Genomic DNA, 67,334 nt, shown 5'->3' with positions numbered 1-67,334 from the left:
AGCACTTCATGCATATTTCTCTTCTACTCCTAATAATTCTACAATTGCATAAATGCATCCACGTCATTATTTTTTGGTAAATAAACTGCTTTAATAAAAACAAACATGATTAAGCTTAACGCCCGATTAATTAATAATTGTGGTAGTTAAGCTTAAATCCGACAATATTGGCTAAAGAGCCTAGTTAATTAATAACTACGGTTCAATCGCCTTATTTCGAATAAATCTGGCTTAAGTCCAATTAATCAATAATTGTGGCTAATAGCTTTAATCAATCATGTTTAAACAGTAATTTGTGATTAAGCTCGAACGCCCGATTAATCGATAATCGTGGCATTAAAGCCTAAATCGCACATTTTGGCAAACTAATTGCCTAAAACAACACATTTTGGCCAAAGGCCTTAAAATCAACCATTTTAGCGACAAATCGCTTAAAATCGACATTTTTGGCAAAAGGCCTAAAATCAATCATTTTCGGTTTAAAACCGTAAAATCAACCATTTTAGCGACAAATCGCTTAAAATCGACATTTTTGGCAAAATGCCTCAAAATCAATCATTTTCGGTTTAAAACCGTAAAATCAACCATTTTAGCGACAAATCGCTTAAAATCGACATTTTTGGCTAAATGCCTTAAAATCAATCTTTTAATCGACAAATCGTTTAAATGAACCATTTTGGCACAAATGCCTAAATCAATCAATTTTTGGCAAAATGCCTAAACAAAATGCACAAAGCATACACACACTCATGCACAAAGCATACACACTCATGCACAAAGCATACACACTCATGCACAAAGTATACACACTCATGCACAAAGCATACAAACTCATGCATTAAGCATACCCATTCAAAGCCCTTCAAAGAAGGCCTATCGAACTACGTTGACTTTGATCTTCCATTCAAACGGAAGTACGTAGGCACGTTCGGGATTTCACCCCGAGCGGCAAGTCAAAATCACACAAACATTTCATTAATCCATCATTCACCTTGCAAAGCATTCATCCATCGGTTAGTTCATCAGCATGACATAGTCTCGGGATCCACCTCGGGTTCGCAGACTGTGCCTTAAACATTGGGATAATTAATCTAGTAACTAGGTTAATTAAAAATGGAGTCACTTAGGGTTTTTTCCTAGTTTACCCTAAAATAATTAAACAAGGTGGCGACTCACACACTCACGTGCATTTCTTCCTTTAGTCACATGCATTCATATGCCGGTGATATTTTGGGGAGGGGTACACAATTTTATTTTATTGTTGTGATACCTGGTCACTTAAAATTAAATTAAAATTAATTCCCTTAACGAGGAGCTTAACCTGGAGTTAAGAAGCGGTCGACGATTAAATCAGGTATGTAAACAAAACTCTGCCTATTTAATTTTAGCACTTCATGCATGCTTCTCTTCTACTCCGCCTAAATTCTATAACGGCATAAATGCATTCATATCATCCACCAGGCAAATAAAATGGTCTTAAATAAATAAAATTAAGCTTAAGTGCCCGGTTAATTAATAATCGTGGTATTAAAGCTTAAATTCGACAATATTGGCTAAAAGCCTAGTTAATCAATAACTATGGTGAAAGTGCCTTATTTCGAACAGTTTTTTTGCCTAAGTCTAATTAATCAATAATTGTGACTAAAAGGCCCTGATTAAACACTTTTTCTTTTTATGGCAATAAATTGCCTATATTTCAATTTAATTAATCACTTTAGGCAAACAAATTGCCTATAAGTGAGAATTGATTCTTTTCCATAGCGACAAATCGCTTCAAGCAATATTTTGGCTAAAAGCCTTTAATTAATCACTTTAGGCAAACAAATTGCCTATAAGTGAGAATTGATTTCGTTCTCATAGCGACAAACCGCTTAAATCAAAATTTGGCTAAAAGCCTTTAATTAATCACTTTAGGCAAACAAATCGCCTATAAGTGAAGATTAACTTTTTTGTAGCGACAAATCGCTTAAATTAAATTTCTTTGGCTAAAAGCCTTCGAACAATTTTTTTTTGGCAAATAAACTGCCTTAAATCAATCCATTTAGGCGATAATCGCCCAATTAATATCATTTGGCAAATTAAGTGCCTAAACCAATATTTTGGCTTTAAAAGCCTTAAAACAATTCGTTTTGGCACAAATGCCTTAAAAAATCAATCTTTTGGCAAGAATAAGCCCAAATTAAACTCTTTTGGCTAAAAGCCTCAAAATCAACATTTTGGCACCAAGTGCCTAAATCAATCAGTCTTTTGGCAAAAAGCCTAAACAAAATGCACGGAGCATACACACACTCATGCATAAAGCATCCCATTCAAAGCCCTCTAAAAAGAGGCGTATCGAACTACGTCGACTTTGATCTTCCATTCAAACGGAAGTACGTAGGCACGTTTGGGATTTAACCCCGAGCGGCAAGTCAAAATCACATAAACCTTTTATTTGGTCCAATCACATCATTTACCTTGCAAAGCATTCAAGCATTCATTCATGGTTAGTTTATCAGCATGACATAGTCTCGGGATCCATCTCGGGTTTGCACACCATGCTTTAGACATTGGGTAATTAATCTAGTAACTAGGTTAATTAAAAATGGAGTCACTTAGGGTTTTTTCCTAGTTTACCCTGAAACAATTAAACAAGGTGGCGACTCACACATCACGTGCATTTCTTCCTTAGTCACATGCCTTCATATTGCATTTGATATTTTGGGGAGGGGTTCACACCTGTTACCGCAAACCATCCCTAATCCTTTTGGGGGTGGCCCATGAGTATGCGTACTGTTGGACCCACGCGAAACTCTTTGTTTCAGATGTGGTTAGGTATATCCTTACTCAAGGTTCAAGGGTCCCTTAATAAGCCAATTTTCTATTTGTGTCATAGCCTATAGAACCTATCCTTTAGGGCTGTATGAATCCAATGATGTGAATCATGTCATTAAAATGAATTATGACGTGATATTGTGCGCATTCATGACATATCATCTCATAAACATTAGAAACATTAAAAAGAACACAAAATATTCTTTTTAGTCATGCACAATTGGACAAGGGAGTCGATCTACCTCACATTCAGCTACCCTCATACACAATACTACCCACTGTACTCTAATCCAACTACCGTCATCCTAGCAGGTACCCACTGTTTGAGTGCCTATCCAAGTTCCAGTCATACCTACAGTGCTATCACCAACCTCACCAGCTTCACCAACTTCAACTGCACCAATGGCATCACTTGCTGACATCCAAAATCTCATGGAACAACTAGAAGCCAAAATGGAGGCTAGAATGAATGAGGCATTAGCTGCCCAGAGAACTGCCCTAATAGCTGAACTAGGTAGTGGTAATGGAAATGGGGCTTCTGCTGGGGGAAGTGATCCTGCTACCTCCAATCAGGGACCTGCTGCTGGACCGACGTCCTCAAACCCTGCCCTTAACCTGGATGACATGCCCTCCAGAACTGCTGCTGAGCTGGAAGCTCAGAAAATGAAAGAAAAACTGGAACTCTTGGAAAGGTCAATCACTGCCCTTAAAACACATAAGGAAGTGGTGGACATGGATTCCTTGTCCTTGTTCCCTGAAGCAAGATTGCCGACAAAGTTCAAGATGCCTAACATGGACAAGTTTGATGGAACCACTTGTCCCAAAACGCACCTAAAAATGTATGTGGGTGCCCTCAACCCGTTTGGCTTGAACAGCGAGCTCCTTGCTCAGTTGTTTCAACAATCTCTGACTGGTGCTGCTTTGAGATGGTTTGTCAGCCTGGATCGGACTAAAATGAAGACCTGGGAAGACATGTGCAATGCGTTTAACACGCAGTACCACTATAATATAAAAGTGGATGTTACTCGGAGAGAACTGGAAACCACCAAACAAAAGAACAACGAACCCTTTTCCTCGTTCCTTACGAGGTGGAGGGCCAAGGCCGCCCAAATGGTCAATCGGCCTTCAGAACAAGAACAGGTAGACATAATCATCAAAAATCTGCTGCCTGTCTACCAACAACAACTGCAAACTCAATACCTACCAACGTTTTAGTCGTTCATTGCTACTGCAACCAAGGTAGAGGATTTAATCCAAATGCAACTAAAAGAAGACTCGGGTACCTCAAAGTATAAGAAGCCTAGCCAAGCTAGAAAAATTCACGAAGTGCAAGTATCACCCTGTGAACCCCTCCCCCGAAAACATAGGCATAATGAATGCATATGACTAAGGGCAGAAATACACGTGAATGTACGAGTCGTCACCTTGTTTAATTATTTTAGGGTAAACTAGGAAAAACCCTAAGTGACTCCGATTTTAATTAACCTAATTACTAGATTGATTAACCCAATGTTTAAGGCATGGTCTACGAACCCGAGGTGGATCCCGAGACTATGTCATGCTGATGAACTAACCTATGAATGAATGCTTTGCAAGGTGATGATGTAATTGGACCAATGAAATGTTTGAATGATTTTGACTTGCCGCTCGGGGTTAAATCCTGAACGTGCCTACGTACTTCCGTTTGAATGGAAGATCAAAGTCAACGTAGTTCGATAGGCCTTTTTTAAAGGGCTTTGAATGGGTATGCTTAATGCATGAGTGTGTGTATGCTTTGTGCATTTTGTTTAGGCATTTTGCCTGAAAATTGATTGATTTTTAGGCATTTGATGCCAAAAGTGTTGATTTAAGGCTTTTAGCCAAAAAGAATGATTTAGGCAATTTGTTGCCGAGAATTGATTGATTGGGCGTTTGTCGCCAAAATGATTGATTTTAAGGCTTTTAAGCCAAAAGATTGGATTAATTTTAAGGCATCTTGCCAAAGCTTTTGATTTAAGCGATTTGTCGCTAAAATGGTTAGTCTAATTTATAGGCAATTTGTTTGCCAAAAAATTGATTAACTGAATTGCAATGTAGGCAATTGATTGCCAAGAAAAACGTGTTTAATGAAGGCTATTTAGCCACAATTATTGATTAATTGGACTTAAGCCGGATTTGTTCGAAATAAAGGCAATTTCACCATAGTTATTGATGAACTAGGCTTTTTAGCCAATATTGTCGGATTTAAGCTTAACACCACGATTATTGATTAACCGGGCATTAAAGCTTAATTATATTTAATTGAGGCAATTTATTTGCCAAATTGATGACGTGAATGCATTTATGCAGTTGTAGAGTTTAGGAGTAGAAGAGAAATATGCATGAAGTGCTAAAATTAAATAGACAGAGTTTCGTTATTACCTGAGTCAGTCGTCGGCCACTTCTTAGCTCCAGATTAAGCTCCTTGTTAGGGGAATATTAATTAATTCGATTTTAGTGACCAATTAACAAAGCAAGAAAGCAATAAAGCTAAATAAAAAATGCAAAAAAGCAGTAAAGAATCGCAAGGATCGTAGGGGAGAAGGAGCGTCCGTCAACACAGACTGAGTAAGTTGGAATAAAGACCCGGGGCTACTTTATAGGCCAAAAAACGGACTGAGGGCGGCCGCTGCCGCCGGAGACCGGCGGCCTCTGTCGCCGGGTTCCGGCGGCGGCAGCTGCAGCCCGGTCCGGCGGCCGGCGGCAGCTGTGTCCAACGGCCTCCGCCACTGTGGGGGGCTGACAGGCGCGCGGGTCTTTTGTTCCGGAGGCTTTTTCGGGAGTTCCGGACCTCCAAAAAATATTCCGGAACCAGTTCTGCGATCCTCGTAATTTTCCGGACGTTTCAAGTACCATATTGGCATACTTCTGGTAAACTTCCAAAATGGCCTTTGGTCCGGCCGGACTGTTTGCAGTCTGGGAAAACTAGCTCTTTGAGCCTCAAAATTTGGGTCTTCACACACCCCCACGAATCCTTTACGTGTGGGGAATATGAGAAATGGCAGCCAGTCGAGGAGGACTTACACTGATCTCGGGATGCCAATCCTTTTTGTATTTCGAGAGGCTGTCAAGGCAAATTACATTAAGCCTTTGGAAGCAAGGCCACCACCCAACCCATTGCCAAGGAACTATAGGGCTGATGAATACTGTGAGTACCATCAGGGGAACGGGCACAAGACTGAAGCATGCTGGACGCTTAAGAACCGCATCCAAGACCTGGTGGATAACGATTCAATCATTCCAAAGAGTAAGCCAAATATTAGCACTAATCCTTTACCAAATCACGGGATAAATGCTATCGTTGCTGACCAGGAATTGATCGATCCTTTCGAACTATTCTTAGAAATGAATGACATCTGTGTCCTGGACCTGAATGACTTATCTGAAGAGATTGATGTAATGACCAGGAGTGGGAGACAGTATGAACCAATAATTCTGGATGAGGTCCAAAATAAGCCCTACCAAAGGGTAGCTGAGCCAAAGAAACACCCGGTACTCTTTCAGTTAAAAAAGACCCAGGTTAGGGTATCAATTTGGGAACTTCTGGCATCATCTTTCCCTCATCGCCAAGCTCTTTGCAAGGCCTTGAGTCAGCTACAAACATCGGTGGAGGTTAGCCCTGAAGTGCTGGTATCCACCGTTACACAAGCATCCAAAATGCAAAGCATTGGGTTTTCTGACGATGACTTGCCCAAGGAAGGAAGCAGTCACAATGATGCACTCTACGTTACTGTTCAGACTAGAGAAAAGACTGTGCCCATGGTTCTCATTGACAATGGGTCAGCATTGAATGTCTGCCCACTAAGGGTAGCTAGCTGTCTGGGGTTGGAGGAAGCAGATTTCAATCCATCAGACTAGATAGTCAAAGCTTATGACAGCACCCGGAGGGAAGTGTTGGGGGTTGCTACATTGAAATTAGCAATTGGCCCAACTATGATGGAGGTCCCGTTCCAAGTAATTGATGTGCCTACCAGTTTCAACCTACTCCTGGGACGACCATGGATACATCATACTAAGGCAGTGCCCTCTTCTCTGCATCAAAAGGTCAAGTTTCCTTACGAGGACAAAGTTATCACTATTCAGAGGGATGACTATAGCCAACTGAAGAAGACAAAGGGCCAGCCTCTCTTTGAGGTCAACCCTGAGAAGGCCAACCTGCCCCTCTCAGGATTTCAATATGACACAGTACAGTGCATAGAGGGAAAAACTGCAAACTCTCGAATTCTCTTTGATTTCGGGACGACACAAATAAACTGCATGATTCCTTTAATGCTGAAAATGTCCTACCTACTGGGAATGGTTATGGCAAGGTCCGGAAAAACATACCCCACGCTGCAAGCTTGGGAGTTTCCGGTGAACAAGGGGACCTTTGGGCTAGGTTATGAGCCCACTGATGAAGACCTTGCTGGAAGGACCAGGAGAAGAAAGAAGAAGAGTGTACAGATGCGGCCTTACCTTCTGACTTTGAATGGTCATTTCTGCAAACCCGGAGAAACAATTCCTTATTGTGGCTTCCAGGAACCATTCTACTTTCCGACAGCTAAGAAAATGCTGCCCAGGCTGGAAATATTTGCTGATGCCTGGGACAACAAGCCAGAGGCAATAACCGAGCTGAAGATAGAAGATCTCATGCAGCCCAGTCTCTTTGACGAGGTTGCAGTTATTACTAGTAATGATGGGAACCAAGACTTGCTGAGCCTGATCAAGCCGAATAAAGGGCCTCTCACCAACTGATATACCGAGGAGGAGCGCGCTGCTGACAAAACCCTTCCCGAGCCAAACCTAGAGTCTAGACCTGATGCCAAGTCCTGTACTGAGTCTGAGTCTGACCCTGAGTCTGAAATCGAGTTAGAGTCCAGTTCCGAGTCTTCTGTATCGGATTTGGAAAATCCGGATTTTAAATTTGATGTAATTTTTGAGGACGATTCCGTCCTTATCAATAAAAGCTTACAGATCATTGGTTACCCTGCGTGTCAATCTTTCCAAGCATATCCTAGGAAAAATAATGAAAAAGAAATAAATGAAATAAAAAATGAAAAAGAGAAAATAATCATTGGCAAAGAAGAAAATGAACATACATACATTGCATCTGACTGTGTGAACAAGGAACAGATCATTAAATGCTTGAAGAAGTTTGCCGATTGCTTCATGTGGAAGGCTAGTGACATCACGGGTATTGACCCAGCAATAGCAGTACACAAGATTCCAGTGTACCCCGAGGCTAAGCCGGTAAAACAGAAGCTAAGGAGGCTGAAAACATAATGGTCCTTGAAAATCAAGGAGGAAGTAGCTAAGCAACTGGAAAACAAGTTCATACAGCCTATTGCCTACCCAACATGGTTAGCAAACATAGTGCCGGTTCCTAAGAAGGATGGAAAGGTGCGAATGTGTGTCGACTACCGGGATCTGAATAAAGCATGTCCGAAGGACGATTTTCCTTTGCCTCATATTGACTTATTGGTTGACCGAATGGCTGGACACGAGATGGTCTCCTTGACTGATCTCGCTGTCGGGTACAATCAGATAATGATGCATTTGCCAGACAAAGAGAAGACGGCATTCATCACGGAGTGGGGAACCTACTGCTATAGGGTCATGCCTTTTGGGCTCAAAAATGCTGGGGCAACTTATCAAAGAATGGCAACAACTATCTTCCACGACATGATTCATAAAGAAGTTGAGGTGTATGAGGACGACATGGTTGTTAAATTGAAAGCAGCTGAAGAACATACCACAACACTTGAGAATTTCTTCCTTAGGCTTCGAAAGTACAATTTAAAGCTCAACCCGGCAAAATGTCTTTTTGGAGCTACATCCGGAGTATTTCTGGGGCATATGGTCAGCCGGAAAGGCATAGAGATTGACCCTTCAAAAGCCAAAGCCATTTTGGAAATGCCAGCACCGAAGATGGAAAAGGAAGTTCGGGGTTTCCTGGGAAGGCTACAGTACATCAGCTGGTTCATTAATCAATTGGCCGATACTTGTGGTCCGATCTTCAAATTACTCAGGAAAGGGGTATCCGTCAAATGGAACGAAGATTGTCAGAAAGCCTTCGATCAGGTCAAATAGTATTTACTATCTCTGCTAGTCTTGCAACCACCAAGGCCAGGAAAACCTTTGCTATTGTACCTATCAGTGACAGAAGAAACGATGGGTGCAATGCTAGCTCAACAAGCAGAAGACACCAGGGTAGAGAATGCCGTATACTATCTTAGCAAAAGGATGCTAGACTATGAGCTAAAGTATAATAAGATAGAGAAGTTATGTCTGGCTCTAGTTTAGGCTTGTACAAAGCTGCAGCACTACCTTTCATCTTATACCACATATGTTATTTTTGAATCAAACCCCTTGAAATTCCTTATGGAGAGGCCGGTTCTTGACAGTAGGATGGCTAAGTGGGTGTCAGTGCTCACAGCCTATGACTTGAAATTTGTACAACGGAAGGCAGTAAAAGGAGAAGCCTTGGCTAACCAATTAGCGGAACTACCCGTGGAAGACGAAATGAAAGAAGTGGAGTTTCCCAACGAAGATCTCTTGAACGTGGAAAATGACGTTTGGGAGATGTATTTTGATGGAGCTTCGAATTATCATGGAAATGGAATTGGAGTCGTGTTCAAAACTCCTTGTGGAGAATACGTCCCAATCGCAGTCAAGTTAGATTTCGACTGTGCCAACAATGAAGCCGAGTATGAAGCTTGCATTAAGGGGTTAGAAGCGGCCCTAGAAAAAGAGATAAAAGTCCTTAGAGTTTTCGGGGATTCCAATTTAATAGTCTCCCAAGCTCTAAGGAAGTGGAAAATTAAGGAAGAGCATTTGGTTCCTTACCTACAACGCTTGGACGAATTGGCTTAGCAATTCGAGGATCTATCTTTCCATTACTTGCCCCGAGCCAAGAACCAGTTTGCTGATGCCCTTGCTACTTTAGCTTCAATGGTCAATGTAGAGGGGAACCAAATCATTCGACCTTTGACAGTTTGGCTACAGAAACAACCGGCCCACATCATGAATTTGGTCGATGACAAGCCTTGGTTTTGGGATGTTTCGAATTATCTTCAGAACGAGGCTTACCCGGATGGATCCTCGAAGACTGATCAACGGACATTGAGACAATTAGCATCCGGATATTTCCTTACTGGGGGAATTCTATATAAAAGAAGTTGGAACGGTTTACATCTAAGATGCGTAGATGAAGGGGAAGCTCAAACCATTATGGATTCCTTACACAACGGGGAGTCCGGTCCACACATGCACGGGTTAGCTCTGGCTCGAAAAATCATGAACCAGGGTTATTACTGGTCAACTATGAATGCAGATTGCGTGAGGCACGCGCAGAAGTGCCATGAGTGTCAAATTTTTGCTAAGCTGCAAAAACAGCCTCCGGTCAACTTGAATCCCATTGCTTCACCCTGGCCCTTCGCAACTTGGGGCATAGATGTGATCGGAAAGATCCACCCAAAGGCTTCCAATGGTCATCAATTCATCCTGGTTACTGTAGATTATTTCACTAAGTGGATCGAGGCAGCCTCTTATTCGGTTTTGAATGCCAAGAAGGCAGCACAGTTCGTTCGTACTAACATCCTTTGTCGGTACGGAACGCCATTTGAGATCATCACTGATAATGGGTCCCACTTTCAGAGTGAATTTTCTGATTTGTTGAAAGAAAAGAGAATCCAACATCATAAGTCCTCACCCTATCGTCCACAAACAAATGGGGCTGTAGAGGCTGCAAATAAGGCGATAAAAGTCATTTTGCAGAAGACAGTTAAAAAGCACAAAGCTTGGCATGAACAGTTACCGAATGCCCTATGGGGATATAGGACTTCAATCAGAACGCCCACCGGAGCAACTCCGTATTTCTTGGTATATGGTATGGAGGCAGTGCTACCTGTTGAACTGGAAGTTCAGTCGGCAAGAATCATCCGGGAAAGCCAAATCAGCAAAGCAGAGTGGGTCCAGAATTACCACCTCCAACTCCTGGGTATTGATGAGAAAAGATTACAAGCGATCCACCGAACTCAGGTTTACCAGAGGAGAATGGCTAGGCATTTTAATAAGAAGGTCAAAGACTGAAGATTGGAAGAAGGTTGTTTGGTCTTGAAGGAAATTAGACAACCAGTCATAGACCCACATGGGAAGTTCCGTCCTCATTGGGTTGGACCCTACATTCTAAAGAGAATACTGTCCGGCGGAGCCGTCATTTTGACTGATTTAGATGGTTTGGAGTTCACAAATCCATGTAATTTAGATCAGTTAAAAAGATATTATGTGTAATTATAATCATTGCATGATGTAAAAAAGAGCTACATTAGACCTGATTCTCCTCGGAAAAAAGAAATTATGTATCGGAGATATGTAGGCAACCCTCTTTGGGCACAGTCTAAACATTAATGGAAAAATCATTTCATAATTCATTCTTCTTTGCCAAAAAAAAAAAAGAGGAAAGAAAAGAGAAAAAGTGCAAAAAAAAAAAAGAACTCGCTAAGTTGAAAACCCGAAAAGGGCGGCTTAGGCAAAAGTCGGGGCCTGCTAAGCTGAAAACCCGAAAGGGCGGCTTAGGCAAAAGTTAGAGCTTGAATAAATAAATTGGGAAATGCTTGGAAAGCCCAAAAGCCAAAATTGTAATGTCATTCTGTCTCAAAGTAATAGAGTCCGTAAAGTTCTAAAAAAAAAAAAAAAAAAAAAACAAAATAAAAGTCTAAGTCCGAAAAACATACATCCAAAGAAAAAATCCAAAGCCAAAATTCCAGATAAAGTCTAAAGTCCAAAAAAATCTAAGCGTCCCGTCGCCTACGTGGGGCAACATCCTCAATGTCGTCTTTAGATGCTAAACCCTCTCCAACCTCGCCTGTCCGAGGAGCCATCACAATCTCCTCATCAGTCCCATCCGCATCATCGGTGCCAACCTGAGCCCAACCCTCAAGTGCACTCAGCAGTGCGTTCCTCCTTGGCCTCTCAATCGGCCAAACAGCAGCAATGAACCAGGTTCGGTACTCTGGAGAAGTATGAACACCGGCAGGATTAGGTAGGGGCCTAACCATGTGATGATCTCTAACCCAGGCCTTAAGGATGGCTCGGGTAACACCCGGAGTAATAACTAAATCCATGGAAGTGCCATCCACAATCGGAACAGTCTGGTCTATCCCCATCTGCCTCGAAACACGCGAAGCGCAGTACCACGTGCAATGTGTAAGGCCTAGCAGGTAAACTCGGGTATGGCGCAAGCTAACCTAGATAAAGTGGGTGATGTCATACCAGGAAATGTACCACAGTACCTCATCTGGACCCAACTCAATCAGCCATGAGGTCCATGCATCAGTAGACAGATGAGTGATCAGGATCCTCTGCATACGATACTGAGAGGGGTTATAAGGCAAGAAAGTAGGAGCAGCAACCACTTGGAGGTGGTCCTTTAACCAAACTTGAGTATAGATCCTTTCTATTACGAAGGAATGAACCAAAAGAAAGAAGAGACAATGAGGAAAAGGAGAAGGGAAAATACCTGAAGAATGATCGGAGAGACAGTCCAATTGTCAAAACCCAAGGCGGCTCTATCAAGACTTCGGATAGTCTCAACTAGCACAATACCGCCGATGCAGCCCATGTCCTCCATCTGACGAATCATTAGACAAAATCGTAAATCTCCAAAGCCTGGGTCCTTATTAAATAAGAAACCCGCCAATAAGCAGAAAACAAAAGCCCGCATCCTCAGCCTCATCCGGTCTGGGTCATCTGGTCGAGTCTTTGAAAATTCATCAATCAGTGGTAGCAGAATTGCCTTCTGGTCATCCACAACCATGGCCCTAGCCTGTGGCCGGCTGAACTGGAATAGACTTTCAAACGACCGCATATACCCAATTTTGACCTCATGTCTAACCAGAGGGGCATTGGGATCGCACCCTATAATCTTGCAGAATTCCTCAAAGAGAGGACACATTTCCTCCATCATGGCACCGAGTCGAAAAACGTGGGCCTCCGGGTCCCAAAATTTGATGCAGGCCTGTAAAAAATCCTAGTCTATAACTACTCCCCTAAGGGTAGTAATAAGAGATAGACCGTACCTCCCAAAATTGATCTTTTCTACCTTAGAGAGACTCTTAGTCCAATTGTGCATGCTGTGGTTATAAAAGGGATTCATTTTTGAAAAAAAAAGAAGAAGAAGAAACTGACTGTTTTCCTACAAAACTGCTTTTTGGCTCGAATTTCGAGAGGGAATGAGTGGAATCTGGAAAAACGGCATTTTTATAGAAAAACGCGCCCAGAGGCGGCCGCTACCGCCATCGAAAGCAGCTGCCCCCGCCGTCTAAGACGCTTGCTGCCCACCTTGGTGGCTCCGGCTGCTGCTCATCCTGCTTTTTATTATTATTATTTTTTTAAGATTCTTCTGTGGTTCCTCGAGCATTTTTTTTTCTGGTTAAAGTACAGGAAATAATTTCAAGAAAAAATAGGAAAAATAAAGGAAAAAATCAGAAAAAGATCAGAAATTGAAAAAAAAATCCCGTTTTTTTACAAATCAAAGTGGATAATCATGCATACATATAAAATTTTCAGTACAAACCAAGTGCAGGTACAGTCAAAGTACAATACAGAAATACAGGCAAGGAAAAAACAGGAAAAAATCTGGCAACAACAGCATCAGCGATGGGGTCTCCTCCTCCTCTGATCATCAAAGGCCCTCAGAGTCCAGGCCGAAGAAAGCTCCTGCTCCATCCCGAGAATCAACTCCATCATCTGACTGACCAAGTCGTCAGGAACCTGGAAATCATGCAGGAAACACAAGTCAATATTAAATCTTTTACGAATCCTTTTTGTGAAAGATTTATCAGTCATTACCTCATTAATGGAGTCGGAAGGGAGATTCCAATGATTCACATTAGCCAGGGAAACCTCCCGAAAAGCTAAGGTACCGTCCGGAGTATGATAAGAGATGCTGTACGGAAGATGTAAGTTGGCCAGATCTGGGTGAAGAGGCCCAGTAGCATCTGTGACGGCACGGGGAGCCGTGGAAGGACCTGTCGAGCGGCTAGGCCCAGCCCGAGATGGACCCTCAACCGGAGTGGAAGAAGAAGGATCGGTCGTAGGCCTCCTCCTTGGAGTCCTAGTCGAGGGACCCGAAACCCGAGAAGAATTGGTGTCAAGGGGGTGGGAAGGTGCCGATCTCTGAATACTATCAAGCCGAGATCCAATGGGCTGCATCAAAAAGACTCTGCAAAACTCGTCATAATCTCCCCCCAGGATGAACTCCACATGTGGAACACCCTCAGTATGAGCATCGGTGAGTGTCATCTGCTTGCCCGCTCGCATGTCCTCGGGAGGGGGATAAGGGACAGAAAGGCAGCCTCTTATCTGAAGGTCTACTCTCTTGCCCAAGTAATATCGTCTCAAGACGGGGTGCGACAGAACAACTCTCCGCCGAGACAAGGCATCCGATCGCTGGAAGTGGGGATCGGCCTAAATCCAACTCTGTAGACGGGCAGTCATCGCCCCCACCTCAACCTATGAAAGATGCAGATGTGTTAAATAAATCCTTTTTATTTAATTTAAGAATTGCTAAAGCACTTACATGCTCCAGAGTGCAAGTGTCAAAAAAGGTCCTTGGATCCCTCAGCGATTTTTTGCGCCGAATGGTATGAAGGTTTGATCGGTACCATCTCCAAGCCAAAGGCACCAGTCCCAGCCCAAGATCAGCACGAATGAGCTCCGGGCGAGTATATGGGAAGTACTCGAATGCCCAAGTCTGCAAAAAAGAAAAAAAAAAAAAAAAAAAAAAAAAAAAGAGAAACAAGAATTAATGAGGAAAAATCAAGAATAACAAACAGAAAGACACAAAAAGGGGAATGTTCTTTACATTACCTCCCAAAAGTAGTAAGTCCCACTGACTTTACAGTGGTGCCGACTCAGATCGCACATGTCATCATACATGCGGCTCAAAATAGCCCCGGCCCAGTCATACTCCTGAAGGTGGGCCAGATCTTCCAAGCTTTTCAAAATGGAAGGGTTGAATTTTTCCTTCCTGTTGGACCAGAAGGTCGAAGCAAAAAGTAGCAGCAATGTGAATCTGGCCACCTGGGTAGCCGTCAGGTCTCCCTGTCTGAATCTAGCATATATATCAGGGGCTTGGAGGGACAGCCAGCATCTTGAAACGCTCAAAACTGGTGTGGAAGAACTTGGCCCGACAATCCGAGGCAGGTCTATCCCGATCAGCTCCACCATCCGGTCTGGGGAGATCTCTGTCCTCCAGTCATCATATAACTCGATTGCCCGAGTGCCAAAGGGGATCCCAGAGATCACAGAAAAGTCTGTGGGGGTCATTGTCAACTCGCCCCAAGAAAAGTGGAAGGTATTGGTGGTGTCCCACCATCTCTCGACCAAAGCACCCAGTAATTCTTTGTGGCTGCTCCGACCCACGTCAAAATGCCTCAGGTAGTCCAGATGGGACGGGCTAATGATCGCTCCAACCGGGTTGTTGTGGTCGAATATCTCGACCGGAATTTCGGCCACGGAGGTCTCACCCACATCCAATCTAATATAGGGGTCCTAAAAGGTAAAGCAATCTAAGAGTTATTCCTCAGTTCCTTACTAAGGATAATATCTTAGTTCTACCCTAGCATGCATACTAATAAAACAGTAAAATGCAGAAAAAAAATAATAATAAAGGAGGAAGTAAACTTACCTGGGCATAGATACCAGTCACGGAAGCGTGGGTGTCTGCGTCCACTGTAAGATCGGTGTCTAGGGAAATTCCCAAAGACTTTAGAAAATCCTCATCGCTGCTGTGACCTGAAGAAGTCATTGAGAAAAATGATGAGAGAGTTGAGAGGATTTGAGAGAAATCTTTGAGTTGGATAGTTAAAAATGAATGTAAAAGTGAAACTTCAGCTATTTATAAGGAAAATAGCCAAAAGGCGGGTCTTCTGGACGCGTCCGATTCTCGCCTTCAAAATTTGTTTTTCAGACAACCACCGACTCCCATAAATCATTTTTATGGTTGCCGGTGGGGGGCAACTGTGAATACTCAAATTTTGAGGCTCAAAAAGCCTATTTTTTTGGACTGTAAACAGTCCGACCGGACCGGAGGCCATTTGGAAAATTCATTGAAAGTATGCCAATATGGTACTTGAAACGTCCGAAAAATTACGAGGATCGCAGAACTGGTCCCGGAATATTTTTTGGAGGTACGGAACTCCCGACAAAGCCTTTGGAACAAAAAACTAGCAAGTGGACAGCAGCCGCCGTCCGCGGCAGCGGCTCCCGCCGTCCGCGGTGGCGGTAGCTGCCCTCCGGCCTGGTTTTTCCAATAAGAACATCCCTGAATTGATAGTTTTACATACTCGGTCTGTGTTGACGAACGCTCTCTTCTCTCCTACGCTCCTTGCGGTTCTTTTACTGCTTTTCTGCATTTAGTGTAGGCTTTTTTACTCTGCTGTTGTGATATTTGATCGCTTAAATTGAATTAATTTTAATTAGTATTCCCCAAACAAGGAGCTTAATCTGGAATTTTCAAACTGAAGCTAAGAAGCGGCCGCCGATTAACTCAGGTAATAACGAAACTCTACCCATTTAATTTCAGCATTTTGTGCATATTCTCTTCTACTCTAAACTCTAATTAAATAACTGCATTCACACCATCGTCATCTTGGCAGCAAATTGCCTTAAGTAAATAAGTTTAGGCTAAAATGCCCGGTTAATCAATAATCGTGGTATTAATGCTAAAACTCCGAACATATTGGCTAAAGTGCCTAGTTAATTAATAACTACGGTGTAATCGCCTTTATTTCGAACAGTTCGGCTAAAAGTCCAATTAATCAATAATTGTGGCTAAAAGCCTTAATCAATCACATTTTGGCAACAAATTGCCTACGGTTTAATCAATCACGTTTTGGCAACAAATTGCCTACGGTTTAATCAATCGCTTTTGGCAACAAATTGCCTATAATTCAAATAACCACCTTTTGGCGACAAATCACCCAAATACCACCTTTTCTTTGGCAATAAATTGCCTAAATTACATATCATCTTTTGGCACGAATGCCTTAATCATTTTGACGACAAATAGCCCAACAAAACCCCTTTGGCACAAATGCCCTTAATCATTTTGGCGACAAATCGCCTAACCAATTTTTGGCAACAAAATTGCCTAATCAAATATCAACTTTTGGCACAAATGCCTTAATCAACCATTTTGGCGATAAATAGCCCAAACATCAATTTTTGGCAATAAATTGCCCAATCAAACACCTTTTGGCAACAAATGCCTAAAACAAAAAATCAATCAATCTTTGGCAAAAATGCCTAAAAAATGCACGAAGCATGCACACACTCATGCATGAAGCATACCCCTTCAAAATGCCTTTGAATAGGCTTTATCGAACTACGTCGGCTTTGATCTCTCATTCAAACGAGAGTACGTAGGCACGTTCGGGATTTAACCCCGAGCGGCAAGTCAAAATCACCAAAACACTTTACTGGTCCAATTGCATCAATTTACCTTGCAAGGCATTTACACTTAGGTTAGTTAATCAGCATGACATAGTCTCGGGATCCACCTCGGGTTTATAGATTGTGCCTTAAACTTTGGGATAATTAATCTAGACTTAGGTTAATTAAAATTGGAGTCATTTAGGGTTCTTTCTTAGTTTTCCCTTATAAAAATAAACTAGGTGGCGACTTCATAAAACACACACGTGAGCATACCTCGTTCTAGCACAAATTTTACCTTCGGGGAGGGTTCACAACTACAGAAGTTTTCAAACTCAGGATAGGATTTTTTTCAAACTAATTATAGAAGTATTCAGACTTAAAACAAGGTTTTCAGATCATTTAGAGAAGTATTCAAACTTAAAGTAGAGAGTTCAAACAAATTATAAAAGTATTCAGACTTCAAACAATTTTTAGACTAACTACAGAAGTTTTAAGACTCGGAATACGGTTATTAGACAAAATAAAAAAGCCGTCGACTTAGAATAAGGTTTTCAAATCAATTACAGACATATTCAAACTTAAAACAGGGTGTTCAGACCAATTACAAAAGTATTTAGACTTAAAACAAGGTTTTTAGATCAATTATAGAAGTATTCAGATTTAAAATAGGATTTTCAGACCAAGTACAAAAGTTTTTAGACTCACAATAAGGTTTTCAGACTAATTGCAGGAGTTTTTAGACTCAGAACAGGATTTTCAAACCAATTACAGAGGTTCGCAATTCACAATCCAAAAATAATTTAATGCATGAATCACAATCAAGACTCAATAATTATGAAAATAACTTATTCGGATTGAAAATCATATCAAATCCTAATTTGGTACCAATTAACAATGCAATAAGTCATTACTCATAATTTCAGAAATCAGGGTGTTATATTTACTAACTAAAGAGCCTACAAACTATTTCACTTTAATGCTCCATTTGGTATAAATGAATTTAAAATGTGGAATTCATTTGTAAGCGAATTCTAAGAGAATCTATTTGTAAATGAAAATTTTCATGTTTGATAATCATGTATGGAGTAAATTCACAATTGAAGATTCATTTACTTTTGTTTTCTAAAATATTCTTAAAATAATAATTTCATAAAAATAAATAACAAATACTAATTATATTCATGTTATGATATATAATTTTTTTATATTTTTATTAAAATAAATATATAAAATAAAAATAATATAAATAAAATTATTATTTAATTTAGTGCTAAATGTATATTTAACTTGAATCTCTCTCCACAATAATAAAAAAATATAGAAAAGATTAAAATAAAAGATGAAAATATTAAAATAAAAACACAGTAATAAGAAAATATTTTTTCTAAAGCAAAATTTTTAAATAGTTTTGGTCAAGTTTGATAAAATATATAAGTTAAATAAGTAAAAATTGAAAAAATGACTTCAAAGAAGGAGAAGGGTAATTTTGTTATAAAAGTTGGATGACTTAGTTTTGTGAAATTCATTTGAAATTTTTCACCTATTTTTGTGAATTTAGTGTAGTTATATTTAATTCCATAGAATTGAATTCCTAGAATTAAAAACTATATTTTTTTTTTCATTCCAAGCATAAAAATATGGATTTCTAAATGAATTTCACAAAATTTTATGGAAGTTATTTGTTTCAAACAACGGGTAAGTTCTAATTTCCACAAAGAGATGTCAAAAGTAGAAGAAAGAGCCATTAATGCAATGTAATCAAACATAGCATTTCAATCAAACGTATCAGTTTAGAAGAGCATATGAAAAATCATTTATAGAACTACTAGATAGTTCTTCTATCTTTATATAAGTGACTCAATCATTTTACACATTAAGCTAAAATTATACCTTTTTTTAAAAGCCAAATGGATCCCAGAAAGCCAACTGTACAGAACCTATGCATTACAAAATATGTCATTACACTTACTTAAACAAATAAATAAACTACTTCAAAACCCTTTCTTTTTCCATATGATTTTTTGTCTTTTTCTTTTAATAAATTTTGCATTTATATTAGTTAATTGTATATAACTTGTTCTTGATATCGAATGCATATGAAAAATTAATAAATTTGATTTCAATGAATTTCTAACTCACCAACTAATATGAAAAGTTCAAAATGGAAATAATGCAACTTTGGCAATTATAATTTAATAATAAATTATAAAGCATCAAATGCAGTACATTGCTTATCAATGACAACTCTGCATCATCGTTGACAAACAACTATTTTATGTCAATGTATAACAAGATGGACTAAACAAAGAAATAACTTATCCAATTTTATACAAGGGTACTTATAGTTGAATAGGAGAAAATTTGCAAGGAAAGTAGAGTTTGAAAGCGTAGTAGCGATTTGGGATGCTAGAAGATGAATCGTTTATTTGAAAGAGAGAGATTCTTTAGGTTATGTCAAATTGGAGAAAATAGGGAGTTTTTGGGTTCCTTGGATTAGCTTAATCCAAGGTAGATAAGTAAGTATCATACTAAATATCACTTCAGTCATTTTTATGGTTTAACTAGGCAATCCCCTGTGCTTAGCGCCGCTGATTAGTATTTATTTATAAGAAGCAAAATAAATTTTTAAGCAAGAAAATTAATGAAGAACTAAAAATCATAAGCAAACAATCCAAAAACAAAAAGATAAAACAACACTCACCATTTTCTATTGTTATTTCCAAGTTATATTACCCAAATTAGGAACAAAATAGTATGGAGTTTAATGAACAAAATAGCATAAATTTAATAGAGAACTTAGTGCATGTTACATCTCTATACAATAAAAGTATTACCTATTTGCTTTTATTCTCTAAAATAAAATTATATCTCTTTCATATTAGCTTTTTCTCCACATAGCTTGGCACAAATTAAAATTGGATTCAAAGAGAAAATAATATCATTTTTTTAATTCACATATATAGAAGAAAATGTAATTTGATAGAAAATGATAGACAAATAAATTTTTATCAAAATGAAAGCACAATTTATAAGATCAAATACATAAAATATTGTAACCATAATATTTATAAGCTAAAATTGAATTATGAGAATTTAAATATGCCATTTTTGCCAATAGAAGAATGTACCACTTTTCCTACACTATCTGACTTCACAGAAGACACAACAGAATATTTCTTAATACATCATCGATCTTGAGCATCAACTTTCGTAAAACATACTTTGAAATGAATGTCATACAAAAGGGCGCTCGCACAGAGACACACACACATATAATAACTTTTAAGCATTATTATATATATTGTAAGAATATTTAGAGAGAGACGAAAAGGAAAATGGTACATTTATTTTCTAATTCTCATTTGTGCAAGTGCAAGAAAGATTATTTAAGAGAAAAAGAGAGAGAAATGAAGATTAACAATTAGAATTCCGAATGAAAGAAAAATTAGATAAATTTTAATTAAGATGAGGAGATGGTTGGTTGTAAGTTACAAATCTATGGAATCTCATATTGACGCGAAAGTCACAAATTCACCCAACAACAATAAATTTTTGCCTAATTCACACATAATTATCATTAAATAAGAGGAGAGAAATTGGAAAGGGGATCATATTTTTTATTCAAAAAGTTATAAATTTTCTCAAAAAAGTAAAATGCAAATACAAAAATGTGAGAGAGTTTTACTCTCTTTAAGGAAGCGCCAAATTAGCAATTAAAGAAAGATAATGATTCTCTTATATATATATAATGATTTTTATACTGGGATGTCAATATAACTAAATTTTCAAATGGGGTTGCCAGGGGCAAAAATATTCGTCTTAGGATGATTTTGCAATAAGTCGTAATTAGGAGTATTTTTACACATTAAGCCAACAAACAATGTATCTTTTTATTTAACATTTAATTTTATTTTAGCAATATAAATAAGCATTTTATAATACTATAATATAAAAAATAATATATATATATATATATATATATATATATATATATATATATATAATATTGAAGAAAATAAGAGGAAAATATTGAAGGAAATAATATTTTCCTTATTTTTCATTTGGGCGCACATGTTTTGAGTTTCTCTAATTTGGGGAGAAAATAATGGAATAAAATGAAATTTTCACTTATTTTTATTAAATTACCAAATGCCCCAAATTAATTAATAAACTTTCATCTTGTCTTAAATACTCTATTATTTAATTGAGAACATAATCATCAATTTTCAATAATAACGTTTCTTTTTTTTCTAAAATTTTATGTTTTCAAATAAAGAAAAATAAATTTATTTTCTTTTCTTTAATGTATCCAAACACAATGGTGGAAAATGACTATGAAAACCAAGTTAACAATTCTTCATTATTTTCTTTATTATTTTCATTCCTCCATTTTTCTTCCTCTCCTTTCCAAAGAAAGAGTAAAGAAAATAGAAAAAATCATAATACGGTCCTTATAGTTTGTCAAATACAATTAATCCGTCTCTATTTTATTTAAAAATATACTAAAATTTTGTTATAATTTACTTTCTTCAGGCTATAAGGTCCTTCCATCCAATTTTTGGATCTTTTCTGTTAAGCACTAAATACCGAAAATACATCTTTTATTTTTAAAATAGAGGGACAAACTGGTTGTATTTTTAAAATTATAGGAATTGTATTGAAATTTTTCTGGTATCATATTTTATTGTCTCTTCTTTACTATCTGTTTTTTTGTTGACTTAATAGGAAAGATGCATAAAAATTGGATAAAATGATCCAGTAGTGTAACGAAAACAAATAAAAGAAAAAATTTATATTTTAAAAAGGCAAAGACAGACTAATTGCGTTTCGTAAATCATAAAGATTATACTGTAATTTTTTTTAAAAAAAAGTTCCAATTAATCAAACTATTAAAGGTCTGAATGGTCCATTAACCGAATTGGAATGCGAGTTTATTGAACCGGCCGGTCTATTTTAGAACTTTTTCTTTTAAATTAAACAAATTAAACAAATAACTTGGGAGTTTAATATGTTTCCACTTATTATCTTAGGTGGCAGCGACTTTTTGAGATGTGGGTGCACACATACAATCCAATTCCAAAAGTGATGAATGTAGCCATTTTCCGAGAACAGCCATAAAACCTTGTCTTTCTTCTCTAATAATCGAAACCATCTTAAATCTCACTTTTTAGGTCGCTGCTCAAAAATTCTTGCATCCTGTTCCTCTGGCTACAGCTCACAGCGCCCAACTACCCTCAATATCATTCAATTCGATCTAATCCAATCTAATTCCAATATCCTCAGCTCCCAATTTTTCTACTTCGTAACCCTAAGTTCCTAATTTTTCAGGAGCCAAGGCATTCCAGATCTCAAAGAATAGGCCTTTTGGAGTTATGGAAAAGGTTATTATTAGTCTTTACTATGTTTGTCGCGTTTCTTTCTCTCTCTTTTGAATTTGATGATTATGTTTTAGGAATTGGGTTTTTTCTGTGTAGCTGCTGTGTGAGAAAATTGTTTTCTTGTCTTTCTAGAGGATTTTTTCCCTTCACTATGGCTTTTTCCCCTGTTTCTGTTATTCTCCTACCCCCATTTTCTTATTTCCAGAGCTTTATTCTCAAATTCTTTTTATTTTCTTTCCATTTTGATGTTTAACTAGAAGGAGTTGTCATGCAGTTGATAGAATCTGTTTCTTGAATGAGAAGTCCTAATTATCACTACTTGGTAGAAATGTTTGCTTGTGTGTGGGGAGGGTGTTCATATTGCTGTCCGAAGGTGGTCACCGAACTTGTTTCATGCTAAGTTTCGATTATGAAAATGGTCCAGAAATAGTGGAACCCCTAGAAAAAAAAAGGAAATTCTTGTATAAAAAAAATAATTTTGGGTATTAGTTATTTTGAAGTGTGCCCTTTGTTTGCTTTAACTTGAAATACACATAATATATGCCTTTGAATGACACTTCTCGTATATCTGTTTCATTGTTTATTCTAACTGCAATACTCTTTTTTTATTTTGTCTCTTACTTCTAAAGTGTTCTGGGTCGTTAAACGCATTGTAATGGCTCTAATATGTCTTTCCTTCAATTCCAGGGTATAGGGTTAGATTCTTTATCAGATATGGATGATTTCGCAAGTACTTTTGCAAAGGTCAGGTTCTGACGTAGTTTTCCATTTTTATTATCCCCATGTTTTTAAAATTTTGCAATAATATGTGCTTTCTGGTAATGTAAACTGTGTGCAGTTTAGAAATGATTATTAGCTAATTCTGCAATCACCAGTACGTAGCAATTATAGTTGGAACATTGCTACCTAACTTTCTAAAGCCTTATTGGGGATGAGAAGAAAAGATGACACGCATATCCAAAAATTGACTATAAGCAATTTTGGTGTATTTTATTTGCCTAATGGGCTTATAATGCTTACCTGTGATGCAATGCAATTGCAACTACTTCTCATAGAACTGTTAGATAATCTATAACAGCAAGGAACACATTTTTAAATCTTCTGGCAACTTCTAAATCTTCTTCGGGCATGAAATACACTTGTTTGGCTCTGACATATTTTTTTTCAATTCCAGGGTGTGGGTTTAGGATCTTTATCAGATGTGGATGATCTGGCAAGTACATTTGCAAAGGTCAGATTTGTTAACTTAGATAATTGTGTGTTTGTAGCATAAAATATTTGGGTTTTCCATGTTTCCTATGCCCGTGTTTTGCAAAATTTTGTTCTTTACTGGTAATATAAATAATTCTCAGTTAAGATGTCACTGTTTGTTGTGAAAGCTGATTGTTGTGCTAGTGCAACTTGTCTATAATCTTGCAATTTTCAACATTTAGAATTAATGATATGGGAGGGTTATCCACTTATGAACCCCAACCATTTTTCTGGAAAGTGGAAAAAGGCTGTACCTTATATTAAAGACTGATAGTACTACAGTTGTCCTCAGTGGATGCTGAGCTTGTTTAGCAGGTAGTTGCACTTACCATGAAGTGTAGATGGAAAAAGTTGATCATTTGAGGCATGAATTTTCTTCTTCAAGACCTTAGGGCTGAAATTATCTGTGTTGCATAGTGCAGTTATCTCTTGCTGCATGTAAATGATTAACAGAAAGAAATTTAGGATATAACAACGATACTTCTCTTCAGTTTTTATCAATTTTCTGATCATGAATTTACGTTATTTGGCTTATTTAAAGGAACATGCTGGTTACAAACTGGTTGTTATAAGTTTCAAGAGGTGGGAGGGAGCTGGATCTAAATCTTGTTTGAATTGGTTGAGACACAAATGGGAGAGGGAAATTAACAACAATTCTGTTAAATTTACCTCATTTAACAGACTGTGGACAAACTAGATCTAGAAGGAAGTTTGTAATGTGGATGGGACTAGTAATAAAATAAGTGCACAGATCTCACACATGATACCAGATTATAATGAAACGCTGAAAGAGAGAGAGAGAGAGAGAAAATAAGACATAAGAATTTTATGTGGCAAGCTCCTTACTCGTGGGAAGCCAGTTATAACTGTTAGTTAGGAAGGAGAAGGTTACAAGAGTGTATTCATTTACAGACCACTGTTTTCCCTTTACAGGTAGGATTGGCAGAAACTTGCTATTTCATAAATATCTCCTATAGTTAGACTTCCCTGTGCTAATTCAAATTTACTGTCTAGCGGCTTTACCCCTCCTTGTGTGCTTTTATTGACCCACATCTTCTTTGAATATGAGCCATAATCTAAACAAGGGTCATAGCATTTGATTTCAAAACAGTTAGCTTTTGGGACCTTAGGTTTTGGCTCAAAGTGATTCCACATTGAAATTAGAAATACATTTAAAGGAATTGTAAAAAAAAAAAAAAAAAAGAGTAGATTTTATATATAAACACCTGTTTCTCTCAGGCTGGTTCATGCTATTTCATTTTGGGGATTAATTGTGCTGCTATTAGGCATGCAACGGAAGCTTTAAATGACAGAGGTCTTTTGTTAAGTTAGTCTTATGTATAACTAAAGGGAAGTTTATCATGAATATTGAATGCAACACATTTTTGCTTGCTGTGCTCTTTCCCCTCTTGTCTTTTTTTATTTTTTTTTATTTTGATAAAGGATTCAATTATTCTGATTCTGCTAATCCTTTGTTCATCAGTGTCTTTTTTTTGCTGCGATTGCTAATTGCTATCTTACTTCCGCTCTCTATCTTTTGATTTGTCCGAACCCCAAAATTGACACCCAAGTGGCTAATAGGTTGATTTATCAAAATTTTCCTCCATCAAGATGTTAATGTAGTACAGAACAATCAGCTTCTGTTGTTGATGAAACAAAAAGTTCTATCATTTCTAGTCAAAACTTCCAGTTTTAAAATTGCTCCTTCAACTATTGGGTGTTCCTTATGATTTGTAGCTGACATGTTCTCACCTTGAAATTTTTCTAATTGATTAAATATAATCCGGGCATCCAAAATGTTGAATATTAATAATCTAATCCTTTACTTGTTTTAATGAAACTCATTTTGTTCAATGGTTTTATGAACCGAGTTGGTTATTTTCTCCCTTCTTTCGTTTTTTTCCCCACTTTCTTGAAACTGTTAAATTGCAAAATATTTGAAAGCAAATAAATAGCTTGTGAGTCATGCCAAAGAAATAAGAAATAAGAAATGATAATGCTATGCTGTTTATAAATAATGAATGCTAGCATTTCAGACAAATAGATGCTCTAGATTAATGCTTGAATAAGGGATGGCTACAAAATTTTTGCAAAGGCCCTATAGTTCAGGATATAACTGAATAATGTAGTCGAATGTTTTGGCTAAAACTGACCCAAATATAAAAGCTTTTTTTTTTTTTTGGGTGGCTGGTGGAGAAGGTCATTTCGCCTAACTTTCTATCTTTCATTTCTCTTTTTTCATTTCTCAATTGGCTCTTTTTCATTTATATCTTTTTCCTCAATGGGCTGGGGTTTCAAACTTTGCTTTTCTGATTAAAGTTGTGTAATTTTCCATGGGCCCAAGAAATCCAGGAGATATGTTCTCTATATTTTTTATGTGACCTTTGGTTTTTATACTTGGTGGTTGAACCCTTGGCAATCTGTTTTCCTCAAATTAGTATTGTGAGGATTTTATTGTGGTTGACTGGAGAGAGAAAATTTATATGTTGCCTCCCTTCTCCGTATAAAACACTGGAAACCTTTGACATTGGACTCGTTATTATATACTATACTGAACAAATATCTTTGCTTGGACATTGATATTGCTACTGTTCTTGATCATGTTGCTGCTTCTGCTGTTCTTATTCCTAACATTTGTCATTTGGAAACTTTGCTTTTGTCTAATATAAGGATATTGGGATGCTTTAAAATGCCATTCTCATTGTAATTTCAAAATTATTGTCCACTTGCAACAGTTGAACAGAGTTGTCACTGGGCCAAGGAATGTAGGAGTTATTGGTGACAGAGGATCTGGATCTTTTTCAAGGGAAAGTGAGTTAAACCTTTTATTTGTTATTATTATTTTTAGTCAATCAATCCTATCTTGTACAGTGAATGGAGAACTTCCCTAGATTGCTTTTTCAGTGAATTTTGTTTGTATGTGTGAATGAATTTGGTGAGCATCAAACACTTTGCATTGTTCTCAAACCAAATAGCTTCTAGTCAACCAAATTGAAATATTCCTATAGAGGACTAGAGAGAAGAAGCACAAGACAGTCCATGATAAATATAAACAAAATCTCTAAAGATGCTCTAGGCTTGTTAATAGGTCCTCTAGAAGCAATTCTATACTGATTAGAACTTGTCCTTGGCTGTAAGAAGGTTGAATACACTAAACCCTTTGGAAGTTTTGACTTGGACTTATGCTTTATTTGGATGGAGGTAAAAGAGGGGACAGGAAAGGAAAATGAAATTGGTTAGGGATATTCCTCCTTTTGAATTTCTAAGGAGTATGGAAAAGAAGGGTTAGAAGGGGGAAATGCTATTTCCACAACTATAAGGACACAACATAATGAATGCGTAAAAATTGAAATGAATAAAGTATCTTGCAAAAAAATCCCATTTTCGAGAATAACCAAAAAAAAAAAAAAAGGAAAAATATGTAATATCATTTAATCTTGTGTCCACTCTCCTCAACTTTTCTTGTCCTTAGTAAATTCTCTATCAAACCTAGTCTTCATCAGAAAAAATATTTTTTTTTATAAACCGTGAATTAAATGAAGAGACTAGCAACACTTATTCAAAATTAGACAAATTATATGGCATGCTTGCCTTTTGGTTATTTGCTAATATCCTCCAGTCGAATCATCTAAGTAGTAGCTACCGTTTGTTTGTATTCATAATTTACAATTTTAAGTGTAAACAGGGTGAAATTTTAGCCACAATAATGGGTAAAAAAGTGTGCATTTCTACTTTTAACTTCATCTAAGCGCTCATGGTATTAAAAAAAACAACAAGAACAAATCCCCTAATTTGTTATTATTATTCTTTTATGCATAGAAAAAAAAATAGAAAGAAAGAAAGAGATTATGTGTGATAATGATAGAATCAAGTTATAAGTTTAGTGATTATGGGTTTAATTTGCCTGAAAAAGGCCAATTATAGAAAACTAACCCAACAATTTCAACTGCTAAAAGCAAAGACGCCATAATAGGAGGCCACACGCATAGTATCCAATCACAAACAATTTTAGTATTCAATATTATAAAAAAATTGAAAATTTGAAGCATAATACATTGGTTTAAGAATGATTATGCAATAATGTGCAAAATAATGTTTTCTATTTCTTTTTTCTAGGTCTTTATGAATAGGGTTAGTATCTACAAAGAAGTGAACAAGAAAAATTAGAGCAAGGAATGTAGAAGATTTTTTTTAAAATACTAACATGTCTTTTGGTTTATAAAACAGAAGAAAATTTTAAATGAAAGCTTTTAATGTATCTATTTCATTTGGTTTTCCTCTTGCTATTGGAGAAAATATAGGCTTTAACAGTTGGAAAATTATGTTAGACTTGTCCACTAAACATTGTATTTGATTTGGAAAGGAATTTGTTAAGGTTATTCTTATCCTCTTAATTATAGCAAATTATAATCGGTTGTGGCTTTGGCAAAAATTGCTATATTCATAGCAAAAAGCACCATTACAAAACTCAAAAATTCTTGATCTACTAGAACTCGGTGTCAATTGATCTGAAATGTTGTTGCCATTGGCTGAATCTTATTTTGATCACTGCCTTTGGGGTAGTAAGCTGTCAGTCCTTTCATTTTCAGCATCCACATGCCTAAAATCTTTCTCATTTACCTTGTTCTGGCTCCTTTTTGTTTTTCTCATCTGTTGCTTTGCTAGGTATATGTTGTCTGTGCCTTGCGACTTGTTTCCAAGATCTTTTTGCACCTATGCCTTACACCTTTAATAACTATTCCTTCAAATCTGAGGGAATAAGTAATTTAGGATGCTAGTAAACAATCTAGACTTTTAGAAATTAGGCTAGGTTTTGTAGGAACCAAGAATTAGGGCTTAATTAACCTAGCAGATCTGAAAATATAACTACCATATACTAGTTGGATCCTGCACTTGTTTCTATCAAGAAAGACAAGGCTTGCTAGGGTTGGAATTGCATCAAACATAAGACGAAAAGCATATTTGCCGAAATTTTATCGATTGAAATTGAATTATAAATATTTACGAAGTTACAATTTACAAGCAGGAGACTCAAAACTTAAAAGGATTTAATGTTAAGAAAACTATTGCTGAACTTTAACTTAAAAGACTCTAGAACTAGTCCATTCCTTCAAGGAATTGAACTCGCAAAGAAAGTTGAGAGGAATAACTACCCCATGGTAATTACCTTCATGATATTTAATGAAGTTTAATGAACAGAGTATGATCAGCATCGCTCTGAATTACATGAGAGAACTTTCAAACCATGCTCTTGGTGATTGCTTCAGCCTATATAATGACTTCTTCAGCTTGCAAATTTTCCTCTAGTCCTGTCATCATCAAATCTAGGAGGAATCTCTATATACACCTCTTCTTCCAAATCACCATGTAGAAAAGCGTTTTTAACATTAAATTGATGTAACTCCCAGTCAAAGATTGGCTAAACAAGACAACAAAATTCTAATTGTGTTTGTCTTGGCTATAGGAGCAAATGTTTCTTGGTAATCAATTCCATAGGTTTGACTGAACACTCGGGCTACTAATCTAGCCTTGTACCTCTCGATTGAACCATCTGCCCTATGTTTAATTGTGAACGCTTATTTACATCCAACTGGCTTCTTTCCTGGTGTAGGAATTACAAGATCCCATGTCTCATTTTTTGCCAAAGATCTCATCTCCTCAACCATTGCAGCCTTTTTGAGTCCTGTAATGCCTCTTGCCAATCCTGCAGTATAGAAACAGAAGAAACAGACAAAACAAAGGCTCTATAAGAAGGGGACAAAGCATTATAGGAGATAAAATGGGAGATATAATGTTTAGTGTATGTTCTAACTTTTTTTCTAAGAGCAATAGGAATATCAAGGTCATTGTCAGAAGGGCTAGAATCAACAGGGATTAAAGAAGACTCACCAGGTTCTTGTTCCTCTGTATTTTCAGGCCTGAAATTGGAGAGGATGATTGATCAGAGGTTTCATGTTCCATGGTTGTATCTATATTAGTCCGCCGTGTGTAGGTTTTCAAATCAGGTCTATCCAATCTTCCTAGAGGTTTGGGTAGTTGGTCTCTCTTATTATTTATGTCTATAGGAGTTTCCCCCTGGAAAGGAATGTCATTCATCACCTCTTCCATATGATATTTCTCCCCCTGAAGAAGTGACTGGGAAGGAAAATAAGACTCAAATTCCCAAAAGATAACATCCATACTCACAAAGTATTTCCTAGGAGGAGGATAATAACACTTGTATCCTTTTTGAGTAGTAGAGTAACCAACAAACACACACTTCAAGGCTCGAGGATCTAATTTGCTTAGACCATTTTGATGAACAAAACAAACACAGCCAACGACTTTAGGAGGTATAATATAAGAGTTTTTTCCTTGAAGAACCTCTAATGGAGTTTTAAAATTTAAAGTAGGAGGCATACGATTGATAAGGTAAGCAGTAGTCAAAATAATATTCCTTCAATATGGTTTGGGATGATTCATAGTGAACATAAGAGACCTAGCTACTTCTAGTAAATGCCTATTTTTCCTTTCGGCTGCTCCATTTTGATCACTAGTATTGACACAACTAGTTTGATGTATAATACCATGAGAATCTAAATAGATACGAAAATCTGTATTCATGTATTCAATACCATTATCAGTTTTTAGGATATTAACATGCGCATCAAACTGAGTACAAATCATTTTATGGAAGTTTTGAAAACACGAAAAAACTTCATTTTTTGTTTTCATCAAATAAAGGTCACAAACCATCTATAACCAGAAAGAGAGGCAGTTTTAGTAGGACCCCATGCATCAGAATGAATAATAGCAAAAGGAACCAAACTTTTATTATTAATTGGAGAATAAGGGCCTGGTGTGCTTAGCAAGTTCACAAGCATCACATACTAATGAATCAAAATCACACTTAGCAAACAAAGTGGGAAATAAACGTCCTAAAACAGAAAAAAAGGGATGTCTTAATCTCCTATGCCATTGAATAATTTCATGGGAAAGATTTCTAGAAGTTCCTAATAAAGCTTGACTGATACCCGGATTTGGAAAACGACAAACGTCATCCAACAGATACAATCCATCGCGCAAGCTACCACTGCCAATCGTTCTCCCCGTGTTCAGTTCCTGAAACATACAATGAGTAGGGTAAAAAGTTACTTTACAATTAAGCATTTTTGTGATTAAGCTTACAGATAACAGATTAATAGGGAATCTAGGAACATGAAGATGCTTGCATTATTATGAATGACATTAACAAAAAATCATATCAGCTTTTCTCTCAGCAAACCTTTTTCAATCATGCCTTTAATTGAAGTCACTGTTTGATCAGATTCACTAGCTTTTTTTTTTTTTGTTTTTCTCTATATACATTCAGGTTTCACAAAAGCATACAGGAATAGTTTCCCTATCTCCTCCTTTTGGTACATTTAGAGTTTTAGAGAGGAGTGAGTGGTGATAGGTTTTGAACCCCTGAACTCCTACATCACAAGGTAGACACTCAACCACCAGGAGAATCAGTTACTCGTCTGCCTTAATGGTCAATTTGAAAGCCTTAGAGAATATTGACTCTTCTTGCTGCTCGTAGTTATTAACTGTCAGATTCTTTTTTCTTTTGTCCACAATATATAGCATTAACGTGACATATATATAGTGAACCCTGCAAAATTTATGTTGATTCTTTGCATGATTTTCATAGTGGCATCAAATAAAAAATAATTGCTGTCTAGTGGTTGCATTTTTACCATTTTTCCGTAGTAAAATATAATTCTCTCTGTTTGAATAATTTTCTCAAGTATATTAAGTGGAATCATATTCCATTGAACTAATTCTGGCGAAGTTTTAAGGACTAAATTTGAATCCATTCCTTCAATCGTACCTTAACAGCATGCTGTTTTCAGGTTCATCTGCCACTGACTGGGCACAAGATGAAGACTTTTCTAGCTGGTTGGATCAGCAAATGTTTGATATTGAAAATTCTCAGGAGGGAAAGAGATGGTCATCACAGCCCCAACCTTCTTCAGCTCGTTTTTCAGAATCGAAACCTCTGCACAGAACATCCTCATATCCCCAGCAGCAACCGCAACTACAGCGCTACTCAAGTGAACCAATTCTCATACCTAAATCAAACTTCATGTCTTTCCCTCCTCCTGGTGGCCAGAATCAACATGCTTCACAAGATCACCTTCTTGCTGGTGGACCACAGCCCTTCTCGAATTCAAACCTCTCTCCTTCATCCAACTCTAATCTTCAACTGGCCGCCATACATCCTGGGTTACATTATCGTGGAAATATGCCCTCAGTCAGCTCTCCTGGCCTTTCCTTTAATAACAGGCCTCAAAATCACTGGGTTAACCATGCTGGCCTATTACAAGTAGATCACTCTAGCCTCTTACAGAGTCTATTGCAGCAACAATTATCCCATCAAAATGGCCTGATCTCACCACATTTGATTTCACCACAGCAGCAGAGACTGCATAATCCAGTCCAACCATCTTTGGCTCATTTAGCAGCGATGCAGTCCCACCTTTATAATACTCATCCTTCATCAGCACATAAAATGATGTTTGGATTATCAGATCAAAAACACAAATCATCACATAAAGGACGGCAGAATACACGTCTTTCTCAACAAGGTTCGGATGCCAGCAGTCAGAAAAGTGATAGTGGCTTGTTGCAATTCAGATCCAAATATATGACATCTGAAGAGATAGAAAGTATTCTGAAAATGCAGCATGCTGCTACACATAGCAGTGACCCATATGTTGATGATTATTACCATCAAGCTCGTCTTGCCAAAAGATCTGCTGGATCAAGAGCTAAACACCAGTTCTGCCCATCTCACATGAAAGAACTTCCAAATCGTGGTCGTAACAGCTCTGACCAGCAGTCTCATCTCCATGGTAATGCTGCTGGGAAGATTCCTCTCTCTATACATAAACCACTTCCTCTGCTTGATGCTGATCCTCCCGGTTCTGTTGATGGAAGCACTGAGCAAGTCTCTGAGAGGCCTCTGGAACAGGAGCCTATGCTTGCAGCTAGAATTGCTGTTGAAGATGCAATGTGCCAACTCCTTGAAGTGGATGATATTGATCGGTTCCTACAATTCAATCAACCCCAAGATGGTGGGGCTCAACTCAGGCGTAAGCGGCAGATGGTGCTTGAAGGATTAGCAGCTTCCCTTCAGCTTGTTGATCCACTTGGCCAAAGTGGCAAAACAGTTGGATTGGCTTCCAAGGATGATCTTGTGTTCCTGCGGATAGTTTCTCTCCCCAAGGGTCAGAAGCTCATATGTAAGTTCCTGCAGCTTCTTTTCCCTGGTAGTGACCTCACCCGAATTGTCTGCATGGCTATATTCCGTCACTTAAGATTTTTGTTCGGTGGCATTCCTAAAGATTCAGCAGCAGCTGAGACAACTATGAATCTTGTCAAGACTGTCTCAGCATGTGTTAATAGCATGGATCTTCATGCATTGAGTGCTTGCCTTGTTGCAGTGGTTTGTTCTTCAGAGCAGCCACCATTTAGACCTCTTGGCAGCCCTGCTGGGGATGGTGCCTCTATCATTTTGAAATCTCTTCTTGAGAGGGCAAATAAACTATTAATTGATCCCCAGGCTGCAGCAAACTGCAGTGTAACTAATTTTGCCCTTTGGCAGGCCTCATTTAATGAATTTTTTGATCTTCTTACCAAGTATTGCCTGATTAAATATGACACGATACTGCAAACAGTCTATGCAAACAATCCTCCTAATGCAGAAGGCAATGATTTAGAGGTGCGTGCAGCTACAAAACGTGAAATGCCTGTGGAGCTTTTGCGCGCATGCCTTCCCCATACTGATGAACGCCAGATGGAGCTTTTAAGACACTTTGGACAGCAACGAAATTCTGTTACTGGGTTGAATGCACATTCAGGGAATAGTGGTCAGATGAACTCTGAATTGGTGAGGAGTTGAAGAACGAACTAAAGATATCCAGAATGCCGTAGCTCTTCTCTGTGCATCCCACTTGATACTTTGGCGGAGAAACTGCTTGGTATTGCAGGTGGGCAAAAAGCGTAAGGTTACTGCTTAATTATCTTTCCTTGAAAGTGTGTATTATGATGAAAATTATTCCTGGGAGTTGGCGACTAGAAGTTTGTTTGTTTATGAGGGGGCTTGTTTAGTCGCAACTGCAGGAAAGTTACAAGCACAGGGGATAGAATGTACAGGGTGGTCTTAGAGAACCATCAAATCCCTCTTTTCATCAGCCATATCAGTTTGAAGACTTTTCTGATTCAAAAATGGCATGATGTGCTAGTAGATAGAGGGTTGTAATAATTACAAAATTCTGTGGGTTAAAACAGACAAGGTGTTAGATTCTGGGAATTAGTTAAAATTATATTGGCCCATTACATCCTATACTGCATTTGTTAACCTTGATGGTTTAGATGTTCTGCGTCCCTCGCCATCTCTCTCTACATCAAATGCAATTGCTTTCAGACATTAGGACAAGTCTAATTTGATTTCTGCATCTTTCCCTTTACATGGAGATCAGTCAATTTCATTGCCAAGGGCAAACTGGGCAAGTTGTGTAGATTTGATGAAGCTTGTTTGATTATTTGTATTATGGAATTTCATGTTGAATTTTATTTAACTTGATATATTGAAAAAAAATAATCCATATTGAACGACAATTAATTAGAATATATTGACAGACATCTTAGGCATTAATGGTCAATAATGAATAAGATAAAATAATATGAATTAATTAAAAAACTAAAAATAAAAATAAAAAGGGATGTAGTAGTAACTTTAATATTAAAAGTTTATTAGTTAAATGATGACAATTTGGTCAGTTAAATGATTTTAGATATTCATTGCTCTAGTCCTAACGCTAACAACGTTTGCCCAAAGAATAATGTATCTCTTACTGAAAAAGACAGTTTTTTCCACAACAATGTCCTCTTACTAAAGTTAAAACTAATCGGATAAAAATAGTGAAGAATATGTACACTAATTTTCTTTTTGTCATTTTCTTAAGCCATCTTACAAAAATTATGAGATAAAAGTAATTGAAAATAGACGGGACTGAGAGTGTATCTTTTGAGGCTCAATTGGAAAAAAATAAAAAAAAAAGGAAAAAAAAAGTCTGACAATGAATTGAAAGCTTATAAATTTTCTCAATAGACGAGTTCAAAGTTCTAATTTCTATAAATAAGACAATTATTTATAAATATTCCCTCCATTCTATTTATACAAAAAATTCATTTTTTTGGCGTTTTATTTGTATAGAGCAATCTTTCTAAAATGATAATTTTGGGACTAATGCTAAAGTAAAAAGTCCAATATGCTATTGTTTTGGTTTATAGATTAAAAATTGAGTTTGAGAGTATTTTCAAGAAAGTGACATTATTGTTATTAGATATTTTTTGTTCCAAAATTGACTAAATCGCGTATTAAGAAAATATGAACTTCAAGCACATTATATGCACAGATTAAATTTAACCAAGAAGCTTATGCTTAATAATTAAGTGCTTACATATGGTGAGATCTACTAACAACTCTAATCAATCAGTGCACACAAGATAAATAATATCCAAGTTCATGTGACAACGGTCGAAGTGTTTTCATCTTCTAAGAGGAATTGACTTTATCCTTTTTGGAGATATCTCTACTTGTTTCTTACTCATGTTCCAAAAACTCTTTATTCCAGTTTCAGCACCATCCCCATTTTTTGCAGTATACCAAATTTTATAAATTATCTTAATGGATATGAATAAATTGTTTGCAACTTTATGAATACTACGAGCATTTGACTTACCATTCTCAGTTTTAGAACATAATAACATACAAACTGTATTTTTCACATCTTCAATGATGTTTTTTCTTTTGTTGTCCTTTCGAGCCTTTTCTAGAACATTAATTAGGGGTGGTGTGGTTTCAAATTCTACAAAAGGAGTTATTCATCAAATGGCAAGGAGATTAAGTCTAAGGTCTGATTGTTGAGGATGGCCACATCTTCTAAATTGTAGGCAAGTTTTGAGGGACTGTATTCAAATTAAAAGGAAGGATTGTGTCCATATCGTTTGTGGAGTAAATTTTAGAGTCGTGAACTCATTCCTATTTAAATGAATTCAGCTTTGAAAGTTTTGGCTCTATGCTTCATTTTTTACATGCAAATTTGGACAAACAAAATAAAGAATTTGAGGCCGAAAATTTTGGCTCTAAAGTTTCTTTCAAATTTTACAATCCAAAGTTGATAATGAAATTTTAGTGGACAGTTACAATAAAATAGCCTCTTTTTTTTTGTTATTGGAAATCTGAGTAAATAAAACTCCTTAATTAAGTAATACATCATCTTTATCTTCATTTACCACCTTTTATTGAAATTTAGGAACCATCTTAATGTATTTTCAGGGATAAATTAGGAAAAAATCCATAAAAAAACTGACTCCTTAATCCTAGAGAAATTTTAACTCTCTATATGAATAGAACCGATGGAGTATAAATTACTATAAACAAAATGAGCAAGTTCTTTTCAAATTGGACTTGCGTTTGAATTCAACATAGTTGACCTCAATATAAAGAATACAAAATCCTTCGCACATCTTTGTCATAGCTTGAGAATCCATCTTCTAAACTTTAAAATCCAATCCAACATTTTGGCTAAAATTGAGCCTAAACAGTCTTTAAAAATAACATTCTAAACTGTCTTTAAAAATAACATTCAAAGAGTCCAAGTCAATAAATATTAATTGCTAAAAGTTATTTCCTCCATCTCCAATTGATAGATACACTTTCATGTTTTTGTTTGTTCTAAATTATAACTCACTTACCATTTTAATGAATTAGTTAATATAGTAAATCTCTATTATACCAATATTTAATATTACTTGTTAAAAATAACTCTTATTTTTATATTTTTATAATTATTAGTTTTTTTTATGACTTGCGATACTCGTTGACTATACTCGTAATTATATGCTAATTTTTTATATTCATTTAGCTTTTTTATTTGTATAATTAAAGTATAAATTCCTATTTAGATTGCAATAATATAGTGATTTTTATATAAACATTAAAATATTTTTTTTATTATATGTCTTGAACTGTAATATCCCATTGAGAAAAATTGATATATTTGTTTCTCCCTTTAAAATAGCAATTTAAATAAGAAATATGTCATTTATATTCTCTTCAATATAATAATTCATATAGTTTTTATTATACGCTAGTTGCTTTTATTTTTTTTATTTAAGTACCAAATTTATTTATAAAAGTCATCATATAACTTTTATTTTACGTTTTAGAATTAACTTATATGTTTTGTTAATAACTTTAACTATAATCTCTTTTAGTAAATAAATATACTTTAACAATATAATAAAAAACTAATCTAATAAATCAAATTATAATTCTTATTTTTAGTTTTTTATCCAATCAAAATCATGAAATCATTGAAAAAATTTATTAATAAAATTATATTCCTTATAGAAAGAATAGGATTTGAATTAAATAAGATATCAATATAATTAATCAAATTCGATATGTTTAAAAATAATAATTTTTTATTTTATTTTTTGACCAACTAAATTAGAGTGCAATTTGTAATTAAAGAAATTTAACCATATCCTTTTTAAATTAAAATCTTAATTATCTATACATATTAATTTAAAATAAATTCAAAAAAAAAAAATTTTAAATGCCTCATATTTACACATATTCATTTAAAATGATAATATTTATTGAGATAAATTACAATAAATAGTAAATAAAAATAGAAATAATAAATGATAATAAATTATTATTAATAATTTATATAATAATATAAAACATAATTAGACATAATAAAATATTAATAGTAAAATTTTAAATTTTCAAATGCTTAATTATCTATATATATTATCTATTAAAAAAAAGTTAAAAAAAATTCAATCAAATTATAGAGATATTATATATATATTTATGTTAAAATTTTTTTAATCCGCTATAATTAAAGTTATTTCGGAGTATCTTGAATTTTACAAGAATAATATAGCAAATCTCATTATTCCTCTTATTTTCACTTTTATATATAGTATAGATGTAGATATAAAGTAGTATAACAAAAATAAAACTAAAAGACTACATCATTAAATTCAATAAATAAAAACTTTTACTAATATATATACATATATATTAGAAGTATAATTGAACAAATACATAGTAATTGAATCTTATTTATTTTTCTTTTTTACATAATTAACTTATGAAAATATCGTTGCATATAGACGGAGGTTAGTTTCTCCCTATTTTTCTGTCTTCATTATAATGACAATTGATACCACGTGATAGTATTCAAAGAAGGTGGGCAGTCAACAGCAAGTTGGCCCATCATTAACTGATTAATGGCACCGAGGTCGCGTGGTGGCACTTTCGTAAATCAACGAAAAACCAATATATAAAGATAAGTGGATTGGGACAAGAATAGAAGAGAGGATTGAATTGAAGAGAAGTTAAGAGAAAAGAGAAAATGGAGAAGAAAGTGGCTGCAGTTTTGATGATAGTATGTTTGATTTTTGGCGGGCTGGAGAGCGTGGAGCCTTCCGCTGCGGATTGCTTGGACGCTTGCACCACAGCTTGTGTCAATCCAAACGGTATGTATTTCGTGGTGTTATTCAATTTGATTTGATGAGTTTTGATTCTGTGATTTCGACAAATGCAGAAAGACTTAGGCAACGCTGTGAGATCAAGTGTCGGATTAAATGCGATTCTGGTAATTTCTCCCTATGTAACTTCTTCCCCTTACGCTTTGTTTAGAGGAAAAAAGAAAAAAGAAAAGAAATTAAGATGAATTTTCTTCCTTTAATTAAGGTTTCTAAATCAGTAAATTTAGTTTAGTTCGAAAAATTAGTTCGACTGGGTTTCTATTGTTTTGAAATTCAATTTAACTCAATTTCGGTTCAGTTTCTGTGATTAATACTGAATAACTGATTTTTGTTAAAAAAAAAAAAAAACGAAAATGTAAGTTTTGGTTCAAATAAAAAAATTGAAACGAATCGATGTGATTTGTTGTTGGCTCGGTTCAATTTGAGTTTTCTATTAAATCAGTTTGTTTAAGAGGATAAAATTGTAATTTTCTTTATGCAGTTATCGGTAAAAGCAAAATATTTTGATTCCACTTGGTTTGACTTCATATTTGGTTAAGTTGATTTTTACTTTTTTTTTTAGTTGGATTTTTTGGATTAAATTCATTTAAATACTACTGATTCGGTTAAAGAATTGAGTGGATAAAGTGGATAGATAATTAGTTTAACTATTGGGGTGGTTTTATTAGCATACTATAAAAATATTAATAATTTGTATTTATCGTTTAAGGTAATTATAAATAATTAAAATTTTCAATGATCTGATCTAGATCAATTGGGTCAATGTGTTGGTAATGCTTTGAATTTAGGATATGCTATCACTTATCAAACTTGATGGAAAAATAGATAGGCTATTTGACTTGCTCAGAGTGATTGATTCATGTTGCTGCATAGGTTCTTGAATGGGAACCTCTTTATAGTTTGACACTCCAACTGTAGTGAGTGTCTCCAACCATTGCATCATTTGCTCTTGGGTCTATAATTTTTCTTTTAAACTCTACCTATTTTGGAATACCATTTTGACTGCTCTTCAGTTATCTTTTTTAACGCGGTAGACTCATCAAAGGTGACACCTCTGCTAAAGATTGACCTTTTTGTTTTTAGGAACCAAAATCTGTATCCTTTTACCTTAGAGAATTCTCACAAAGATAACTTTCTTTACTCTTAGATCTAACTTTGATTCCTTAACATGATAAAATGGTAAAAGAAAAGAGGAGATATAAAAGATTTACGTAGTTCAATATCAGACTACATTTATAGGCGAAGGAGAAGAAAATTCACAAATAACAATGAAAATACAAAAATATAAACGGAAGATAACATTCAAATCCTTGATCCCAAATATCAAAATGTTTGTTCTCTTCCACTGTACACAGTAATTAATTTGATCAAAATTACCATACTTAAATAAAAAGCAGAAAAATGGTTATATATTTGTTTCTTGCACTATGTCTATCTCACACACTCCACCGCGTTCTCCGCCACATGCAATTTCTTTCTTACCAAGCTATGTATTTATAGGCGATGGTTTGCTTAGAGGTTATTCTAATTTGCGGTGTAGTGGATAACAATTTTCCCTTTCTTTCACATCATGACCTGGCGTATATTGAATGATAACTAGTTTGAGCTGTCATTCATTGTACGGAGACTTCACCTCGAGAATTACATAGGCGGGAGGACAAGCCGCAAGCGATCGTTCAAAGCAATTTTAAGGGAATATGAGATTGCCTAAGTCCCTTTCTTGCAGTCAGGCTATTGCCTATGTTTGTCCGTCTCCTCCATTTGCTATTGCGTATGCATGGATTGATTCTCTCAGAAGCTGTCGCCTATTGTCTTTCACCTAAGGCCTTTCATTACCACCTATCTACTTTTTCATCGAGTCGTCTATCCTAAATTGAAGGCATTACTAACAAATCTCGAATTTTATAAATTCACAAAAATTAGAAATTCCTCACCTTCTCCGTTGTGCCCTCGAAGGGAGCAACTCAATTTTCAACGATATTGATTAACTTGATAACTTTCAATACTTTTATTGTTATATCAGCAGGATTTTCAGTTGTTTTGATATTTTAAAATAATATGTCACGTTCTAAAATTTCTCATTGATATCGAACATCGATATGTTTTATCTTTGCATGATAAACTTAGTTCTTTGCTAAATGGATAACACTCACTATGTCAATGCACTTTTTTATGCTTTTGTCCAATTTTCATTTTATCAAATAATCCTTGAAGCCAAATTGCCTCATTTACATTTTTCAACTTTTTTTAACTTAGTATTAAAAAATCAAACAAATTGAACATGAGTATAAAAAATCTAAGTCAAAGTTTTGATTAGTTGTAACTCCTAACAATAAAGGAACATTACCAGTAGCAATAACCATAAAAATAATGAATTAGCTTTACATATAATTGATACAGTGAATTAGCATTACACATAAACTATAAACTTGGACGTTTCTACTACAGAAGTGAAATGGAGGGCCATAAAAAATAAAAAAGGTATCTTAAAATTTTGATATATTGAAAGAATATAACAAAAGGCAACTCACCTATTTAGAAAATCTAAAATAGCAAAAAATCGATGCAGAAAATTGCTTCAGATTATAATATCAGGTCCAAAATATAGTTTCCAGTTGAGAGCAATAGATGGAAAAGTTTTATCAAGACAATCATGTATAGATAGAAAAGTAAAAAGCTAAAACTATAAGAAATTCAAAACTTTAGAATTCAATTTCTAAGTCAGTAGCATTTGTATTGCAGCTGGAAACAAAGCAGAAAGTGGTACCTTTCTTATGTCAGTGGAGTGTTGTTGCTTTCATGATCAATTCATTGAGTCAAAAACAAAATGAAAATGAATAAAATTTCGCGACCCATGTATAAACAGTAGAGGCATGTATACAAATTTAAGATTAAGAAAAACAGAAGAAATACCTATTATCTTGTTAAGCATATGAAATTAGAAGAAAGACGGCAGGCGAAACTAGAAGAACGGTTAAATGAGAGCATGTAGAAAGTGAGTTGAAGAGATGGCGATGGAGGAAGGAACTAAGAAAATGGGTGTGGGTTAAACAAAATGTGTGGACTGTGAAGGAAGATGTGATGGAGTTTAAGTGTTTCTTAATTTCTTTAGACCAAAACGATGTATTTTCGCGGTTTAAGTTTTTAATTTTTATATTTAATATTTCTTATATTGTATTTTGTATATCTAATAATGTAAATTATTTTATAAATTAAATAATTATTATATCTTTCGATTGTCGGTCAAGTCATTAGCAACTCAAATAAATTAAATAGTTATAAATATTTAAAAATTATTATTGAAGGTCTTTAATTAATGAAAACTATAATACTAATTAATTAAAATGATAATACCAGTTGTAATTAGGTAGCAAAAAAAATGTTATACATATTATAAGTGTTACTAGCCATACTTAATGATATTATATGTGATATAATAATATCTATTAAAATGTTAGTATAATTATCAATAATAATATTACAAGTAGAATTTATAATAGTTGTTTCAATTCTTATTTTACATCAGTTTTTATATAATTAACAATATCAATTATTTATATATGAGAGTTTATATAATTAACTATATATGAAAATACTATATAATCATTAATATCACAATTTATAGTAAAATTAATATACGTAAAATAATACTATATAATTAAATTTAAAAACCTCACTGCAGTTGGTTTAAATTTTAGTTTTCATCATCTGAATTAATTTCCAATATATGCTATAAAAAAAAATTTAAATGCATTTAATGTTATCTAGTTAATTGACGAAAAATATTATTCTTCTTAATTTCTTTTTATGCTTATTCACAGCTACATTGGGTGACATGAATTGATTTCTGTGGTTACCCTAAAAATTCCTTTTTTAACGAAAAGCAAACGTTAAGTCTTTTCTTCAAAAAAGAAAAAATTTATTTAACGGCTTGGTGATTTCTATGTGCAGATACTCAAATGGAAGATCCGTTAGTTTGAACTTTGAAGTCTTGGCGGTGGTCTTGGAAAAAGTCAGGCTTTATTGGAAAAAGTTGAACTTTGAATTTATCATGTTCAATTAAGCTCTTGTTTTCTGTTTGTATGTCCAATCTGAATCATGTCATCTCCCCCGTTGCTGAGACTAGGCTTTTCTTCAAAAAATTCCTTTTTTAACGAAAAGCAAACGTTAAGTCTTTTCTTCAAAAAAGAAAAAATTTATTTAACGGCTTGGTGATTTCTATGTGCAGATACTCAAATGGAAGATCCGTTAGTTTGAACTTTGAAGTCTTGGCGGTGGTCTTGGAAAAAGTCAGGCTTTATTGGAAAAAGTTGAACTTTGAATTTATCATGTTCAATTAAGCTCTTGTTTTCTGTTTGTATGTCCAATCTGAATCATGTCATCTCCCCCGTTGCTGAGACTAGGCTTGATCATGGATATGATTCTGGTTGAATTTTCTTATATTCAAATCGGATCTTTGTCCACTATATATCCATTCCATGATTAATTGGAGTGGATATGGATTCGCATGGGGCAGACTTAAAATAAATATAACCACAAAAAGAGTTGATTTGTTTTTTTTTTTTTTTTTGTTTTTTTTTTTAAATAAGAATAAAATAACCAAATCAGGTTTGGATATATTCAGATAAGAAACGATAGATATTTATATCCGATTCATATTTTAATTGGATTGAATTATATCTAATTTGTTCTAATCGGTTTGGATTGATTGGATATTCAATGAATCAGGTAAAATGAGAATCTTTAACTAAGACATTTATCCCAATATTAGATTTTAGCTGAATCATGCTAGAGTTGAATATTTACTTTTTTAGAAAAATACTATTCTCTCTATATTTTAACAAGATTAAGTTACTTAATCTTTTTTTTTAATTGATAATTTTATCCCTAAATTTTGAATCAATTAAACTAATAAGTATCTATTTTGTAGGCTTTAGATAAGGGATGTCTTGCTTTCGATATACTTGAAAAAAGAACTAGATTCTATAATGATAAATGCATATAAAAAAAAACTTAATTATGTGATCGAAAACTCAATATTGCTAATAAAAAAATCAAAAGATTTCAAATCCTTATGGATTAGCCTAGTGAGCGACGGTGTACCATGAGATTCTAAAGAGAGTAAGTCTTTCTTTTGAGGGAAGGTGTGTGCTTCCGAAGGAGCACTCATGCAAGAAGGAAGTTTCTGCTTGATGCAAATGGTTAATAGTTGGAATAATTACATCAATTACATTAACAATTATCTTGGCTCTTAAATTTATATCGATTATTATGATGGATTAAATTATAAAAAATTTGACTGAATATACAAATTCAACCTTGAACTTTGTTACTTAACCTTGTGACAACCTTAACTTTTATTTTAAAACTATCAAATATTTCAATTTATAAAACTATAGCTATTAAACGCTTCAAGTTTTAAAATTATTTTATTAAATACTTCAACATATAAAATTAGATCAATTTAACACTCGTTAAAAAGTTGAAAATTTTAAAAATTATTGTTCCAAAAGTCATGCCAACTACATATCAAGTCGATATTTTACAGATAAAAGTCAAAAACTGTAAAAATTATTGATATTAGTGTCTAAAGATGTGTAATATTATCAAATTTTACAAGTTTAAAGTACACGATAAGTTATTCACAAAGTTCAAGGTGCCACACGGTTAAAGTTACAACGTTCATGGGTAAGTTTATATATTCGGTCTAAGAAATTTAGATATCATTATTGTTGAACTTAATATCTATATTGTATTTGCAAGTAAAAAAGTAGTTGAACAATTGCTAGTACATAATAAAAAATTGGAAATATCATTTTGCCCAAAATAAAATTTAGCAGAGATAAAAGGAAAAAGTTCATGTAAATCTTACTTTCATTTCAAAGCTTAAATAAGAACTTGAGGGAACAAACATGAGCTGAGATGCAAAGTGGATGAGGAAATTAAGGCAAAGAAAATAATTAATGAAATAAGTGGAGATTTCTATAACGAATGCAAAGAATTAACAATTCAACTAAAACATTGCTAATCCAACTCAAAATCACAAAACCTAATTCAAAACTCATAAATTAATTCTACAATTATAGAAGACACCAGCAAAATCACAAATCCAATTGGAAACCACATTTTTATCCAATTTAGGCCTACATGTGTAAGCATAGAATTTGTTCCTGAAAATTAAGAAACAAAAATACTAAATATAAATTGTATTTATAAAGAAATAATGGATACAATCTCTGATTATGAAATATCCGATTACAAAAAAGATTATCCTTTGATTCTTCTCCTTATTGCGAACGTGATTAAAAGGTCGAAATAACTTAATCTTGGATCAGAGAGAGATTTGATAAAACAATTCAATAACCGAAGAGACTTGATCTTGAATCGATGTAGAGTGAACTTTAGAACAATTCAAAGGTCAAAGAGAATTGATGTTAAAAGAACTTTGATTCTTTGAATTTGGAAGAGAACTTTTATAACTTTTAGTTTGATAGAGCTTTGACTTCTTTTTGTCTTTTCTCTGTGTGTATCCGCTTATGTGAAGAGGATGCCTATTTATAGAGATTCGAGAAAGTCTCTTTGCCAAACATGTGATTTGATTGGTCCATTTGGCAAGCTCTCATTTACTGCTGCTGCGTTGCTTAGCTTATCACTTAACTTGTTCACCAAGTATTTAATTTAACTGGCCCATTTGGCGAGTTTATTGGACTTTATTACATTTATTTACTTAATGTAGCAAATAATATTTATCTAATAATTTTATTTTAATAAACATTTAAATATTTTGATTAGTTATCAAAATAAATTATTTAAATTAACTAACCAACAATTTAATTGGCTAATTAAGTTAATAATTAAATTAACTTAACAAAATTTAAGTGTCTATTAATGCTTCCTCGAGACTTGTTCATGAACTTGTTTGAACGAATCTTGAAAATTTGAAGACACCTTTTTTTTAAAAAAATTTAATTCATGCCTTTTTTAGCATGAATTTTAAACTTTGCAAGTTAGTAACAAATTGCACAAAGTGGACCTCTTTAGCTTTTTTCAATATGACGGAAAAAACATACAATGGAAGCCACAAGATTGCAAATGCATAACATATAGGCAAACCACAAAGGCACAAAAATCATAAACAATAGTTATGGAATCATAAATACCTCTTAAGCGAAAGAAATCAACATTGATTTTAAATCTTTCTTTCATGCAATAGCTCTTTTGCCAATAGCTCCTGCTCATCGAAACCACACTGATTGCCTCTGCAATCTTCTATTGTGTGATCTAAGTTATTTTTTCAGAATTGTCTGTGTGGAAAGATGACTATTGAAGGGGAAAAACGAAATATGGGAGACTAACGTCTAGATTTAGCCTAAGCATCTCTTATATATTTTTCCAATTAAAAATAACATTAATAAAAACGATATATATATATATATATATATATATATATATATATATATATATATATATATATATAATCACGTTTTGCAATATTAACATTATATTTAATTAACCTCTTAATTAGCTCTAAATAACACAAGCACAACAAGGATCCACATGAATAAAATGAATAAGGCTACCTTATAATTATTTTTGATATCAGGGTGGTGTCCAGCCCTTAGGATTGATTAGCGGATAGGCGTAATTTCTGCTCTTCACTTCGGGTCCATGCAATGCCCCCTCCACATGGATCAGGTAAATCTCCAATACACATGGGGTTATGATCCGTGAGCATTGGCAGGCTTAACCCCAAGCAGGAGTTAATTAACTGCTTGGACCCCCTAAGAATCAAACCCAAGACTACCGAAAGTTTGTACAGTGTGGTTTCCATCCTTTGGGGGTAAGGCTACCTTATAATAATAATTTATTTATACAATCAGCAAAATATTATTATAATAAATTATGAACTATTCTACTAAAAATTCATAATTGAACTCTTCATTAATTTCAAATCTCCTAACATTAAATTATACAAACTCCCGTATTAAGATTGCAGGTATGTGTCAATTAAATTAAATTACTGGCTATTTTATTTAATTGACAATTCAATTCCTCAATAATTTCACTTAACTTATTTCATGCGTCAGATACAAAATCCACAGCGTTTTACACAATGAAAACCTACAAGTTTCTCAAGGGGTATCATTAATCCCTATACCGAGACATGAATTCTATCAAAGAATTAATATTTCACAAATGCACATGTCCAACTCACTGAGTTTATTGCTCCATAATGAAACTCACCTTTAATGAATCAAAAAAATAGAAAACAGACACGGGTCATGACAGTTAAATCAAGATTAAGAGTAATTAATATTACTATTAATAAGTTAGAGAATTCGTTTATTTAGTTAGTATACAAACACTTATCCTCTACTTGGTCCACGTTCAATACATACAATATGCACTAGCACTAGAAGTTGAAATTTAACCATTCTCATAATCAAGATAAATTACATGTAATCTTGTGATACAATCATATTAATGGTTTGTCAGCTCCATCTTAGATTGTGAACAAACTTTATATCTATATGAATAAAATGATTTAATCTTCTATCTATCGAATAAACTTTATACATCAAATCATCCACTAGTATAAGATAAAAGACAATAATTATAAATATACCATAAATGATTTATTAAATGTAAATCTCAGTTTCAACAATAAGTAATTATTCAAAAGTTATACTATTACTAAAGCATGGTTAATAGTATAAACTATATCATAATAAGTCTTTTTTTTTTTTTTTTTTTTTTTTTTTTGCAATTCGAATTTCAAGCCATAGCAACTTTTATTAAGCCCAGAAATAATTTTTTTAATCAAAATCTTGCATGCACGTTTAGTTTTCAAGTCAATTTAATAATTTTGATTTTATTGGGCCATGACACAATTTTTTAAACTAGAGTTTCCAAGTTAATTTGGCAACTCCAATTCAATGGGCAAATTAATTTTTTTAACCTAGATAATGAAACTCTAATTTTTAAGATTTACTGTCCTTCAAAAAAATAAAACTCTTTAATGATTTTGGAGTTGAGAATTTAATCCTTGTTGAATTTAGAATTGACAAATCTATACAAAAGAAACACTTTTCTCCAAACTTCTCTTTACATCCAATATTTGAAGCAATTAGTTGAAATTGCCTGGTGAAAGCTCTTGATAGAAAATCAGTTGCTAGCCTTGGGAACTATACTGGACTATCTCTTGAAAAAAAGTGAATGAGGCAGTACAATAAAAACTCTCCCTTTAATTAGCAAGGTACAATGCTTTTACCTTCGTTTTACTTTATCTTCTTTCATTACTATTGAGCGTAACATTTATTTGGATAACAAAATCATAACGTCATCTAAACTTGCTTTGGACCTTGTCTTTCTTTGTTTTTTTGTCCTTCATCTTTATGCTGGCTTGCATGAAGTCCTTAGATATGAATACTTTATTGATATGTTGGCCAAATTGACTCTTCTCCTCTTTCTTAGTGAATGCGAGATTATTTGAATGGAGGTTCTATTGCTCGAAATTAATTGCTATTTTTGTTTACACTTGACCTAAGATTCAGTTGCGTAACATTGAGGATGGAGAGGAGATCTGCTAAAATTAGTGAGGTTTTTGTGGTTTTAACGACAAACAATTCAAGTTTAGTTTATCGTCATAATGAACTTACACATTTCTACACCTCATGGAGTCGAGCAAACCCTGGGGGAAGATTCTATTGTTGCCTAATATAGAGGGAGAGGGATAATGATTGTAAATTTTTTCTTTGGACTAACAATGAATATTCACCCAAGTTATTCAAGTGATGAATGTTATTTATGGAAGATTAGATGTTGTGAAGTCTGAGCTAAAGAGGATGGAGGAGCTGAAAATGAATATGAAAATTAAACTACACTCAATTGAGAAAAAATTGTCAAAAAAAGAAAGATGTAGTGAAAGGAATGAAGTTAGAAATGGAAGCTTTACTAGTAGAGAACAAAAGATTAGCTACATGAATTCAACAAAAAGTAGAGAGGGAAAAATGTTTTTGAAGGCAGTTATGGTTGCATTTGTTATGATGATTATGATGTTTTGGTTTTTTAAATTTTAATGTAGGAAAATCAAAGTGATGTAATTGCCTTGATTACTTGACTGAAAGGCCATGTTGTATCTTGCTTCATATTAATACAAAAGTTTATTTTCCAAATCATCCACTTGAATGAGTTTATGCAATCCAAAACCTGAGTTTGCTTCATATTAGTACATTCAATGAGCATCAAAATAAAATCAATGTCAGTAGACATTTTTCCTCAATTTCAGTTTATTCTCCCTAGTCTTAACAACCTCTTTGTCGTCTTTATCCTCATCAAGAATTGAAGAAATATCAATGTCTGAATCACTTTGTTGATGTTATGGTCCCTAGATAAGGATATAGATAAGGGGCTGTGAATACTCAAATTTTGAGGCTCAAAGAGCCATTTTTTTCGGACTGCAAACAGTCCGGTCGGACCGGAGGTCATTCAAAAAAGTTCACCGGAAGTGTGCCAATATGGTACTTGAAATGTCCGAAAAATTACGAGGATCACGGAACTGGTCTCGGAATATTTTTCCGAGATCCGGAACTCCCGGAAAAGCCTCCGGAATAATAAGGAGAAAAGGCACACGTGCCCGCCCACGGGGGCGGGCCTGCCCGCCCAAGCCAGGCGGGCATGCCCGCCTCGCATGGGCGGGCACACCCGCCCAGCTTGGGCGGACACGCCCGCCCAGCATGGGCGGGCATACCCGCCCAAGCCAGGCGGGCATGCCCGCCCAGCTTGGGCGGACACGCCCGCCCAGCATGGGCGGGCACACCCGCCCAGCTTGGGCGGACACGCCCGCCCAGCTTGGGCGGACACGCCCGCCCAGAATGGGCGGGCACACCCGCCCAGCTTGGGCGGACACGCCCGCCCAGCATGGGCGGGCACGCCCGCTCTCTTAGGCGGGCACGCCCGCCCTCGAGGGCGGGCAGGCGCGCCCGGGGTGCGTTTTTTTCCTATAAAAAGAGGCCCCGGGGCTCCATTTTACTCACTCAGTCTGTGTTGACGGACGCTCCTTCTCTCTTACGCTCTTTGCGATTCTTTACTGCTTTCTTGCATTTTTTAATTTTAGTTTTATTTTATTATTGTGATACTTGGTCACCTAAAATTAAATTAATTAAAATTCCCTTAACGAGGAGCTTAACCTGGAGTTAAGAAGTGGCCGTCGATTAAATCAGGTACGTAAACTAAGTTCTGCCTATTTAATTTTAGCACTTCATGCATGCTTCTCTTCTACTCCTAATAACTCTACAATTGCATAAATGCATTTCATGTCATAAACGGCCTCAATTAAATAAAATTAGGCTGAATGCCCGGTTAATCAATAATCGTGGTATTAAAGTCTAGATCGACAGTATTGGCTTAAAATACCTAGTTAATTAATAGCTATGGTATGATTGCCTTTATTTCGAACAGCCTGGCCTAAGTCCAGTTAATCAATGATTGTGACTAAAAGGTCCTACTTAAACACGTTTTTTTTATTTATGGCAATAAATTGCCTATATTTCAATTTAATTAATCACTTTAGGCAAACAAATTGCTTGTAAGTGAAAAGTTGATCTTTTATAGCGACAAATCGCTTAAATCAATAATTTGGATAAAAGCCTTTAAATAATCACTTTAAGCAAATAAATTGCTTATAAGTGAAAATTAATCTCTTTTATAGCGACAAATCGCTTAAATCAATTTCTTTTGGCTAAAAGCCTTGAATCAACTTTTGGCAACAATTGCCTAAACCAATTCATTTTGGCTAAAAAGCCTTAAATCATTCAATTTTGGCGACAATCGCCTAAACAATCAATCTTTTGGCAATAATAAGCCCAATTAATCTTTGGCAAGCAAATAAGCCCAACTTATCTTTTGGCAAGAATAAGCCCAAATCCTTTCTTTTGGCAAAAAGCCTCAAATCAACATTTTGGCACCAAGTGCCTGAAACAATCAATTCTTTGGCAAAATGCCTAAACAAAAATGCACAAAGCATACACACACTCATGCATCAAGCATCCCATCTAAAGCCCTCTAGAAGAGGCCTATCGAACTACGTTGACTTTGATCTTCCATTCAAACGGAAGTACGTAGGCACGTTAGGGATTTAACCCCGAGCGGCAAGTCGAAATCACATGAACATTTTCATTGGTCCAATTACCTTGCAAAACATTCATTCATTAGGTTAGTTCATCAACATGACATAGTCTCGGGATCCACCTCAGGTTCGCAGATTATGCCTTAGACATTGGGATAATTAATCTAGTAACTAGGTTAATTAAAATTGGAGTCATTTAGGGTTTTTTTCTAGTTTACCCTAAAACAATTAAACAAGGTGGCGACTCATACATTCACGTGCATTTCTTCCCTTAGTCACATGCATTCATATGCCTATGATGTTTGGGGAGGGGTTCACAGTTTGGCGACTCTGCTGGGGACTGGTTAATGTAATCATTTTACATGAAGAGGACTACAATTGTTGTATGAACTAACCTGGCCCTTCCTTAGGGTATTATTTTATCATGTTTTGTCTTGCAGGATACCTTGACATGAATCGAGTATTCTTTCTTTAAGAATACGAGATAATATCAGATGAGGAGATTTGAACTTAATTGACAAAGTTGATTAAAACATTTTAAATTTGTTGATTTACTTGCACGATCGAGAATCTTTTTCTCCATTGCATAAAAAATGAATTTCAAATGAATTTCTTCTCTCTCTGTTCAAACTTCTGAGTCTGGATAGCAAATAGCGCTGATCGGCAGGTCTCTTTGATTATGTCGACGGACAGCCAAAGCGTCCTCCCTGTTACCGCAAACCATCCCTAATCCTTTTGGGGGTGGCCCATGAGTATGCGTACCGTTGGACCCACGCGAAACTCTTTGTTTCACATGTGGTTAGGTATATCTATACTCAAGGTTCAAGGGTCCCTTATAAGCCAATTCTCTATTTGTATCATAGCCTATAGAACCTATCCTTTAGGACTGTATGCGCCCAATGATGCTGAATCATTCCATTAAAAATGAATTATGTTGTGATGTTGTGCGCATTCACGCATTCATCCCATACTTCACAAAAAAAAACATTTCATTTCAAAAGCTGAAAAATCACATTTTTGGTCCCTGAGACCTGAAAAATTACATTTTTGCCCCGAAGGCCCAAAAAATTCTCAATTGGGCCCCGAAGGCCCAAAAATTCTCAATTTGGCCCCTGAGGCCCAAAAATTTCCAATTTGGCCACAGAGGCCCAATAATTCACAATTTGGCCCTTAAGGCCCAAAAATTCTCAATTTGGCCACAGAGGCCCAAAAATTTCCAATTTGGCCACAGAGGCCCAAAAATTCTCAATTTGGCCCTTAAGGCCCAGAAGTTCACATTCTTGGCCACAGAGGCCCAAAAATTCCCAATTTGGCCTAAGGCCCAAAAATTCACATTTTGGCCCCTAAGGCCCAATTTTTTTTTCTTGAGAACTTAGGGCCTTTCGAAAAGTCGAGGTGTCCAGCCCTAAGCACTCCACCTTACATATCACACCCCATTGGGTCCTACCCTAGGTGTCCTAGCATACCAACACTACCCTACCTCACATAACCTATGAAAACACCTTATATAGGATAGTCTAATCATTTTGACTATGTCCTTTTACAGGTACCCCTCCAAAGATCACCTGTACCCGAAACACCAACTGAGCTCTCACCCACAAGTCCAACAACCCCGACTGCACCAAGGGCATCACTCACTGACATCCAAAACCTCATCGAACAACTGGAAGCCAGAATGGAGGCTAGAATGAATGAGGCATTGGCTGCCCAGAGGACTGTCCTAATAGCTGAACTAGGCGGTGGTAATGGAAATGGGGCTTCCGCCGGGGGAAGTGGACCTACTACCTCTAATCAGGGTCCTGCTGCTGAACCAACAAACCCTGCCCTTAACCTTGATGACATGCCCTCCAGAACTGCTTCTGAGCTGGAAGCTCAGAAAATGAGAGAAAAACTAGAACTCCTGGAAAGGTCTATTACTTCTCTTAAGACACACAAGGAAGTAGTGGACATGGACTCCTTGTCCTTGTTCCCTGAAGCAAGACTGCCCACGAAGTTCAAAATGCCCAACATGGACAAGTTTGATGGAACCACTTGTCCCAAAACGCACCTGAAAATGTATGTGGGTGCCCTCAACCCGTTTGGCCTGAACAGCGAGCTCCTTGCTCAGTTGTTTCAACAATCACTCACTGGTGCTGCTTTTAGATGGTTTGTCAGCCTAGACCGGTCTAAAATGAAGACCTGGGAAGACATCTGTAATGCGTTTAATACGCAATACCATTATAATATCGAAGTGGATGTTACCCGGAGGGAGCTGGAAACCACTAGACAAAAGAAAAACGAGCCCTTCTCCTCGTTCCTTTCGAGGTGGAGAGCCAAAGCTGCTCAAATGATCAACCGACCCTCTGAACAAGAACAAGTTGACATAATAATCAAGAATTTACTGCCTGTCTACCAGTCACAGCTTCAAACACAGTACTTGCCTACGTTCCAATCGCTCATTGCGACTGCAACTAAGGTGGAAGACTTAATCCAGTTGGGTCAACTCAAAGAATACTCATACAAGAAGCAGAATCATGCTGGGTCCAGTGAGACAAATGAAATAGCCAGTATAATCCCCACGAATCCTTTACGTGTTGGGAATTTGGGAAGCAATCAGCCAAGGAGGCAATATACTGATCTCGGCATGCCAATCCTTTTGGTGTTCCGAGAAGCAGTGAAAGCAAATTTACTGAAGCCCTTAGAAGCAAGGCCATTACCAAACCCCCTACCCCGGAATTTCAAAGCCAATGAATACTGTGAGTACCATCAAGGACATGGGCATAAGACCGAATCATGTTGGACTTTGAAAAACCGTCTACAAGACTTGGTTGACAATGGGTCCATCATCCCCAAGAGCAAGCTGAATATCAACCAATCCCTTGCCTAACCATGGGATTAATGCAAAAAAAATTGCTGAACAAGAATCGTTCGATCCTTTCGAACTTTTCTTAGAAATGAATGAAGTTTGTGTCTGAGAAGGTTGAGATCAAACCTCCAAAAGAACAAAGGAATTGTTCAAGACCAACAACAACATGTTTGATCGATTGAAGCATCGAGAAGAACAAAGTCACTACAGTCAATCCAATCCTAGTCCATCACAGTCCACCTAGAGTCTATCTTTTAGGGTCTAGTTTTTTTTCTTTTCATTTTCATTTTCATTCAAGTTTTCATTTGTAAATCTAAGTGTCCTTTGTACACAAATTTTGTCTTATCAATAAAAAGGGATCAGTTTACGTTCCAATCATGTTTATGCTCTTTCCCTATCCTTTTCCTATGAAAGCACAAAAAAAAATGATGATAAAAAAAAAGATAATAAAAATTGGCAAAGAAAAATGCATTCATTTGCTCTGCATCATTCAAAGCTGGGGGCATCCTAAGAAGCACCATCAAAAGGGAAGTTTTGAAGGGTAATCATGGAAAGGATCCAGCAAAGGGTACGCAAGACTTCAAACAGTACCGAGGCAAAGCCGATTGAAGGGGTTAGGGCCAGAATGGTTTCTCCGAAAACCCAGGAATGGAAGATGCTCCGACAGAGAGGTGTCTGAATTTTGAGCTTAAAAGTGATAGAACAGAGAAGTTATGAATTGGGTTGGGTCTGCACGAAGTCGCAATGCTATCCATACACTACTCAAGTCATCTCAGAATCAAGTTGCCTCGAAATTCTTTATGGAGAGGCTGTTTCTAAGCAAGCAAAAGGAAAAACGGGACAAAAGGAACCCCTAGTCAAAAGGAAGCAAACAAGCAAAAGAAAAAAATGGGTCAAAGGAACTTCTGCGTAAAAGAAAGAAATCAAGGACAAAGCTACAGGAAATCAAGTTGTCAAAAACGGGTCAACTGCAAGCTCTCCGTTAAATTCAAGCCCATCAAGGGTAGATGACAAATCATTTCAGCCATAAGGACAAAGACCAAGCGGCTGCTCACATTTTGAAAAAGCAAGTTAAAAGAAGCAGTCATTTCCACAAATTGGATGACAACAAACACCTTGAAAATCAAGCGCCAAGCATGGCACAAGTACAAGTGTCCTTATAAACAAGGATCATTTCTCAAGGAAGAGTCTCCTCAAAATTCCTTATGGAGAGGAGAACCATTGAGGAATAAGTTTCAAATTCAGAGGAAGATAAAGTTCAAGAAAAGGAATCAAATTAACCTCAAGAATTCAAACATGGCGAAACCACAAACTCAAAGCATAAAAGCTTCTTCAACACTCAAGCCACTCAAGTTACCACCACAATGTGGGTATTCAAAACTCTTTGTGATGAATACAAGTCATATTTCAGTCAACCAGTGGTAAAACCACTACAACAACAAAGTCAGATTCGCCTAGGGTCATCACTATCATACGAGCTCGAGTCAATAAGTTGATTCAACATCAAGCCGGGAAGAAATCCCGCGAGGAAATCAAGTCAGAAATGAATTCTGCATCAACATCAAGTCGGGAAGGAATCCCGTAAAGACATCCAGTCGGGAATGAATCCCGTAAAGACAGCAAGCTAGGAAGAAATCCTACGAAGAAATCAAGGCAGAAATGAATTCTGCATCAACATCAAGTCGGGAAGGAATCCCGCAAAAACATCAAGCCGAGAAGGAATCCCGCAAAAACATCAAGCCGAAAAGGAATCCCGCAAAGACATCAAGCCGGGAAGGAATCCCATGAAGAAATCAAGTCGGAAATAAATTCTGCACCAAGACGGAAAGGAATTCCGCGCTAACATCAAGTCGGAGATGAATTCCGCACCAGCCGAGCACGAAGTTCGCATCCTGGAAGGAACTACGAAAGACCTGATTCTCCCCATCCCCCGAAGAGTTCTTGGAGATACGTAGGCAGCCACAAAGGCGCGGTCACAAACATAAGTCTGCATCATAAAAAGCATTTTCTCTTTGCCAATATAAAATAAAATATATAATAAAAATAGTAAAAAAAAAAAGAGAAGAAAAGAAAAATAAAAGCTGGAGTTGAAAACCCGAAAGGGCGGCTTCAGGCAAGAATTGAGCCCGCTAGGCTGAAAACCCGAAAGGGCGGTCTAGGCAAAAGTTAGGGCAAAGAACCTGCTAGAGTCGAAAACTCGAAAGGGCGGCTACTAGGCAAAAGTTAAGGCCAAAAAACAAAAAAAAAATTAAAAAAAAAAAGAAAAAAAAGTGCTTTCATGAATTCTTTTAGAGAGTCAATTTTTTTTGTAGGACAAACAACAAAGTGTGTCCTAAAATCATTTTTTCCAGGGATCACTGAGTTTCCTTCGAGTCAAAATCCACTACAAGACAAAATTTGAGTCTCTAAATCGAGTCTCCAATGGGTCTCTGAAATCAAGTCTCCATCACCAGTGGTCATTCCACAACGAGTCACAAAACTCGAGTCATTCTCAAAAGTTCGTTTTGAAAGAGTTACTCTTTGAGTCATTCCTCTAAAAAAAAAGAGAGAGAGAGGAAAATGTCAATTCAATCCCCGGGATTTCCAAAACAATCCCTAAAAAAAAATGTCAAACATAATCATTGAGAGGTAATTCTTTAATACCTCATCTCCACTCGGACCATCGTTTCTTCGATCCTTTTCAGACGAGCGATGTCATCCACATTGTCCATTTCCTCAGTGGCCTTGTTCTCCTTGATTCCTCAATCGATTGGACAAGTACAACACCAATGTTTTGAAATATTCCATGGTCAGCACCATTCTGGGGGGCAAGAAGTGATAAGAACCTTCACCATTCTCCCATCACAGAAGTAATCACGGAATTTTTTAGTCTTTCATTCCAGCTAATAAGGGCATCAATTCTCTCGAGCAGGGGGCAAAATCCTCCAAGTCGGATTCAGGGGCAAGTGTTATAAAAAAAAACATACACAACCCAGGGTGGAACCCAACCATCGTCAATCTCTTTTACACAAACCCAGGGTAGAACCCGATTAATGGTTAACCTTTTGTTTTACATAAAACCTAGGGTGAAACCCTAACCAATAACCAACCATTTTTTCATCCAAAACCAAGCCATTTGATCATTTCAACTTTAGGTGGACCCTTGGTTCTCAAAGAAAAAAAAACAAACATAAAACAAATCTCTTTTCAAGCCCTCATTAAGAGGCAAAATCTCTTTTCAAGCCCTCATCAAGAGGCAAAACATCTTTTCAAGCCCTCTAAGAGGCAAAATCTCTCTTCTCAAGACCTCATTAAGAGGCAAAACATCTTTTCAAAGTCCTCTAAGAGGCAAGATCTCTTTTCAAGCGCTCATTAAGAGGCAAAACATCTTTTCAAGACCTCTAAGAGGCAAAATCTCTTTCCAAGCCCTCATTAAGGGGAAAACATCTTTTCAAGTCCTCTAAGAGGCAGAATTTCTTTTTAAGTCCTCAGAAAGGCAAAAACATCTTTATGTTGTAAACATAAATCCATGCATTTGATCATTTTATTTCAAAGAGAACTGGTCTCGGAATATTTTTCCGAGATCCGGAACTCCCGGAAAAGCCTCCGGAATAATAAGGAGAAAAGGCACACGTGCCCGCCCACGGGGGCGGGCCTGCCCGCCCAAGCCAGGCGGGCATGCCCGCCTCGCATGGGCGGGCACACCCGCCCAGCTTGGGCGGACACGCCCGCCCAGCATGGGCGGGCATACCCGCCCAAGCCAGGCGGGCATGCCCGCCCAGCTTGGGCGGACACGCCCGCCCAGCATGGGCGGGCACACCCGCCCAGCTTGGGCGGACACGCCCGCCCAGCTTGGGCGGGCACACCCGCCCAAGCCAGGCGGGCATGCCCGCCCAGCTTGGGCGGACACGCCCGCCCAGAATGGGCGGGCACACCCGCCCAGCTTGGGCGGACACGCCCGCCCAGCATGGGCGGGCACGCCCGCTCTCTTAGGCGGGCACGCCCGCCCTCGAGGGCGGGCAGGCGCGCCCGGGGTGCGTTTTTTTCCTATAAAAAGAGGCCCCGGGGCTCCATTTTACTCACTCAGTCTGTGTTGACGGACGCTCCTTCTCTCTTACGCTCTTTGCGATTCTTTACTGCTTTCTTGCATTTTTTAATTTTAGTTTTATTTTATTATTGTGATACTTGGTCACCTAAAATTAAATTAATTAAAATTCCCTTAACGAGGAGCTTAACCTGGAGTTAAGAAGTGGCCGTCGATTAAATCAGGTACGTAAACTAAGTTCTGCCTATTTAATTTTAGCACTTCATGCATGCTTCTCTTCTACTCCTAATAACTCTACAATTGCATAAATGCATTTCATGTCATAAACGGCCTCAATTAAATAAAATTAGGCTGAATGCCCGGTTAATCAATAATCGTGGTATTAAAGTCTAGATCGACAGTATTGGCTTAAAATACCTAGTTAATTAATAGCTATGGTATGATTGCCTTTATTTCGAATAGCCTGGCCTAAGTCCAGTTAATCAATGATTGTGACTAAAAGGTCCTACTTAAACACGTTTTTTTTATTTATGGCAATAAATTGCCTATATTTCAATTTAATTAATCACTTTAGGCAAACAAATTGCTTGTAAGTGAAAAGTTGATCTTTTATAGCGACAAATCGCTTAAATCAATAATTTGGATAAAAGCCTTTAAATAATCACTTTAAGCAAATAAATTGCTTATAAGTGAAAATTAATCTCTTTTATAGCGACAAATCGCTTAAATCAATTTCTTTTGGCTAAAAGCCTTGAATCAACTTTTGGCAACAATTGCCTAAACCAATTCATTTTGGCTAAAAAGCCTTAAATCATTCAATTTTGGCGACAATCGCCTAAACAATCAATCTTTTGGCAATAATAAGCCCAATTAATCTTTGGCAAGCAAATAAGCCCAACTTATCTTTTGGCAAGAATAAGCCCAAATCCTTTCTTTTGGCAAAAAGCCTCAAATCAACATTTTGGCACCAAGTGCCTGAAACAATCAATTCTTTGGCAAAATGCCTAAACAAAAATGCACAAAGCATACACACACTCATGCATCAAGCATCCCATCTAAAGCCCTCTAGAAGAGGCCTATCGAACTACGTTGACTTTGATCTTCCATTCAAACGGAAGTACGTAGGCACGTTAGGGATTTAACCCCGAGCGGCAAGTCGAAATCACATGAACATTTTCATTGGTCCAATTACCTTGCAAAACATTCATTCATTAGGTTAGTTCATCAACATGACATAGTCTCGGGATCCACCTCAGGTTCGCAGATTATGCCTTAGACATTGGGATAATTAATCTAGTAACTAGGTTAATTAAAATTGGAGTCATTTAGGGTTTTTTTCTAGTTTACCCTAAAACAATTAAACAAGGTGGCGACTCATACATTCACGTGCATTTCTTCCCTTAGTCACATGCATTCATATGCCTATGATGTTTGGGGAGGGGTTCACAGGGGCGATGGGATGAGGGATTGGTGGGTGATTGGGATGACGAAGGGCGTTTACTGCGACCTATGGTTGCAGACGTTCAGGCTCAATAGAGGGACCCTGAAAACCTCTTGAGTTTAAGTCTCAAAAACTGTAGAAAGTTCAAACTCAATTTCATTAACAGAAATGAAAGATTAAATACAGAAATATAAGTAATTGCCTCCACAAATAAGGAAGTTACTGCCTTAGTGGAATTGGTAAACCACCCACTGACTTAGGGAAAGCAAACACATGACAGAACATGGGAAGAATAGAAAAACAGAATAGAAACTAACTGCTGGACAGACAAAACAGAAAAAAAGCTAACTGCTGGACTTGACTGACTTAGCTTTTTGTCCATGGGTGAACCTCTTGTACACCTGGACGGGCTTGTTAACATTACTCCCCTCCTCCACAAGGCGTTCGTCCTCAAACGCAAAGTTTGGATATTTGAGGTGGAACTGATTAGCATCCTCCCATGAAGCATCAGCAGGAGAAGAGTTATGCCAATGAACCAGAACTTGTAAATGTCCACCCCGCACACGACGATCCAAGATAGCAAGTGGTTGATGTTGAACAGAATCCTGCGGAAGAGGTGGCAAAACTGGAAGAGGTGCAGTCGAACCAGTATGGTACTTTTTTAGGCTGGACACATGAAAAACATGATGAATTTTTGACTCCGAAGGTAGATCCAGCTTGTATGCCATGGTTCCAACTCTTGCAGTAATAGTAAATGGCCCATAGAACTTAGCTGAAAGTTTCTGGTTGCTCCGTTTAGAGATGGACTGTTGGCAGTAAGGCTGAAGCCGAAGTAAAACCTGCTCACCAACCTGGAACTCCAAATCCCGATGATGTTTGTCATAATTAGCCTTCATTTTTTGCTGCGCTAGAAGGAGATTATGGCATAGTAACTTCAGAACTTCATCCCTGGACTGTAATGCAATGTCCACAGCCTCTACGAATGAACTACCAGGACAGTATGACAGCAATCTAGGTGGTGGACGGCCATAAACCACTTCAAAAGGTGTAGCCTTGAGAGAGGAGTGAAAACCGGTATTATAGCAATATTCAGCCCATGAAAGCCAATCTATCCATTTAGTAGGCTACTCACTTGTAAAACATCTGAGATACATCTCAATTGTGCGGTTTTCAACCTCTGTTTGACCATCAGATTGTGGATGGTAGGTTGAGCTAAAAGACAATTGAGTGCCGCTCAAACGAAATAGCTCCTTCCAAAAAGAACTTGTAAAAGTAACATCACGATCATTGACCATAGTTTCAGGCAGCCCATGTAATTTAAAAATATGATAAAAAAAGAACGAGCCACACTTACAGCCGTATAAGGATGAGACAGGGGAATAAAGTGGCCATATTTTGAAAATCGATCAACAACCACCAATAAAACACTTTTCCCCTTGGACATTGGCAAGCCTTCCACAAAGTCCAAAGAAATATCAGACCAGATTTGTGTTGGAACTGGAAGAGGTTGGAGAAGACCTGCTGGTTGCAATGTTTCTGATTTGTGGCGTTGACAAATATTACAAGCCCGAAAAAAATCTCGAACATCAGATTTCATTCCTGCCCAATAGAAATCCCGTGTGATCCTGTAGAGAGTCTTTTGATAACCCTCATGACTCTGATTGTGCAGGGCAGCTACCACCAGTTGAATTGAAGGAGAGGCTTTCGGCAGAAAAATTCTATTTTTGTACAGCAGAAAGCCCTGTTTGAAATTCCACTGAGGCGGTGCTGTTTTATTATTAACTTGAGAGAGTAATTGCTGTACCTCTGGTGAAGATTCTTGTTCTTTTCGAATTTCTTCAATTAAACTGAGTTGCGGCATAGAAATTGCAGAAAGGACAGTAATGTCGGCATTTTGACGAGAAAGGGCATCTGCAACCTGATTGTTGTTTCCAGCCTTGTATTCCATTGTAAAAAAAAAATCCCATCAGCTTACTAATCCAGTGCTGCTGGTTGGAAGAAAGAGTCCGCTGCTTTAGGAGGAATTTTAAACTGTAGTGATTTGTCCGCACTATAAATTGGCGTCCCCATAAATAAGAATTCTAGTGCCTCACTGCCTTGACCAACCCAATCAACTCCTTGTCATAGGCAGGTAATTTCTAATGGCAGACTGCCATTGGCCGACTGAAATAAGCGACTGGTTTGTTGTTTTGTAACAAGACAGCTCCCATTCCCGAATCAGAGGCATCACACTCGATGGTGAAAGGCTGGCTGAAATCTGGAAGAGTAAGAACAGGAGTGGATGTCATCGCTTTCTTAAATCCCTGATGGTGGATGACAAGCCCTGGTATTGATATTGATAATTTGCCTCACACAATCTGCATTCATGGTTGACCAGTAATAACCCAGGTTCACGATTTTTCGAGCCAAGGCTATCCCGTGCATGTGTGGACCAGACTCCCCATTATGTAAGGAATCCATGATGGTTTGAGCTTCTCCCTCATCAACGCACCTTAGGTGCAGGCCATTCCAACTTCTTCTATACAGTATTCCCCCAGTGAGGAAATATCCGGATGCTAACTGTCTCAATGTCCGTTGATCAGTCTTGGTGGATCCCTCCGGGTAGGCTTCATTTTGAAGATAATTCTGTATATCCCAATACCAGGGCTTGTCATCCACCAACTCATAACTGGCCAGCCTACTTGAATAATAACTTATGAACTTATTTAACAAACTTAAGCTAAATATATTTTATATTTGTTAGACCAAACCTTTAAACTAATATAAACTCATTAAAATCCCCAAAGCAATTGAAAACCCAGAAAAACCCATGATTTGAGCCAAACCGGACTCAAATCAAACCCAAATCATCTCTAACCGGTCAGAAAGCTGTAGAAAATCCATAATATCCATTTTGTCCATTCTCCTTTTCCTCTCTTTCCGAATACCGCCGACCCCTCTTGTTTTCCTTGGAATTTTTCCTGCAACGCCAGCCCTTAGCCGGCTGATATGATCCCTTCTCCTCTTTAGTAACATCTCCGGCCATCGTTCTTCCCATCGCCGGCCTACCAGTCATAGCGCGAAAATGAGAGAGACAGGGAGCTTTTTATCGATCGGGACAGCCCTCTCTCTCCAGTCTTTTGGCGTTTCTGGCGACACCAACTCATAACTGGCCAGCCTACCTTGTCTCTAGTACCTCACGGCCATCTCTGATCAACTGTAGCCTGCGATTTAGCGAGAAAAGAAAGGGACAGCGAATTGTGGTGCCGAGCTCTTCATCATCTGCTAACATTTAGCTTCCTCCGATGCGTTTTATGGCTTTGTGAGTTATATTTCATCCTTTTCCTTCAAGTATTTCACTTATTTCATAGTTTATTTGGGGAAATTGTTAGTAGAATCATTTCCTTCAAGGTTTATACTAAAAAAGTGCCTAATATTTGTTTTAAATATATTTTTAAGGCGAAAAAAAGGGAAAAGCACAAATACTAGATCAACAGAGAAATAAATCAAAATAAAATTATAAAATATATTACAATAGTAAGAAATTACAAATAATATTATATTTAAGAACATTTTAACAATTTAATAAAAAAAATCATATATTATTTTCTTTTAAATTTTTTTAAACCTTTTTTAGCTGTGCGTAGCACAAGGATATTGCTAGCTATCTAAATAAAAGAAAAAAGTCATGGCTTTTACTATGGTATAGAATTTCAAAATTCTGAATAGGTAGAGGAGTTGTGTTTCTATGCTATTTGGCATGGCAACCTATTATAGCAAGTAACATAATCTATTGTATATGACTTTTTTTTTTTTTTTTTTTGCCCTATGAGAACTTTTTTCTTTATAAATACATATAAAAAAAATTGTTATGTATCATTATTTTTAAATATATTTATTTTTAATTATTTCTTGAAAACATTACCTTTTAAATTCATACAAATCTATTATTTTTCTCTCCATTCTTTCTCTCTATAGATTATTTATTTATTTATTTCAATAATTTTTTTATAAGATTTATTTTAACAATTTTAATCATATTCTATATTTTTTGAAATATATTATAATTTTAAAAATCAAGTAAAGTAGAATAAAAAAATAATTAAAATAAAAAAGTAAAAAAATACAAAATAAATTGCCAACATACATATTAGTATGTTAGTGAGAGTCTAAATTACAAAATAGTTAATTAAGGCCATATCATTTTAATATTGATAAAATTAAAATTATTTTTTATAGTTAGCTTATATACTCTTTTTTTTTTAATTATTTTGAGAAGGCATAGTTAGCTTATTTACAATATTAAAGAAAAAAGAATTAAATATATTTGTTTAGATGAGAGAAGTAATCTTTTTAATTTATATTTTTTTTAAAAATATTGAATTAGAAACTGTTTTTTTCATAAAATTAATTTTATATTTAATAATAAAAATAATAATGTTGCTAATACATTGTTAACATAATATACAAGTAGCAAACATTTTTATTAGAATTAAATCCAACGTTTATATAAAAATCAATTTTTTTTTATGTTGTGCGTTACATATTGACTATGCTCATTATATACTCATATTTTACACTCTTTTACTTTTTTTTTTTATTTATATGACATTAAAGTATAAGTTTTTATTTAGATTAAATTAAATACATGTAACATCCTCTTGAGTTGAGTCGGGTTGAACCAAACCCGGTTGGGGTAGCATGAGATGATAAGTGGACTTAATTGCATGGAAAGTTTAGGACTTGTTTGCCTCCAAACATATAGCTTGGGTAGTAAGTTGTAGCCTTTGTATACTTGAGGTACCAATTAGAGAGTTTACACAGCCAAATCACTTCTTCTAGAGTCTACCCGTTCCTATCATTTTCACTTTCCTATTTTCACGTTTTTCATTTTCTTCTTAAGTTTCCCTTCCATTTCCTTGCACTTTTCATGCAAGTTACGCAGTAAGTCCACTCCAAGTAAGTAGAATTCCTTGAAGTGTGATGTTATTTCCTATTTCATTGAGTTATATTGGAGATGAGTTATGAGAATTCTTGTGTATAGGAGAAGAAAGTTCAAAGGTAGCAGAAAAGAGAAGTTAAAACAGAGCCCCAGCTTTGTGGCAAGACAGGTTTGATATCTCTTGTTATTTCCCATGTTCTTTGCATGTAAATTGTGTGGTGTGTTGCCAATGAGATGATATGTTGCTTGTTGTTGGGTGGAAGTACTGGAAATGATGTGAAACAGGGGATGAATATATGAAGCGGAAACAGAGTTTGCTGGAAATGTTACCAGCAACTTCATCTTGATTTTGAACCCATATAATGATGGAATTAGGAATTGTTATAGAATAGTTATTTGTTCCTTTCTGTGTTAGCTTTACATGGGCTTTTGAATCATTCAATTTGGAGTTAGCTATTGAGAGTTATGGCCAAAAGAATACAGACTGCACAGAATCACGTCGCGCGCTCGCGCATACTGGAAAGCAAGTCGCGCTCGCGATTTCCTATTGCGCGCTCGCGACTTGAGTCAGGTAGCTCTCTGACTCTCAATTGCACAACTCGCGCTCGCGAGGATCACATGCACGGTCGCGACTTTGGCCAGAAGCTCTCTGACCCTCAGTGTGCGCATCTCGCGCTCGCGAATCACACAAGCGCGCTCGCGACTTCATCTCGCGCTCGCGACTTGTGCTGCGCGGTCGCGACTTGAGCCAGAAAACCCTCTGACTCTCAAATGCATTTCTCGCGCTCGCGAGGTTTGAAGACGCGCTCGCGACTTCTCTCTGGGAAGCATCTCGCGCTCGCGACTTGGAATGTCGCGCTCGCGACTGATGCTTTGACACTCTTTTGCCTTTCATTTGCTATGTAATTACATTCCTTTGCTCAACATGCATGCATCCAATCATTTTTCAACAAAAATACAACATAAGAACATGGATTAAAACAACATACAAGCATTCATATGATGTGAAATCAAATCAACATGATGAACTATGAAGTTATGCAACCATTTATGTATTATGGTGTTATATTATTGACATGTACATAATAAGCTCCATTGAGGTTAGGTAGAAACCATGTAGATAAGGCTATGTCGCGACATAGAATAGCAGATCTGCGCCCCATACAGTTTGGAACTCCGGCTACAGGCTGTTGAGTGGATATGATTAAACCGTGCGGTGCAAATCCGGTTAGGGGCACCAAAACGGACATTATTGGCATAGGCGAATCCGGTTCGGGGCCTATAGCATACAGTTTCACCCAGTTTCATACAGTTTATCTTATCACTTCGGTTTCACTATAACCTTATGGAGCCATACAGATATTTTAACTTGCTATTGCATGAATCAGACAGTAAAATAAACAGTAAGAAAGATCATCAAGGTGAAATGAAAGCCGTATGTTATGTGTGATTATATGTACTTACATAATTCTTTCTGCATAGATGTGTGCTTAATTATGTCTTTCTATATTGAGATATCCACTGAGCTGTAATAGCTCAGCGAGTTACCTGTTTAACTCGCAGGTTTTGAGACTGGTCTAGAGAGCGTCAGCTTACAACTGCAGCAGTTCATCTGTAGAAGACTCAGTCTTCAGGGTAGCTTCTCATTTTGATGTGTATTTTTGTTTCTTCCTTCCATGGCATGTACAGGGCACACAGTTGGGCCCATTCCATTTTGTACACTCGTATCATGTATATACATATTCAGTACAGTATTAATGTAAACAGCATCGGTATATATATATAAATATTCAGTATTATGATATCAGCATGCCAGATCATACAGTCAACCAGTGTTGTAACATCTCGACTCGGTTCATTCGGGTTAACGGGTGGACCGGGAAGGGGTGTTACAAATTTTGGTATCAGAGCCCTAGGTTTAATTTCCCCGGGCTTGCATGCATAAGTCAGTATATGTACATGCCATGACTACCCTGATGAACTAAGCAGTTGTTATTATTTTAGGAGGATGTCTCAGGAAGGTGAAAGTGAGTCACACGCCTCCAGAGCAGTGGAGGGTGAGGCTCCCGCAGCACCAGGTCAAGCTAGAACAGTGGAGGGTGAGGCTTCAAGAGCACTAGGTCAAGAGGTGCTGTTAAAACAACTTGCAGATACTTTTCGACAGATTGCAGGAGTGATGCCTCAAGCACCCGTAATAGTAGAAAGAGAGAGAAAGCCCCCACTGGAGAAGCTTAGAAAATATGGTGCAAAGGAATTCAAAGCGAGCAAAGATGATAGTCCCGAAGTAGCTGAGTATTGGCTAGATGGGACATCGAGAGTCCTAGAACAATTGCAGTGTACAGCCGAAGACAAGTTGATTTGTGCCACTTCATTGCTGATAGAGGAGGCATATACATGGTGGACCACTGTGCAACAGAGAGTAACAGCAGATCAGCGTACTTGGCAATTCTTCTTGGATGAATTCAAGAAGAAGTTCATTACCGAGGCTTACCTAGATGCGAGAAGGAAAGAATTCTTATACTTGCGATAGAACAGAATGTCTGTAGCTGAATACGAAAGAGAATTTACTAGACTCAGCAGGTATGGTAAGCAGATAGTGGCTACAGAAGCCGAAAGGTGTAAGAAGTTTCAAGAAGGCTTGAATGATGAGATTCAGATGGGAGTGGTAGCTTCCAGATTCAGAGAATTCTCAGCCTTGGTAGAGGCAGCTCAAGAGATAGAGCGAATACAGGCCAATCAGCGTTCTAGACGCCAGCGGTCTCAGCAGAGAAGAGACCAGACTCAGAGTGCACCCAGTACACATCAGCCGGAGAGCAAGAAATTCAGAGGTGCAAGTAGTTCATCTGGTTCTAGGCCTCCTTTTAGTCAAGGCTTAGTCAGGGGCACTAATATGCCAGCAGCATCAGTGGTGGCTAGTTCTACCAGTGGGAGTCGAGGTTCAGGCAGAGGTTCTGGTAGAGTCACTGGTAGAGGTGCAGAGTCAGCCGGTTATACTTCGTCACCTTGTGAGCACTGTGGCAGACGACATGGTGGAGATTGTTGGTTGGTGACTGGTAAATGTTGGACATGCAGAGCCTCAGACCATCAGAAGAAGGATTGTCCTAAAAGGGCAAGAGTCCCTACACCGTTCATAGCAGGCCGAGGTCGAGGCGAGACCTCCGGAGTGCAGAGACAGCAGTCAAAGACTGTGGACAGGCCTGAGACCAGGGGTCCAGCCAGGGTTTATGCCATGCGAACCAGAGAAGATGAGGAAGCTCCAGATGTCATAGTTGGTGAGTTTTCTTTATGTGATCATGGAGTTTATGCTTTAATTGATCCTGGCTCATCTCATTCATACATTAGTGTGCCTACACCCTGGGTTAAAGGGTTAGCGGTTGCACATGTGGGTCAGGGTATGTTGGTTACCAATCCATTAGGAGATGTAGTAACAACTCATACAGTGATCAAAGACTATCCAATTGTTATTCATGGAAAGGAATTTCCAGGAGATCTTATGGAG

The 67,334-nt window shown here is 36.6% G+C and overlaps 1 protein-coding gene and 1 long non-coding RNA gene across 2 annotated transcripts; both read left to right on the top strand.

The window, feature by feature from the left end:
* The first annotated feature begins 22,288 nt into the window (after window positions 1-22,288).
* Window positions 22,289-34,248, top strand: LOC105650094 (protein PAT1 homolog 2). The gene is made up of 5 exons (XM_012236982.3): window positions 22,289-22,631; window positions 23,316-23,372; window positions 23,803-23,859; window positions 26,615-26,690; window positions 31,754-34,248. The coding sequence occupies exons 1-5, from the start codon at window positions 22,623-22,625 to the stop codon at window positions 33,802-33,804; spliced, it is 2,250 nt and encodes a 749-aa protein (XP_012092372.1). The 5' UTR covers window positions 22,289-22,622; the 3' UTR covers window positions 33,805-34,248.
* A 3,986-nt stretch (window positions 34,249-38,234) lies between these two features.
* On the top strand, window positions 38,235-41,724 carry LOC105650105 (uncharacterized). Its single transcript, XR_005177878.2, has 3 exons — window positions 38,235-38,465; window positions 38,534-38,584; window positions 41,220-41,724. It is a non-coding gene; the product is annotated as an uncharacterized LOC105650105 (long non-coding RNA).
* Window positions 41,725-67,334: the final 25,610 nt, after the last annotated feature.

This window comes from Jatropha curcas, chromosome 2 (genome assembly GCF_041381405.1).
Source record: "Jatropha curcas cultivar XTBG-Jc1 chromosome 2, XTBG_Jcur_1.0, whole genome shotgun sequence".
NCBI lineage: Eukaryota > Viridiplantae > Streptophyta > Magnoliopsida > Malpighiales > Euphorbiaceae > Jatropha > Jatropha curcas.
Note: the sequence above shows the minus strand (reverse complement) of the source record. Positions and strands in the feature narration are given on the sequence as shown.

What these genes read in the sequence shown, in the direction of transcription:
- LOC105650094 (XM_012236982.3), top strand. An exon ending in TCGCAAGTACTTTTGCAAAG is followed by an intron (nt 23,373 to 23,802) that starts GTCAGGTTCTGA and finishes TTTCAATTCCAG; the next exon opens with GGTGTGGGTTTAGGATCTTT. An exon ending in TGGCAAGTACATTTGCAAAG is followed by an intron (nt 23,860 to 26,614) that starts GTCAGATTTGTT and finishes CACTTGCAACAG; the next exon opens with TTGAACAGAGTTGTCACTGG.